Raw genomic sequence first — 65,438 nt, 5'->3', positions numbered from 1 at the left:
ACAAAGTTCCTGTTTTTTCATTCTCACTGACAAAAACCATAAACCACGTGGTTCTATGCCCATATATGGTGTGCTGACACGACCTCCTGAGGCATCTCTACTAAGACAGCATTAATTCATATGTCGACGAAGATATTTGATAACACTGAAATTATCCTGTTTTCCACATTATTTTCCTAGTTTCTAAAGTGTGTTCGATAGGATACATAGATGCTCAGGAAAATACATAGTGTATTTATTTGGCGCGGGGGGGGGGAATTCAAAAAGCAGTAAAGAGATTTATTAAGGATAAATTTTATGGCTATTTTTGCTTCAGGATCATGATACTATATTGGGTGAATTATTCATGTATTTTTTGTTTCTTAGCATGTAATTTCACACTTCAACTCTTTATACCTTATTAATTTGAAAAATTTTTCCCACAAAATAAGTTTTTCAAAAAAAGTAAAGAACTCCATTCAACAAAAAATTAGCAAAAATAAAATCAACTAATCTACCAAGCGTGAAACTACCACAAATCAGCATCGATAAATAAGTTAAACCCAAAACGAACAGAAATTACAATAATTAACCGAGTCAAACTCAAATCGAGCAGAAATTAACATAGTTGGGCGCAAAACCCCGATGCCTTCCCTAGGCCAGAACAAAGTTTGCACTTTACTGAAAAAATATAAATGTTTTTACTTTTATAACTTTAATAAATCAAATAATATTAACATTTTGATTACCGTACTAAATATCATTATATGTGTATTAAACTGACAATGCAAATTCATTTGTATTTTTTCAGTAAAGTGCAAATTTTGTTTTGGCCTTGGGAAGGCATAGGGGTTTTTGCGCCCAACTTATGTTAATTTCTGTTCTTTTTTAGTTTGACTCGCTTAATTACCGTAATTTCTGTTCGTTTTGGGTTTCATTTATTAGTCGATGCTGATTTGTGGTAGTTTCACGCTTGGTAGATTATTTGATTTTATTTTTGTTAATTTTTTATTTAATGGAGCTCTTTACTTTTCTTTGAAAAACTTATTTTGTGGAAAGTTTTTTACATTAATTCCGATTTGTTTTATATTGACATAGTCTTTTCAGGGAAAAAGAAAATAATACTTTAAATCTTTTCGTTTTTTAAGACTTTATAGCCTGGCCTGCTATTTGTATGCTGGAGAAAAATTTTCAGCAATTTTTAACAACATACACCCTTTTTGAAATTCTGGACACAATTAGTGCTGTTTAATTTAGTTTCATAACTCCTCTAGTTGACCTGAAATGGAAAAATTGATACCATTCGCAAAAAAATCTGTTTACTTTCTTTGATAGCTTGGATACACTTACGCTATTTTGATTTCGCAAAATTTTAAAAGCAGAAATGGGTGGGTGGGCGTGGGAAGGTGAGTGCGGGTGGGCTGTAGTGGAAGGGGGATTAGTTTCCCTCAAATAAATTTTGACTATTAAAAGGAGCATCATCCCTTTCTATTTTCAATCGAATGAGCCCATTTCGGTGTTCCCACGACAACTCCTTCGATACGAAGTTCCCCGGTCTAAACAACAACAACAACAAAAAATAATACATTATACCCACTTCGATCTTTACTACAAAAATGTCAAGCCTTCCAATCACTTTCGAGTATTAAAAAGGACACTAGGCCTTTCGATTTCCAATTGAATGAGCCCTTTTGGAAACGACAACGCCGTGTATAAACACCTTATATGCCCCTAGGGCATAAATTACATCCCTTGCCCTAAGGTCATTTAGGGTGGTTGTCATCCTCTAAGACCGAATTTCTGTTAGGGGAAATGGTGGGCGTGAGAGGGGTGTTAGTCACCTTCCAATCACTTTCGACTATTAAAAAGGGCACAAGCCACTCCAATTTCCAATTGAATCAGCGCTTTTCGAAGTTTCTACGACAACGTCTTCGATACGAAGTGCCCTGCTCTAAAGGAACAAATTAATAAATAATACCTTGTGCCAACATCGTTCTTATATGCCCCAGGGCATAACTTAAAACTCTTGCCCTGAGGGTTCTGGGGGAGTGTCGTTCTCTTTACTTAGTGCCGTTTCTTGTCTCGTTCCGAGTGTCCCCGTTCTTTACTTAGGCAGCGCGATCGTGCTGCCTATGATCTATACAACAACTTTCTATATAAACCTTATATGCCCCCAGGGCATAACTTACAACCCTAGCACTGAGGGCTCTGAGGGGGTTATTATCCTAAAAGACCCATTTTCCAGAACGTTGAACTACGTTGAACAAAGTGGATATCTCAAAAATTTGATTGGATGTGTTTTGGAAAATGGTGGGTGTGAGAGGTGCGCTAGTCACTATCCAATCACTTTCAACTATGAAAAAAGGCACGAGCCATTTAAATTTCCAATTGAATGAGCCCTTTTGAAGTTTCTACGACAATGCTTTCAATAAAAACTTTATATACCACAGGGCATAACTTACAACCCTTACCCTGAGGGCTGTGGGGGGAGGGGCTGTCATCCTTAAGGACCTAATTTCCAAAACTTTCAACTACGTTGAATAAAATGGTTATCTAAAAATTTTGATTGGATTTTTTTTGGGGAAAAGGGGGGCGTAAGAGGGAGGTTAGTTGCCCTCAAATCACTTTCGACTATTAAAAAGGGTACTAACCCTTTGAATTTCAAATCGAATGAGCCCTTTTTCAAGTTTCTAAGACAAAAATTTCAATAAAAACCTTATATGCCCCCAGGGCATAACTTATAATCCTTGCCCTGAGGGTTGTGGGGGAGTGTCCTCCGCAAAAATATATTTTCTATCTGGAAATCAACTAAGCTGAACAAAATCGCTATCTCAAAATTTTATTGGATGTGTTTGGGGGAATGATGGGCCTGGGGGGGGGGGGGGCTAGTTGGCATCCAATCACTTTCGACTATTAAAAAGGGCACTAGAAGTCTCAATTTCCAATCGAATGAGTCCCTTTTGAAATTTCTACGACGACCCCTTCCATATGTAGTGCCCTGCTCTAAAGAAAATAAAAAATAATACATTGTGCCAACATCGTTCTTATATCCCCCAGGGCATAACTTAAAACCCTTGCCCTGTGGGTTGGCGGGGAGTGTCCTCCTCAAAAAAATATTTTCTGTCTGGAAATCAACTACGCTAAACAAAATGGCTATCTCAAAATTTTGATTGGATGTGTTGGGGGGAATGATGGGCGTGGGGGGGGGGGGGCTAGTTGCTATCCAATCACTTTTGACTATTAAAAAGGGCACTAGAAGCCTCAATTTCCAATCGAATGAGTCCCTTTTGAAGTTTCTATGACGACCCATTCCATATGAAGTGCCCTGCTCTAAAGGAAAAAAAAAATAAAATATAGTACATTTTGCCAACATCTTTCTTATACGTCCGCAGGGCATAACTTAAAACCCTTGCCCCGAGGATTGTTGGGGATTGCCCTGCTCAAAAACATATTTTCTATTAGGAAATCAACTACGCTGAACAAAATGGTTATCTCAAAATTTTGATTGGATGTATTTGGGGGAATGATGGGCGTGGGGGGTGCTAGTTGCCCTTCAATCACTATTAAAAAGGGCACTAGCCACTCCAATTTCCAATCGAATGAACCCTTTTCGAAGTTTTTACGATGACTCCTTCGATACGAAGTGCCCGGTTGAAAAAAAAACACATTGTGCCCACATCGTTCTTTACTTAGGCAGCACTAGCGCACTGCGTATGATATTCGTTTTTCTTGTTTTCTTCTTAGTAACGCATCGTCGGGAGCAACGGTTTTGGTGTGCTACTGATTGATATTGTTTGCGGTTTACTTAAGTAAACTATTACCAATGCTACATAAGAAATTAAGAGAAAAAATGTTACAGTTTCGACATTTCGGGGGACAGAGACCTGAAGCCTCTTCCTTTACGCATGCGCTTGTGACGGGATTACCAGTAAAGTAAAGAAAGCTCCTTTTTTTCGAAAATGACTCAAGATACACAATGCACAGTTTTCATAAAAATAACCTTTACGCAGTGGAAGTTGAAGCCACAGGTTGTATTAAATTGTCTGTATAATAATAACAAATATTGAGGCTTCAAAATTATAACTTTTCAATTTCCTCAGATTATGATTCAATTATTTTTTACGCACTCAGATTTGACATTGTCACAAAATTATGAGTTCCCCGTATTAATTTTTCCCTTAAGTTGTCATAAAAGGAGATGTCTAGAAAACCCAGGATACACCAAGTGGCAACTTACGTGAGGAAGCAAGTCTGGCTACTGAAATTGTGGCTTCAATTCAAGCAGCAGGGGTTTTGGTAATGATTAAGGTTCCTCAGAAACTAGTATCGAAATTATTCAACACTATGATTGAATTGAAATAGTACTAGTTAAGTCTTCTTTTTTGTTACTCTTTTAATATCCTATAGGGGGGGGGGTTGTGACAGTGCATTGGATAAAGCCAGGGTCGGAAACAATCGGTATTGAGGTTCAATCTTGCGTGTTGAAAGGAAGTGTTTAAATGTTGCCTGACGAAATGACTGGGGAATTTTTTTAAAAGTTTAAAAAAAATATGGGTTTTGGAAGTTCAATCCTCCTACCCCATGAATCCTCATGCCCCTCTTCTTCCCTAAAGGGCTGAATTTTCCGTCTATGTCTAAAAATTAAACCTGTTTTATTTGGTTTCAGAACTGGATTGCGTCAAATCCGAAGTATAGTGGTCTAATTAATCCAGCGGGAAAGTTTTCCACTCGCAAATATGCGAGTGGAAAACCTCAATGGAAACCCATGAATCATCATGCCCCTCCCCAAAGGGCTGACTTTTCCGTCTATGTCTAAAAACTAAACCTGTTTTATTGGTTTCAGGACTGGATTGCGTCAAATCCGAAGTATAGTGGTCTAATTAATCCAGTGGGAAAGTTTTCCACTCGAAAATATGCCGAATCCGCCTTATTGTCAGGGTAAGTCTAACTTTATTGCTTGTATTTTTTTTTCTTTTTTTCCAATTAAGAAATTTTTTACTTCCTGTGAAAATGATGTTACATGCCTTTGCCAACACGACTGTTGAAATAAAAGGGGCTGTAACAATCCAGTTCTCCTTACTGAACGGTGTGAAACAGGCTACTACGCAGTTAAATGAGCAGGGCCTAGGGGTTTTGCGTTAAATTTTGTATGATTTTTTGGTTCATTTTGTTGTTATATTTTATTACCCCCCACCCAAAAAAAGAAACAACAACTAACTCCTCCTTACCCACTTGGCGTAGCAAATAGGATATTCCAAAAATCACTTTTGGAATACCCTAAACACTAGATGTGAGTATCACAATAGGAAGATTAACACATTTCATAAATTTGAATTATTAATACGTTTTGCTTATTTATATTGAGTGTAAATTTGTATTATCAATTAATTAATCAATACGTTTGCTGTGCACGGTGTCTGGAATTGCAATGTAACTAATAATCTAAATCACTGTTGAGATAGGCTGTATCTTAATTATTAAGCTTTAATATGATATAGCAAAAGACTTTTGCAGTTGACAAACAACTGATTTTAGTCATTTTAGCTGTGAGTCTGCATTCATGCTAAGACACATAATTTCCCTTCGAGAAAAAATTGATAAAACTATGGAACTGAAATATCAATGCTAAGCGCCAAACTTTCTAATCAAATGTCGTCACGCTATGGCACTGTTCAAATAAAACTTATTCTTACCTTGATTATCAATCAATCAATCAATCCATTAATTCAACCTATAAATTTACGACAAAAACAATTCAACGTAGAATCCACCATAAGATTCTATGGCCAGGAAAAAAAAACAGGGGAAAAACAGAAATGACACAAATACTATAAACACAGACACACAGAGACACACACAGACACACTCATACACACACAGACATACACAGACACACACAGACTCACATAGACACACACAGACACACACAGACACACACACATACAGACACACACACAGACACAGACACATACAGATACACAGACACACACACAGAGACACACACACACAACTATAAGGTTATTAACATAAGTCAAAAACAGAAACGGTCCAAGAACAGAGCCTTGAGGAACACCAAACTCAACTTCAGAAGAAAAGCGGGAAAGAGAATCTACGGAGATATTTCTACCTGACAAATAGGAATCAAACCAACCATGAGCCTGTCCTCTTACACCATTGTGTGATAGCTTATGCAACAGAATCTCATGAGTTAAAGAGTCGAAAGCCTTACAGACATCTAGGAATATAGCAGCAGGAATCAAACCAGAGTCAAGCGCGATGTGGAGAAAATTTAAAAGAGTTACACACGCATGCTCTGTTGAATTTTTAGCTCGGAAGCCAAACTGAAAATCATGAAAAAATCTTTTAGCCACTTGAAAAGCAAGTAGACGGGAAAGCATGGTCTTTTCAAAAATTTTGCTAAAAACAGACAGCAAAGATGTAGGACGATAATTGGCTGAATCATTTCTTGGTCCACCTTTATATAGAACAATTACTCTAGCTCGCTTAAGAGAACTTGGGAAAATCCCATTTTCAAAAGAAAGATTTATAAGCTTCGTCAATTGAGAAATAATTGAAAGAAGAATGAAACTAAATACCAAAGTTGTATTACAGTCAGGGCCAGACGACGAAGAACCTGACTGAAATACCTGACTGAAGAAGCAGTAGTTTTCCCAATATTGGCAAAATATGATGTAAATGCTTCTTGAGCAGATGGAACAGCCTCAACAACCACATATCCAACTACAAGACTTGGAGGGATGGAAGGAGCCGGAGAAGAAAGTTTGAGGACGGAATTGATCCCTTGCCAAGTTTTTCGAATATCTTTCCCACAACCCGAGAATTTTTTGGAATAATAAAGGAATTTTGCCTTCCGGCATAAAGAATTAAAAACCTTCCTGTAGAGTTTGAATTGCAGAAGACGTGCAGCATTCAAAGATGGTTTTGCTGACTTAAAAGTTTTCCAAATATTATTTTGTCTTCTCCAACTCTTTAGAAGACCAGGGATCATCCATGGGTTAAGAGGAATAGATCTTTTTGACCTTGAAGTAGAGAGGGACAGAGCACATACGTCAAAAATAGATTCTTTCACTAACTCATAAAAGGACTCAAACTTTGAACAAAAATCATTTTCCTCACCAAAAATATTCCATGTCTTCTCAGCTAAATGAGATCTAAGGCGGATCAATTCTTTCAGACCAGACCTAAAAGAAGCAGAAGCCGATGCTGGAGTGTCCCTACTCAATGTTTTTTTCAAGGTTCAAACTGGAAACTACAGGAAATGGTCTGGAATATCACTCACTACAACAGAATTCCGAACCAAATTAAGAGACGAAAAAATGTTATCAATTAAAGACGCTGACGTATCACTTACACGGGTCGGAAAACAGGTTGTTGGTAGAACCTCAGCAGCGAGCATATCGGAGAGAAAATCCACCTTAGTAGAGGAAGCCATGCCAATCAGATTTAAGTTAAAGTCTCCCATTATTACAAGTTCACATGGACGTCTGCCTATTAAATCCAAGACCTCAATAAGGACCTGAAGAAAAGAAGGGACGGATTCACTGGGAAATCTATAAACATTACCAATTACCAAAACCTTATTTTGTAACTTGATGTCAATAAACTGGGATTTAAAAACCCCTTCATCAGTTCTTTACAGATCGCTTCGAACAGTATAGGGAATAACATCAGAAATATACATTACTAAACCACCCTTTGCCATCTTTCTGCGATTTAGCCACTCCATTTTGTAACCGGGTATATATAAAAGCATTTCATTGCTAGAATTGGGGAAAGTCTCACATAATCCGATAACATCGGGTCGCCCATCAAAAACTATCTGCCTCAACTGATCAATCGATGAACATAGACCCTGAGTATTGGGTTGAAGGACCGAAAAATGATCATCTCGTCTAGTAGCCCACTTTAAATCGGAAACATACCTACTAGTAATTGATTGGGAAATATTTACGGAATTTCTTTTAATTTGACCAGTAGAACTATTAATAATACTCAAAACATCTAGTAGGTTACTTTGCAATTGAAGTAAACGCCCATCAAGGGAGCAAACATCTCCAGAGCCTGAGTTATAAAAATTCATTATCCTTATGAACTCATTCTGTGTTTTTGTTTCCATTCTCAAACCAATGTTATCTTTACCTTTTGCATTATTACAGTCAGAGCGGTTATTTTCCTTTTTCTTTTTTATCTCCTCAACGTATTGCATTCTTCCTTATCCCCTAGACGCTCGATTCGTCTTATTTCTTTTCCTCCAGACTGTGAATACCGATGCCACACGTGTGCCTACCCATGCAAAAATCTCATATTGCTTACGTTTCTCTTTGTTTATATGTTCTTTGGAGGAGCTGCATCCTGATCCGGCTTTGTCCGATGGTTGAGATAGGAGATGATTCTGCTATCTAGATGTCTCTACATTGATCTAAATAAACCGTCCAGTTATTTAGGTAAACGTAAAATGTGGTAAACCAAGAATCGTGTAGCTTAAAATCAAAGGTTATCTCTACGCTACTACTACTGCTAACGAGTCACTGCAGCACCAAGCCGCCATTGGCCAGCATAGCTAAGGACGTTCCTCCTCTATCCCTATCTATTCAGAACCTCCCTCTTTACACTCTCCCATGAAGTTTCAATTTGCCTCAAATATTCTCTTACGACATCCTCCCATCCCAACCGAGAACGACCTGCTTTTTGTCTGCCCCTAGACGATTGGCCAACAGAACAATCTTTAGTAATCTTACGTCCTTCATCTGCAGAACGCGCCATAACCATCTCAAACTTTCTCTAATAAGGTTGTGGGATTGAGAGTAAAAATGAACCACACTTTTCATACAGCCAACTATTTGAATACGATCTCGGCTGTTCTATCCCTGTAGCCCTCTAAAGCCGTTCTGAACGTTAATTTTCAAACCTACTCTTGCACCCGTAACTCGAAAAAACCTCTAAAAGCTCATTCATTTTGCTAACACTTTCATCGAGGATGCTTAAAACATCGGCATAATTTAAGTCCCGGAGAGTTTTACTTCCCCATTTGATTCCGTGTTCTCATTGCCTTTACTATGTTTCTTAGGACAAAGTCCACTAACATTATCCATATCAATGGGACTAGAACGCAACCCTGCTTAGCTCGTGATTTAATACGAAACCATTTACTAACCTCATTTCCTACCTTAACCGCGGCAGTGTTATTCTTGTCCATAGCACTAATCATTTTAGTGTATTTGTCTGGTATACCATACAAGAATAAGGTTTTCACTAAAGCTCTTCTATCAGCTGGATCAAACTCTTGCTCATAATCAATGAAACTGAGGACTAAAGAGGTTTGATGACTCATGAACTTTTCAATTGCTAATATGAGAGTGAAAACCGGTCTACACATCTTCTACCTTCCCCAAAACCACACTGTTCTCATCTTAAAACTTCATCTACATCATTTCTAAGTATAAAAAGTTTCATCATACTAAGTAATTTGCAACCTACAGAAACCAGACTAATGTCTCTATAATTACCACACTTACTCTTATCACCTTTCTTATGGAGGCGTTTGATTCAAGTTTTCCTAAAAATTGTTTGGTGCCTCTTTTTTTTCAAAGATAATTTTATTAATGTTCTGTAACTTATTTTCAACCTATTAACCACCATATTTTAGAACCTCATTTACCAAACCATCAGCAGTTGGGGTCTTATTAATTTTTTTCCTTTTAGTACTGTCACTTATTCTTCCTCATAAAATAAATATTTCTTCTCATCCAAAGTGTCACAAACTTTTTCATTGTCTTCTATATCTTTTCCTGTAACTATCTCGGTTTAATACCTTCTCAAAATGTTCTTCCCATCTCGCTTTTACTCTTTCCTAGTCAATAATTGTGGTCCCGTTCCTATCGTTAACTTCGACAAGTCCAGATTGACTATTCCCTCTCATTTTATTAACATGCCAGTACAAAATTTTACTACTATGCCGCTGGCTGCATCTATTTATTAAAGAATAAATTATCCATGGCCTCCATTTCACACCATCTTAGTTTGTATTCTAATGCTTTCTCCATTTTCTGTACATTCCTCTTATTTTCGTATGATCTATCACTCAAATGATTCTTGTACTCAGATACTTCTTGTACAAGCACCTTCTCCTCTCTATTAAACATAAAGTTTTTTTTACCAAAAGTTCTAGCTGCGTTTCTAACATTCTTCCCTAAGACACCATCAGTGATCTCACAAACTATTTTTCTAAAAATATTATAACCATCCTCTACATTGTCAAATATTAAACTCTCTAGTTTAGTATTCGATTGTTCCTTGAAATATTCTCTCAAGTTTCCATTCCGGAGTATACCAACGTCATAACTTCCTGGAAGGTAGTTATCCTGCCTAAATTTTAGCTTTAAAGTAACCCTAGACACTACTAGATGGTGATCTTTTGTTTTAACATCAGTAACAGCACTTCTATATATCCTAGTATCTTGTATCGATCCTGGCAGTCTTCGGTTTACAATAACATAATCAATAATGTTAGCTGTTTTACCATCATGTAAATATCTTGTACGTTTGAGATGTGAATATATGTACACTGAAAAACGAAAATGTAAATGCAAAGGGTAGGAAGCAGGAAATTATGTGATTTAGAATTTATTTACTCGGGCAGGAAGGATGGGGCACACAGACAGGGAGTAGGGTTCTTGATGAATAAGGAAGCTGCTAAGTCTTATTTAGGCTTAGAGGGTATTAATAATAGAATACTAATCGCTCATTTTATGAATAAAAAGTTCAGGGTATCAATTGAAGTACTATATGCCCATGTAGAACCGACTGCCAGAGATACTTGTGACTCAGATGAGTTTTACTTATAGTTACAGGAGTAAATAGACAGGGTCTCAGGTAGAAATGCGGTGTTTTATTAGAAGATTTTAGCACCCTGGTTGGTAGAAATGGGGATTGATGGTTTCCTAACCCAGGTAATTGTGGTATAGAAAAGAAAACAGTGATGGCGACAGACTGCTGTAGTTCTGTAGGTATAACAATCTATAGTTATAGCCAGTACAGTGTTTGGCACAAAAGGGCCCATAAGTTAACGTGGTTTTCACTTGATGGTAAGACAGCAAACCTTATTGATTATGTTATTGTAAACGGAAGACTGGCAAGATCAATACAAGATACTAGGGTGTATAGGAGTGCTGTTATTGATGTTAAGAGTAAAGATCGCCTTCTTTACTAGAGTTAATTTCAGTAGTGTATAGAGTTAATTTAAAGCTAAAATTTCGGAAGGGTAACTACCTCCCGGGAAGTTATGATTTTGGTAGACTCCAAATTGAGAATTTGAGAGAAAATTACCAGGAACAGTCGAGTACTAAATTGGAGAGTTTAAATTTTGACAATGTGAAAGATGGATGAAATAATTTTAGGAAAACAATTTGTGAAGTTGCTGATGAACGGAAGAAAGTTAGGAATGCAGCTAGAAATATTAGTGAAAAAGCTTTATGTTCAATAGAGAGAAGGGGCTTGTACAAGAATAATCTGAGTGATAGGTCATATGAAAACAAGGGGAATGTAAAGAAAGTAAAGAATACATTAAGATATGAACTACGGAGGTGTGAAGTGGAGGTCATGGATAAAATTACCGAGGATCTCATAGATGCAGCTGATAGTAAAATATTGTACTAACATGTTAGTAAATTGAGAGGGATTAGCCAATCCGGCCTTGTCCCAGTTGAAAATAGGATCGAGCCACAACTAGTGACAAGGAAAGATAAAGAGAGGTGCGCAGAACATTATGAGAATTTGCTAAACTGAGATAGAGTTGCAGGAAAAGATATAGAGGACAATGAAAAAGTTTCTCATACCTTGGATGTGACAGAAGCTTTGTTTTGTAAAGAAGAATTAGCGACAGTACTAAAAGGGTTAAAAAATAATAAGAAACCTAGGCAACAATAGATTCATTTTGACATGGATTTCGTCTAGCCCATGTCTGCCGCTTCCATCAATCACGCTCAATTTTTCTTTTCTATAGTGACCCCCTCAAATAAGGTCTGTGGATTATCGTCAAGTGATACTGGTGTAAATGAGTTTCTTAAACATGGTGACTCTGAGGTTTGAGTTAAGTTGCTGATGATTATGAATATGATTTTTGAAACGGGGAAGTACCTAGCCAATTTAGGGAAACCTTAATTAATTCACTGTATAAGAAAGGTTATAAGAGTGAATGTGGTAATTATCAAGGCATTAGCCTGGTCTCTGTAGGTAGCAAATTACTTAGTAATATGATACTTTTTAGACTGAGAGATGCTGCAGACAATGTTACAAGAGAAAAACAGTATGGTTTTAGAATGGGCAGAGAATGTGTCGACCAAATTTTCACCCTTTGGTTAATAATTGAGAAGTGCCTTAGTTATCAAACACCCCTGTTCCTCAGTTTTATAGATTATGAGCAAGCGTTCGATTCTGAAGATAGAGGAGCTTTAGCGAAGGTCTTATCCTTGTAATGGTATACCAGACAAATACATTAGAGTGATAAGTGCTATATACGAGAATAACACTGCTGTGGTTAATGTAGGACTTAAGGTTAGCAGATGGTTTCGTATTGAATCAGGAGTTAAGCAGGGTTGTGTTCTATCCTCCTTTATATGAATCATTTATATGTATTTTGTCTTAAGGAGTACAGGAAAGGCAATGGGATAACACGTAATCAAATTGGGAGGAAAAACTTGCCTGGACCTAGATTATGTTGATGATTTAAGCTGCATCCTTGATGAAAGTGTGGGCAAAATCAATGATTTTTTAGAGGTTTTGCGAGGTAAGGTGCTAGAATAGGTTTGAAAATTAATGTTGAAGACTAATTCGCTAAGGCTAGGAATAAGTGCAGATGGAAAGGTGACGTTGGGTAACGAAAAGATTGATCAGATGGACAGTTTCACTTACCTTGCTAGTATTGTTAGTAAAGCGGTTGGGGTGGGAAGATGTCATAAAGAAAGAAGTCGTCTCGTCGTGATTATTGATTCACTGTTTTCATATCTGCAAGATTACTTTCTGATAATATTGTAGAAAAAAATAGAGTTGTTTCGTTTTTTCCTTATGTTAAATAATTCTTGCATAATAAATAGTAGGTATAAAGAAGATTGAAAATTTTTAAACATGCTTTATCGTCAGATGGCATCTAGTTTTACTGATGTTTTTTAGTAATTTTATAAACAATTCTTGTTATGATAAAACTAACAGAGAAGCTTGTCAGGCGAAAGTCATCACAAAGAAAAAAAAAGTTGCACATAATTTTTTCTGAGAATTGAAGATCAATTGTTTTGCCCCTTCACAACGCAAAATATAAAGTCGTCCTGCCCCCCTCCCTAACAGAGCTATCATTAAAACTTCCAAGTTGTTTTCCCAGCTGTGAGACAAAAGATGAGGTACTTTCCAAAATTATAATTTTGACAATACTCATCAAACAAAGGGAAGAGATCCACCCTCTCCTTCGATTGACTAGTCTATTCAACTGCTTATGTAATATATTCTGATATTGTTTTTTTTTTCCAAAAACAGTGGTTTTATCCTAAAATGAATATATTTTCTAAGAATCTTGATATTGGGCTCAAACCTGTGGATCTGAGATCGAGATTCTAATGCGCCAACATCGAGAAAGTTGTACTTGAAATGCAATTTTACACCTCTGTTGTATTAATAGATGCAAATAAGCAGGTTTCCCGTGAGCGAGTTTTCTTAAGAATTATCAACGTTGTCAAATGAGTTTCTTAGATCCTAAGTCAAGTGATCATAATTTGTTGTTTGTTGAAAAGGAGCAATATGAACCATATTGAATTATGTAAAAAATTGACCTATTTGAACTATGGTCATTTTCAGCAGAGAGATAAGCATACAGGTTATATTACAGAAACAAAATTAGAACGTTAGCGTAAACAGCGAGGTATTGACGAGGTATATATATATATATTTATATATATATATATATATATATATATATATATATATATATATATATATATATATATATATATAATATGTATATAATATATATTGAGGTACAAATTTCAATGTTTTTTGCTCAAAGAGAATTTTCTGATTTTCCATGACCTTCCGTTTTTGCTTTTCTTTCACACAACCTCTTTGGAATTCCAGGGGAGAAAGTGCAATTTTTTCTCCTGAAATCCCCATTTTTGCCGCAGTTTTGTGAAGTTGGCCCTCATTATCCTCTTCCATAGAATTGTGGTAAAGTGTATTTATGGTATTTAAGTGATGTAGTGGTAGATGCTGTTATTCTCCCTTTATAGGGGAGATAAACAATGGCCTTAAGGTATTTAAACTTTGGTAGCATGCTTTAGGCTATGACCGGACTAATGAAGCATACCAGATGGGTATATTCGAGAGACTAAATGTAGATTTTAGAGAGGTGGGCTCTAATACAATAATTTTATTCGGTTAACATATACTGATACAAGGTTTCTTAATATATATATATATATATATATATATATATATATATATATATATATATATATATATATATATATATATATATATATATATATATATATATATATATATATATATATATATATATATATATATATATATATATATATATATATATATATATATATATATATATATATATATATATATTTTATATATATATATATATATATATATATATATATATATATATACATATATTCTACTGGGACTGGTTGTTCAAGTAGACCACAAGTCTCAGAAAGGTATAATAATACATAATAAGATACTTAGACACTTACAATAATCCGACAATATTCCAAGGTATTTCTAAATCAACGGACTGGAGGTCAGTCCGGCATAAAATTACTATCAGTTTACCCCTTCTCATAAAATGTATCTTTTATACATTTTTATTAACCACACCTTCCTTTACCCAACCGTTGCAATTAGCTAGGAAGTGTTAATTTCTCAATTTCCTGTTAAGCAGAAACTTGCCGGGATATTTTCCTTATCTTACTAAAAAGTGGTATTTCTAAACTTTTGTATTTGCATCTTAATATTTTTACTAAATTCCAAATTGACTTAATTAGAAGACTTCACCACAATGCTCCCCATTTAAAGAAGAGTTACCCACAACTCTCAATACTTTATTTTTAAAAACAATTTAATTTTGTTTACAGCTATTATTCTGCCATCTTTGGGTCATTATATGAATATACCCTCAATGGGTCTCCTTTGGGTCATGTTTCTGGTCCAAAATAGGTCACGGCCGTTTTTTTCACAGGATTTCAATTTTGAAATTTATCCTTGTTTCTTTTTTTCTCTCTCTCTAGGACTGGAAAATACTCTTTTTAGCCTTTTCATATGCATCTTCTTTTTTAGCTTGACCCCAAGTGGCTTAAGCATTATATTAGTGGTCCTGCTTAAATTAGATTTAAAGTTATATTCAAAACGTTAATAAATTATTTGAGCATAAATTTAATTCCCATTAATAATTTAACTTATCTGGGTGATGTGATTGATATACCGTTTATTTTTCGGGTTTAAAAATACCTTGGATAAATTATACATAGCAATTTTGGGTTTTTAAATTTTCACATAATTTTCCAGCACAAAGCATTTTCACATTCTTTGAATAATATAAGCCATTTAGGCTATATAGCACATTCTCTAGGCCTAAATTAAGTTTTGATTGGATATCACTTTCTGATTGGATATCACTTTCTGATGAACTTGTAGTAAAGTCTATAATACTGCATACAGTTTCCAAAATATTAGTTGACCATTTATGGTGTTGTTTCTGATTGTATGAGCTGTTAGTATCAGGATATAATTGAACTGGCTTTGAAATTTGCTACTTTCCAAAAATGCGTAAGAAAATGATTGAAAAATGGATCCGAAAGGATGTAACAAAAAAATTGATTTCCAAGAAAAACTAAGGTTGTATCTTAAATAAATATTCACATTAGAATACACATAAAGCATAAAGTGTTACATATATAGTAAAAAGAAACACTCAATTTTGTAAAGGTTAATTACTTTTAATTATTTTTCTCTCTTTTTACTCTAAATATAATATGTCGCTTAAATAGAAACATTATGTTTCTTGCTGGCGACTTGTTTCATTATTCTCTTCAACTTAACATAGAATTATTAATCACTTAACAGATTGTTTCACAATAAAAAATATTTATGCGTTGGCTCGAAGTCAAAAATTTATATATAACATTAAATCACTAGTTAAAACTTAAAGTAAATAAAAACATAGTATATATATACATGTATATACAAGCATTGTGTAATAACTTACACAAGTATTTTTTAAGTCGCAAAACTAGATAGGATATTTAACTACTGGTTAAAATTTAATGCATTTGAAAAAATAAAACACGGTATAGTCAAGCATAGGAATTAATTCCAATTAGTGTTTTGTTAATTGCTTATAGAGTATTATTGTAGAATACTTCTTGAATGATACAAAAAGCAAAATAAAAAATAAAAATACTCAACATATTAATTCACTATATTTAAATTGATATTTAAAATGACTTAAGCTATATTTTTAAATAACTTAATTGTTTAAAACACAAACAACAATTATGTACCCTTACAATTTATTTAGTCACTGCAATACTTGTTCTTTTTACAACTTTTAAATAAGTCCGTCAAGACTTTTATTTGATAAGTCTTAACTGCAATTAACATATATAAATAAAAATCAACCCTAACAAATATATTTATACACTATAATTGAGAACTGTGATTAGCCTCAATATAAGAGCTTGACAATAGTTCATATATATGACTTTCCTATTTACATTTCTATATTTAAAATTTTTTTTTACGATAACAATTCCGTATTTCTTAAAAGTTTTTAAAATAAATTTATAACTGTATATATTTTCTCAATAACATTTGTTATCACTATATACATTTTCCATATACGACTATATACAATTATTTTTTGCTTCTTTTTCTTATCTTTGTTTTACAACTTTGGTTCTAGTTTTGAACCAACTTATGTCATTAAATGTTTTTAGCTTATTATATGCCTGTTTGTTTATTAAAATTTTGAGCTTTTTAATTCTTTTCGAATTTTCAGGTAATTGAGACAGTTAAAAAATGTATCTGTAATCTCTTTTTTTTCAGCCTTAATGTCCTTTTGGGACAAGGGTCCGTTTACAGCTTTGATTTGATAAGCTAAAAATTTAGCTATTCCTCTTTTTACCTGTTATGGCACTATCAATTGACTCGTGCCTGCACCCTGAAGGTTTGTTTACCAGGGCTGCTTTTGGTAGCTCCTTACAATGTTTTTAGTTTTCTCTTGTCATCGGCTGCAGCTAAATGGTCTTTTATGAACCTGCACACACAATAATTAATTATTTATAGTATTGCCACACTTTTTTTTTATTTGTGGCCACAGTTTTCTCTTGGGCTATTCTGTTCTCAAACAAAGTGGCCCTTCTGCAGAAAATATACCTTGCCTTCATGGCAAGCAGTAGTTTTTTTACATACAAGTGATAAAAGACTATTTTCACTTTAACTTCCCAACTTTTAGTGGTCTTGTCTTAAATTTCAACTTCAACTTAGGTCCTTTAGGCAATTAATGCGCCTTTTTAATTGTTTATGCCATGCTAGTTATTTTTCTGAAAACGACTCCCACATAAGAGAGCATAATTTTTCCTGTCTACTTGGAGCATATCTCCAATATTTCTATTAATTTCGGCGAGAGTTAACCACTGTAACGGTGGCTCCGTAGTATTAATGCTATTTATTCAGTACAATTATTTCGTACTAGCCTCTTTCGGTCATTTCAATATGCACGTTTGTCAGAGTTTAACTGACTCCATTCAATTCCTTCTCCTTTAATTTCGTCTGGCAATATTTTCAACTTGAACCCTTCTCTTTTTTTTATTATTTACTTCAATGAAGTCTAAGGGTTTTTTTCAAGTCTTTTTCCGATTTTTCAGTAAAATAAGTCTTTTTTTAAAGTCTATATTTATATGTTTCATGTTTTATTCAATAACTTTTACAAGTTTTTATGCTGATTGCCTTTGTATGGTCAAAATCAATATCTCCTTATTTTTAAGGGGTGGGGTTGTGTCTATTGTTGCAACCTGTGTTTTTTTTTAAATTATTTAAATTTCTTCGTCCGAAAGTGTTTGTGTTAGAAAAGTACTGTAAAAGATTGTTTTTCAGTTGATTTTTAGAACACTTTAATTAAGTTTTTCCCTGCATTTGCTAGTTCTCATTTCTTCATAAGAATGTAAGTTTTTACGATATCCTGATTTCCGCAAAATTGTGTGGTTTTCATCGCAAACACATATTCTTTGTCTATGGTTCTTCACAAAAAAATAATGCCTAGTTCGTGGCAAATTCTCTGTTGCGATAGGGCCCGATCAGTGCCCATTGCGGTTTCCCTATAATCTCTTATAATATTCGCGACTGGTGCTTCTCCTCTGTTTAATTTTTGCCTTAGTTTTATATAGTAATTTAGTGCAATTTGTCCCTTTCGTCATATTTTGACTATTACCCTGTTCTAAAGGTTTATGGGTTTAGTGCCCAGGTAGAGTGACTACGTCCTATTAATTTTTTTTCCTAGGACGTAGGACTCTACCCGAACATTCAGCTCAAACCTCCTCCCAAGTTTGACTTTTATTTATGATATTTATTTGGTTAGCTTGGTGGATCCCCCAATGACAAGACGTTAAGCAGTTTCCATTTTTAAATGCCAATGGTCTTGTCATTGGTGTGTTTCGCCTGCAATTTCCTCGCCCTGGTTATTTCTGTTAATGGTGTTTTGTGAATTTATTTAATATGTGAAATTATTTATACCCAAAAACGAAAACTTTGTTTTATGCTGTTCTATACTTTTTAAATTGTGGCCATTTCCATCTACGGATCTTATTTATGTATACCGTCCTTATTGGTAAGTATTCATTTATTATCTTTTACTACTTATAATAAGATTACAGCTAGCTTATACATGTCTTGCAATTAATGTAAACTCCCGCTGCCTTTCCTATTATTATTTTTAATTCCCGTCAAATTTTTTTCAAATTAGACTGGGGATCACTTCAGAGGTCAAAGGTCAGTAGATGCTTCGCATTTACTTAACAAAGAGAGACCGGCAGTGATTGAGCTGACTCTAAATTTGCTAGCTGCCAAAGACCCTATTTCAGTAGACTACCCTCCTTCGTTTTTTTTAATTACCCCCCAAAATAGTTTTCCGAATCTACATATCAAAAGAATCGCCTTTTAATGCTGATTCTAAATATGTATAATTTAATTAGTTTTACTACACTCATTAAAAGTTAAGAGTTACTAATTAATTTATTTTTTGAACGTGATTGTTTTTTTGACGAGTTTTGCCAGAACACGATTCGCAAAGTTTTATTTCGTCCTGGAGACAAAATTTGTGCAGGAAGCTATGATGTCACTTAAGACTGAGTTTATTTTTCTCTGGGAACTTACGAGTCTCTAGGCTATAATTTTTTGGGGTTTATTTTCTACGTGACGGTAATGATTTTTACTGGCGAGATATATTATGAAGGAAACTTTGACGTTATTTTCATGCCGATTAAAGGAAGAACAAAAATATAGATATTTCTTTAGAGGCTCTTTACTCGTTTTTCTTTTTTTCAGGTTATCATTATTTTATTCAAATACTAATCGGCTGGGATCAACACAAGTTCTCCCTTTTTCCGTTTCCTGGTCCGAATTTTGGATTCCAAATTTTTGTTTCTCTTCTTTATAATATTAACAAGTTTTTCCGTGGTCTCTTTAATGTTGCTTAGAAGGTTCTGAATTCGAGCGTGGTTTTGTTGCTTCGTCAATTGTTGTTAATCTCCGTTCCTCATGACATTTGGCCTTTTTCATTAGTAATTTAGCTACTTGTGCTGCTGAAGAAGGAACTTGTTGCTGTCCTTCTGGTTTCTTTACTTTTCTCCATAATCTCTCTCTTAAGGAGGTTTTTCTTAACGATGGCCCAGGTTGAGTTATATCTGTTTCTGTAGAAGAATTATCGGTGTCACATTCTGATAGCTCGCGTCTGGTAGATGGTGTTTGTTCCAGAAGCCATTTTTGTGTTAAGACTGTAGGTGAGTCTAATGTTTGAAAATCCTTTAATTCTTTGGTTTCTTCCAATTTTTATTCCGTTTTGGATTTAACCTCTGGTTTATCACGTTTTAAACCATTAGGTTGTGTTTCAGGCTCTTCTCTATCGCTTTCATCGCTAGTATCCGATGAGCATCGACTATTTCCCTTTTTCTCTTGTTTGTTGTGGAGAGTTTGTAGCAAAGACTGGGCTAAATACTCCTTCCACTCCTCCCAACTGTTGCGGTCGTTAAAAAGGTCATAGAATTCATATGGTCTTCTGATATATACTGGTGAAATTGTTTCATCTATTTCTTTGTCTGAAGGAATAGGCTCTGATTTCCATGGTTTTGAAAAAAATCCTTTTTTCATTCTATTATGGTGTACTACTTCTTCCTTTTCAGTATACTGAAGTTTTAGAACATAAGTTAAGTTACTTGGTGGAATTTTTACAATCTTGTAGGGCCCGTCCCGTTTCGGTTTTAACTTTTTTGTCCCTTCCAGATTGGTTTTGTATACATAGACCAAATCTTCTAAACAATAATTTGTCTTATTTTTGCTTGTTCTGTCATATTTTTCTTTTCGTTCTGTTTTTGCATCTTCCAATTTGTCTTTAACTTGTTCCAGTTTTTTTTTTCATTCGCTTCGCCATTTCTTGTTTGTATTGGTCCAGATTGTAATATATTCTATCATTTCTATCATTTTGTATTTAATCTAAAAAAATTCTGGGATCTCTTAGATGTTGTAAAAAAATGGCGTTTCTTTTAAAGAACGTGAAAAAGCCGTATTCACTGCAAAAACTACGCATGGTGTATGGTCGTCCCAATTTTCATTGTCTTCTCTTGCATGTATCCCCAACATGTAAGCTAATTCCCTATGTTTGCGTTCAACTATTCCAATAGCGGATACCATGTAAGACGAGGTAAACTATCGCCTTACCCCCAAATATTCCGTTATTTTGTCTAATAATTTGGCTTTAAAACATGGCCCATTGTCACTAAGCAAAATTCTAGAATAAATTCCGTGTTCCAAAAATAGCCGGTTGAATAAAACTTTCGCAATGGTTTTTTCTTTTCGTCTTTAATTGGAAAAGCGTATAAATATGAGTTGAAATGGTCAACTACGGTTAGTACACACCTATTTCCTTTCCTGGAAACTCGTAAACTTCCTCCTATGTCCTCCAAATGTCTGTTGACATAAATTCTTCTATCCCTGGAGGGTTGGGGTATAGACCTAATTCGGCCCTAGGGGTCTTTAGTGGCGACTTTTGTTTCGCACACTATTGGCAGCATTGTATGAAAGCTTTTACTTTTTAATACATTTTTGGAAAATAAAAATTTCCTTTTACCCTCCCAATACTTTTCGCTTCTCCCATGTGACAGCCAATAGTTGCGTGTGTCATCTTTAAAATTTCTCCTTCCAGTGATTTTGGAATTACTGGAATAATTTTTAATTCTTTTTTTCTATATTCCTGGGGTGGTCTGTAATATCTTACCAAAAGATTTTTACTTTCATCCAGATCAGAATTATCTAAGTCCTTCAAAAAATGTTTAAAGTGCTCTGGCAGTTCCGTTCCTTTTGATAAAAAGGATTTCATCGATAAACAAAAATCATCTTTATCTTGATGGTTCGAAATATTTCCATTAGATAGTATTTCTACCCTTTCCAGTTCGTTTTGGATGGTTGTTATCAAATTTCTTTCCGTATCAGGATTTCGTGACAAATAATCTGGTAAAATGTTTGTACGGCCCTTTATATATATATATTGGGGCATATGAATATGCTTGCGGACGTATTATCCATCGTGTCAGCCGTGCTGAAGTATTTTACATCATATGTAGTAAAATTAGTGATTTTTGGTCTACGCGTAAAATGAATTTTTTTCCAAGTAAAACTTGGCGAAAATATTCTGTAAAAACTATAACTGCTAGGCATTCTCTTTCATCCGTCGAATATTTTCTTTCTGCCTCCGTCAGCGACCTGCTGGCGTATTGGACTATTGATTCTACTCCTTCCGAATTTGGGTTTAATAATATGGCCCAAATTCCGTACCCCGACGTATATGTTTGTAAACAGAAGTCTTGTGAAAAATCTGGTAGTTTAAGTATTGGTGCCTGTAATAATTCCCTTTTTATTTCTTTCAGCGCCTGCATTGCGTCCGCTTGACATTCGAATTTACCTGATTTTCTCAAAAGGTTTGTCAAAGGTTGTGCTATTGTTGCATAATTTTTAATATATCGTCTGAAATAACTTAACAAACAACAAACTGATCTGCAGCTTTTTTGATCTTTAGGTGGCTGTAAATTTTCTATGACCATAAATTCTTCTGGATTTGGCGAAATAGTACCGTGGTTTATCAGATGTCCAAAAAAAAACTAGCTTTGGCACTACTATTTTAACTTTTTTGGTTTTAATTTTAAGCCTGCTTTTTCAAATTTTTCCAGTATTTTTCTAAACACGACTAAGTGGTCTTCCCGGTTTTTATTAAACAAAATTACATCGTCTAAATAAGCCAAGGTATATCTTTTCCTTCATGGTTCGTTATCGTTTAACACCAAATTCATTAGTCGACTAAAACAGTTTAGACTAAATGATAAGCCAAAAGGCATGCGTTCAAATGTAAACGTTCTTCCATCGTCTAAGATTACTGTTGCTTTTTGCTTTGTTTCTGGATCTAAAGCTATTTGCTTTATCCTGCTTTATCCAATATCCTGCTATTAAGTCAAAACTAGTGTAGTATTTTTTACCTCCCAGCGAATCAAAAATCGTATCAGTTCTTGGTAATTTCATAACGTCTTTTACTGTGACTGCATTTAGTGCTCTAAAATCTATGCACAACCTCCAGGTATTATCTTTTTTCTGACTATTACTAGTGGAAAACACCAATCGCTAACACTTTCTTTAATTATACCCTGTTCTTCTATTTGCTTTATTTGGTCGTCTAGCCATAGTTTTAAATTATATGGCGTTTTATACGGTGACTTTTTAATTGGAGGGCCATGTGTTGATATTTTGTGCGTGATTAAGTGAGTTAATCCGTAATCCGCTTTTTGTCTTGCGAATGTCCATCTAAAATCGCAAAGAATATTTCCCACCTGGGTTTTTACGTTTTCTGGTAAATGTTTTAAATCAAATTGTTGCAAAAAGTCAGAATTTGTCATTCCATACTTTTTATGTGGTTGCGGTTTCGACGGTATTTGGTCGTGGCTAGTAAAACTTACGCATCGTTCTGGGCTGCTAAGAGATTTTATTTCTAAATTTGATACTTTTTCTACTAATCGAAGCGCAATTCGATTGAGCTTTACTTTGTTATTACTTAGAATTGGTAATTTTAAATACGTAATACCATTTTCAATTTTAATAACTTGATTTTCCACGAAAATTGTGGGGTATTCTTTCAGGGTGTATCCCCCTATCATGGCATCCATTGTTTTAACCTTTCCTTCTTTTGTATTTAATGTCGCTAGCACTTGATTTGTTGTTCCACCTTCTATTGTGATTTTTCTGTTTATTTTTAGGTTATAATCCGAATCGTCACTCTCTTTATCTGTTGTTACGCAAATTTGCCTATTAGTTTCATTTGCCTGGCTTATGGTTATTGTATCAGTTATGGGTTCCCATACGATCCCATATTTTCTTATAGCATCTACTCCTAAAAGACAAGGAAATGGAGCTGCTTACATATTATCACCGTTACTGTTATTTCTTTATCCCCTATGCTAAAGTTTATTGGATGTTCCTCCAAAATTGTCAGCTTGTGACCTGTTACTGATGTCAGGGTATACTGGCATCTGCTTATGCGATTTTTGAAACTAGGGGGAAACCTCTTAAAAACTTCCTCTCGTATTAATGATTTAGACGCACCCGTATCTAGTAAGCATGGTAAATTTTGAAAACACTCAATTTTAAAACAACGCAAAATCGGTAGACTATTATTATTTGCATTTGTATCACAACACTAAACTATAAATCTTTTTATGGAAACAGCTCTGTCGACCCTTACAGGCTTGTTTCTCCGTTTAAATGCCCACTGTTTGACCAAAAGTTTCTGGGGTTATCCCAGTTTTCTTCAGCATTGCTATTTTGACCCTGGGTGTGTTCCGTATGATTTCTAGCCCTAAAGTCAGGAATATTATTAGGAGTTTGCCAAGTATTATTTGTTCCCTGCCTTCCTAAATATCTGCCTCCCTGCGTTCTGAACTAGTGTCTTGTCTTGTACGCCTGTCCTTCTTTGTGTATTCTATGCCAGCAATCTGCTGCATAGTGGTTTGGTTTGCTACAGTAATAGCAATTACATTTTCTCTTAAATTGTTGTTGGTTTCCTGGTTACTTCTAAATATTCTTGATCTATCATTGTTGGTTCCCAACTATCTGTCTTTGGTGGGGGTGGGTGCCCATATATTCTATAGTTATTAGCTGCTAATCTCTCAAGGTCGTGGAATCTGTCAGCTACTTCCTTAAGCGGTGACCCTTGGCCTCCGTCACGCCTTTTTGGTTCACGATTTGGCTCCTCAATGTTCACCCGCTTTTGTCCCCTTTCATATTTTATACTTTCTTGGGCTCATGTGTTATTTATTGACATCTGATCAAACTGTTTCATAGCCTCGTCAATTTTTACCTCCGTTTCGACTAGGATTATAGCCTGCTGTTAATTTTCAGGTTTCCGTGATAATTTTAGTCTTAATAGCTTTTTTGGTAACCCTTGGGTAAAAGTATGTAATTATACTTTCTGTACTGTCTCGTCATTTCCGCCTTTCTCTAACTGTAAGCATACAGATCTAAAAATTTTGTCTGCATATTCCCTGATACTAGTTGAGGTATTGAATGTCGCTTCTTCGTTCTTAGCCTCTCGGAGATGCTTGTCTCTATGAACCTTGTTTTAAAAGATTTAATTAGAGTACTGATGTCTTTGGGCTCTTTTTCCTTAATTGCCTCAAAATTTTTAAGGGTGCTTCCCTTTAATCTGGCTGCAACGCATTACTCTTTGACCTTATCGTCAAATGACTCAGTTAGTTCGTCGAAAATTTTCAATTTTTCGATAAACTTATCTACATCGGAAATTCCCGCGTATTCTGGTATAATTTTTGCAATTTCAAGTACTGTTGATAGGGAAGCCATTTTTCCTCTGGTAAAGCCATTTTATTTCAATTTACAATTTTTATATAGCCCTCTCGACCCAGTTTTTGCAACGGCCACCAGTTGTTTTAAGGTTGTTTTTATGGTTGTTGAGGTATTATTGTGGTAGATGCCTTTATTCTCCCTTTATAGGGGAGATAAACTATGGCCCTAATGTATTTAAACTTTGGTAGCGTACCTTATGCTATGACTGGACTAATGAGGCGTACCAGCTGGGTATATTCGAGAGACTAAATGTAGATTGTAGAGAGGTTGGCTATAATACAATAATTTTCTTCGGTTAGCATATGCTGATACGAGGTTTATTAATATATATATATATATATATATATATATATATATATATATATATATATATATATATATATATATATATATATATATATATATATATATATATTATATGTCCCAAGTAGACCACAAGTCTCAGGAAGCTGCAATAATATATAATAAGATACTTAGACACTTACAATAATCTGACAATATTCCAAGGTATTTCTAAATCAACGGACCAGAGATCAGTCCGGCATAAAATTATTATCAGTCTACCCCTTCCCATAAAATGTATCTTTTATACATTTTTATCAACCACACCTTCCTGGACTCAACCGACGCACTTAGCTAGGAAGTGGTAATTTCTCAATTTCCTGTCAAGCAGAAACTTGCCAGGATATGTTCCTTATCTTAATAATAAATGGTATTTCTAAACTTTTGTATTTGCGTCTTAATATTTTTACTAAATTACAAATTGACTTAATTAGAAGGCTTCACCACAGAATGTCCCTGATAATAACGGTGATAGCGTCATAAAATCTTTAGCGATAAATTTTACTTATTTAGAGACGCATTTTAGAATCACACAAGGATTCGTAACTGAGATTGACACAGAGGACCCTCCCTTTTTTTATTCATTTCTTTTTCGAATGAAGGGGAGGGTCCCCTTCATTCGAAAAAAAAAGATTAAAAAAGGCATCTTTTTTATTGCTCTCCCGATTTTTCAAGACACTTATTATATTTTGAGTAATTCTTTAGTCTCATATATTTTCAGAGAGTTGTACGGTAGATTGCAGGACATGTACACAGAAGCTGCCCGATTAATGCTCAACAATGAAGTAGATGCTGACGTTCAAGAAGGGCTAGGAGTTCTGCTGAATCTTACCTGTGAATATAAGAAAGCAGCAGATTGTTTTAGAGCTGCTTTGACTGTTAGACCTAACGTGAGTTAATAGAGAAACTATTTAATTTTTGAGCGGCTTTGCCATCCATGTTGCTAAAGTATTTTTAAAATAATATGAGGAAAGCAGGAGATGCTACCTGTCTCAAATGTACAACACAAAATAAAAAAAAGGAACATTTTGTGTTTTCATGTCTACATTCAGTTAGGGCTAAGAGTTCTGCTGAATCTGTCCAACTCTTTTTGAAAAACATGCTGTATTATTTTACATTTAAATCCTGTGAAAATAAGAAGGCAACTGGTCATTTTTGTGCTGCTCTGACTTTGACACCGTAGCCTTGTTTGATTCAACAATGCTCTGTCCTTAGCAACGTCGATATTTTAGACAGTTTTATTTAACTAGTTTTGTCGACGGAGAAACACAAAGCAAGTACCTGATTTTGCAAGATTTTAAACAACATATAACATGGTGCTATTGTATTCAGTTTTGTAGCAGTTAATGGGGTAGAGGATGGTCGTTGTTTATGTATCCATTTAGGTAATAGATGGAGTTTAGTTTTTTTATTGTTTGATTTTGATGTAGTGGTAATAACTGTCTCTGAATATTTATGTTTTTAAAATATTTAAGAATGTAAGAGTGTTTCTCTAGTTTTAAGGTCAAGCGAAGTATTCCCACTGCTCCGACTTTTAAAATACTGACTTTCTCCATTCTAACCTTAGATTGTCTGCAAAGTGTAATGTTCCTCTCTCGACCAAGAAAAAACAACTTTTTTATTTCATCACATACGAGACGGATGTCTGTGCTCGATATAATTCTAAGTCTAACGCATAAGTTTTATGATTTGCTGATTTCACTTATAAGTCGAATGAGGCTCTAACCATTAGAGCCTGAGTATAATCTTATCTCTTCGGGGGATTTTTTTTTCGAATAGCTTTCATGTGTATATTGGTAACAAAAGAAAAGTTAAAAAAGCAGAACAGAAGTGAGGGTTTCTCTGCACTTTAACCGCTAATTATCTGTAATGTACGAAATTTTTTTTTAAAGAATTCCTTTTATTTTCAAAGATGAATACGTCCCTATGCCTAACAATACAAGTATTACATTGACGGTTTGACCTAATGTGGGTTACTAAAGGATAATCTTTTTATTTTCTTATGAAGCGAAGAAATAGCATTGGGAAAAGAAGATTTCCAAAGAAAAGTCATTTAAATACGTCGTATTTTCAAATGAATTACCTGTGTTTTATTATCAAAAGTAATACATCAGCATTCTTATCTTTTGAATCTAAAGATATAAACCTAGGTTTTTTTGCACTATTTTTGTCAGCACATTTCATCATTTATCGTGAGTGATTTTTTATTTTTGTTATTTTCAGGGATAGATTATAAGAGTTTAACATATAAGGATGAAAAAAAATTATTTCTGGTTCTATCTGTCACCTTTTTTATTATTATTATTTGGCTTAAGCTTATAATTTCGCCAGCGTTTATTAAACGTTTGAAGGCCAGGAAAAATTGGGTTGAAAAAAAAACAACATATACATCAGCAGATACAATTTAGTATTTTGCCAATAAATAAGTTATTCTTCTAGATTTTAGTAAAACAATCTTATTTTAAGGTTAGACCGTTATTTAAAATTATTTCAAGCGACGAAACTACTTCAAAACAGTCTTCACTGCTCTTCAATGACAGATGCTGAACCTAGCATGTTTACTTATAAGAGAATCTGTAAAATTTTATAGAAATCTTTTCACAGTGTAGAGTTAAATTAATGGAATTGGTAGTGCTCTCGAGCATCTGTAGTCCAGCTTATCTGCTTAACACTAACTTCCGCGGTTGTAACCTGTAAAAGTTAACATCAAATACTTATCGGGCAAATTGTCAGCTGAAACACTGTGGAAAACTAGGCTAGTAACAATATTAATCACATATACTCCAGTACATTGGCGGATCCCGGGGGGCCTCCCCAAGATTTTTTCTGGTGCCCTCATTCAGTTTTTGCAGTTTTGATAACTGGAAAAAGAAACAGCATTGAAATTGAATTTGCCCCAATGCCTTGCCAAAATTTGGTGGGGTTTAGCTACTATTCCTGTAAGCATTTTAATTCAAATTGCTCGTCATGTCTCGCAAAAGGAATGAAACAGCGAACCTTTGGGTTGAAGAAAAAGAATAATTTGTTCAAATAATAATTGTCAATTTGTTCAATTATTGGCACCTTTGTCACATCAACCCCCCTAAAGATTCTGCTTATTGGCGCCCTTGTCACATTGCCCAACCCCCTTTATTTTTCTCTAGATCCACCCCTGCTCCAGTATAAAAACAGCTTTTTTATAAGTCCCTGAAGGTGTGCCAGATTTCACAGTTAATATCCCTGTTTATTCTCTGCGTACAATTTTATATGCATTTTTTTTTTTTTTGAACAGATTGAACCTTTGTTTACATATGAGGTCACTCATCCTGCCTTTTCTGGAGTTAGTAGGTGTAACATAGAACAACTATTTTAGACCGTTTTCAGGTAGTAATCTTCTTAACCTCTGATGCTGTGAATACGTCTCGTGAATCTTAAGGACAAACAATTAGGCCTGTAATTGGATAGTTAATCTTGCAATGGCCAAACACACTACTGATTGCAAAAAAATAAAAATAATGAGTGTAAGTATATAACCAGTTAAAGAGAGCTTATTGTTGCGAGGTATTTAATTTGATCTTTCGTTTTTTAACCTGCTGTTGTTTTGTATAAGAATAACGTATTTTATTTTAGTTGTCCTTTCTTTGCATTCTGTAAGATTTCCGACAAATCGTCTGAAATTCCTTGAACTAGAGAAGAGTTACTAAGAACGAAACCTACTAACACCGCATCTGAATTTGTCTTTTTTTTTTTATCAAACTGTCGAATGATTTCCTACCAGGATTTTAGGTATAGGATCTAGGCGTGGCTACTTACGCTGTGGACATAAGGAATTTTTTTCTTTCTCCTCTTTTGAAGTTTTTTTTTAACCAGACTATTAAAGGTAATGAAAATATAGCCTTAAAAAACTTTAAATTTTTGAGGATATACTCCTTTAGGAATTGGCAAATTTTCTGTAAAAGTCTTGGCTGTATGAAGAGTGCGCCTATGTCTTTTAGGTGAATGATTATTATTTTACTTAGATCTTGCGAGAAAGAGAGGTAGAATTGGAAATACAAAATGAATTAAACCACGAAGACACCACGAAAGGAAATATTCCATAATTTACATAAAAAACACACCGTTAAGTTTGAATTTGATATTTGATTTTGTTTGTTGGCAAATTGGTTTCTGAATACTCCTAAAAAATTGTGATTTAGGTCGTTGGAACTGATAGTTCTGGCAAAAATGCTTATAACGTTACCTTGGTATACTTGAAAACTCAAGAGACCAATGAGTTTAGTACAGAAAGATTGCGCATCTGGGTCTGGGTCAATTGATATATTTATTTGAACCCATCTAAACTGGCGAACATAAAACATGACCCATTGACAGCTGTCCATATAAACACACACTACATATCTGCTGGCTCGCATCGCTGTCAAACTGCCCATTTTACAGTTTTATGCTTGATAACTGGAAAAAGAAACAGCATTGAAATTGAATTTGCCCCAATGCCTTGCCAAAATTTGGTGGGTTTTAGCTACTTTTCCTGTAAGCGTTTTGATTCAAATTGCTCGTTATGTCTCGCAAAAGGAATGAAACAGCGAACCTTTGGGTTGAAGAAAAAGAATAATTTCCTTCCATTTTCTTTATTTTCTATAAAAAGTAAAACGGATTTTTTTTTAGCAAAGGGTTTGGCTAACGAAAAGTTTTCTTCCAGTGTTTTATGGGCATAAACGTGGTAGCGTGTGTATAATAATCCTTGAACATAATAATCTGAATTTTTAAGAAAAGGCAGTGCTTTGTTGACGAATATTCTAAATTAGTAAGACATGGACGCTCAAAGAAGATGACTCATTTGAACAAGCCGTCAAAAAGTATCTTAAGTTAGATTTTATTATTTTAAACCTGTATATCAAGTATTTTCACATGTTCAGTATTGAAAATATCCAGTTTTTTAGAGTCAAATCTAAATAAAGTAGCTTTAAACCGCTCAAAACGAGCGGTAATCTAGAAAGAGTTCTTAGTTCGGAAGCTGACATAAAATACGCCCGTATTGAATAAAGACGGTTTTCTTTCTATTTTACCTACAAAAATATTATGCCTGGTCAGTTCTTAAGTTATGAATCTAATTTAAGGATGCCCGTTTGTGGAACAGACTTGGAGCAACACTGGCGAATGGTGGACATTCAGAAGAATCAATTGAAGCTTATCGTACAGCTTTGAACCTATTTCCCGGTTTTGTAAGGGCCAGATATAATTTGTCTGTTGCTTGCATTCATCTTCATGCCTACAGGTAAGTTTCATATTGCTGTATTCGAGCGAAATTGACCCTACCTTCAGCTAAACTTTGACTGACACTATTCAATGCTTTTATTCAGGTATGGACGTACTAGAGGTCTATTGCCGAGTTGTTTTGGGAATATTTTTCAAGTGAATTCAGATTTTCATTGTCATGAGACTCAAGCAAAGAGTAAGTTTCACTCTCCAGTAGTGGTAACGTCCAAGTCAAAACCTTCCTTTGTGTACAGAGGTATTAGTTTGTGGAACAAGGTGAATAGTAAAGAATAATGAATGTTTGTATAATTTTAAGTATTCCTTAAAGGATAAATTATATGATAAATATAGTTTTTATTTCTTTAAAATGAAAAAAAAATAATATAAATAAATACATAAAGTTAATAGCGACGAAGATCACACTGCCTTTCCATCACAAACATCAAAAACAAGAAGAACGATAGGGAATTCTTTTCGCAAGACAGTTGAATTCTAATTTGAATGAATATTTCGGCCCTATGTCCAAGGGCCGTCCTCGTCAAATTATAAATATGTAAAAGAAAAGAGACTTACAGCAACATACGACCTTTAAAGTAAAATGTTTTTTTTTTAAAAACAGTCCCAGCATCTTTACTTCTGCAAAGTTCAAATGTTTAGGGCACGATCGACGAGAGAGATTACGACAGCTCATTTAACTTGTAGAGGGTGGTTTGATTTAAAATGCACAAAACAATAGATCTTTGCATTTTAAGTCAAACCACTCCCCACAATTTTTCCACAATCCGATTTGTCGTAATCTCCCCACAATCTGATTTGTCGTAATCTGTCTCGTCGATCGTGCCCTATACATCTGTTCTGATTCCCACATCACAGCAGAACTAAACTTTATCAGGGACATATTTTTTTGGAAATGGGTATGCTATTTTATTTATTAATAATACAATTAACCGTAGACTGAAAAGACACTCCCGTAAAATCAATGGTAGTTTACCATTTGAGAATCCCGATAAGCCCTCAAATATAATTTACCTCCCATACATCCCAAAAATCACTACGAATCTTAAAAAAGTTTGCACACAAAATAAACTGTATGTGGTATTTACCAATAATTTCAAAATCATAAATTTCCTAAATTCTTTAGAGTAGAGTAGTAGAGTAGAGTAGAATATTTTTATTTATAACACATACATAAATGTCACAAAACGGTGCACATGCCTGGTGGCATACTTTAGCGCTGAAAATATTGCCAACGAAAATGCACAGCCATTTTCTAACTATATTTTACAACAACGAAAAAGAAAACCATACTAAACAAAATGCTTAGCTTGTTGTAAGATATTTCTTCACCAGTCTTAGAAAATGTCGCCAGTTGCTGCGTTCTCGAACTGATGCTGCAATTGAGTTCCAGATTTTTGGACCAGTGTGACGGATGCTGAATCACGCTCTCGATGTCGGGTGAATTTCGCACGAAAAGTCTGAACGATGCGTTGTAGGATATTTATGAAATTGAGAATTAGTTGGAAAAATGCCCGAGAAATTTACAGGTAAATTACCATATTGATGATCGTGACAAATACTAGGGATAGAGATTAAATGAAGTTGGTCCAAAGAATAAATTCCTTAAGTCCTCATATAGGTGTCTAACTGAAGATCTGCAATCAACATTAAAAAGAATCATCATTGCTTCATCCTAAAGTATTTGGAGAGATTTGAACACAAACGAAAAGGTAGATGCCCAAACCGAAATGCAATAGAAAAAATATGGGTGGACAAAAGAATAATAAATAAATTTTAAAATAGCTTTAGGAAAGAAAGGACGAAGACGAGTTAGCATGACAATATTTCCGGAAGTGCTAATGATAGTATTTTTAAATATTTATGAAAAGACAAATTTTCATCTAAAATAATCCTAAGATATTTAAACTGATCTACCCGTTTTAATTCAAGACCATTCAAGAAAAGAGAGAAGCTATCTGACACTACTGATCCAGTTCGCAAAAATAACATATATTGGCATTTTTTTTCATTAAGAGCTAGTAAACTCCTTGAATACCAATCAGATACAGTTAGTAACCTACTTTCAAGGTTCTGGAAAAGAACTGATAGGTCCTGGTGAGAAGCAAAAATTACTACATCATCAGCAAACATTATAATTTTACAAAGAGGCAAAACTTCTGGCAAATCATTTATAAAAAGAAGAAATAGGATAGGCCCAAGGACAGAGCCCTGAGGCACTCCGTAATTAGTCGGAAAAGTTTCGGAACGGAGATCACGAGATTTATCAACACAATCTAGTCGTCTCCCAGAAAGGTAAGATGCAAAAAATTTAACAGCTTGTATTGAAAACCCATAAGACTTAAGTTTAGAAAGGAGCAACGAATGATTTACGGTGTCAAACGCCTTGGCGACATCAAGAAAAATCGCCAACGCGTGTTGAACTTTATCTAGTGAATCATTAATATTTAGTAAAAGCTCATGAATTGCCAGTTCAATTGACTTTCCTTTTATAAAACCATATTGAGACTTGTGTAAAATCTTACCATCAAATAAATATTTTTGTAATTGACTATTTGCAAGTTTTTCCGAAATTTTGCTGAAAATCGAAAGTAGAGAAATGCCTCTATAATATGAAGGTTCAGTTGAACTCCCAGCTTTAGGTAATGCTATAACATTTGCTTTTTTTAAAAGCTCAGGACAAACCCCATGCATAAGTGATAGATTAAAAATATGTGCCAATAAAGGCTTGACGCTATTTGCTTTACGGTTTGAGCCGAAGATCCAAATTTGCCCTTAGAAAAACTCTGTTTAAGCTTGAGAATAACTTTTTCAATCTCGTGAGGCACAATCTCAGAAGAAAAAAACGAATTTTCTGCATGTTGCTTATTAACTGGTACAAAAGGGGAATTCAGTTGCATATTCATAGTCGATGCAACTCTAGAACTAATATTACTGAAATAATCTCCAAAAGCATTTAAAATTTCATTCGGCTCTGTAACATTTTCACCATTTAAAACAAGGCAATTAATATTAGTACTTTTACGACTGTGAGGACGTATCTTTTCATTTATCAATTGCCATGTCTTTCTCATATCTGATTTATACTCCAAAAATTTCTCTTTAGAATATTTTCTCTTCTCATATCTTATAATTGAATTTAGCTTATTCCTATAAACTCTGAATCGTTCAAACGACTCAGGTGTCTGTAATTTTAAATAATTCTTAAATTTTCTATTTTTATGTTTTAATGTTGTCAAAATACCTTCAGTAATCCATGGGTCAAATTTCTGCGCAAACTTTCCATGCGAAACTCGTGTTGAAGAAGCCCGATCCCGCAGTTGCATCATTTGATCAATAAAATCTGAAAACGCAGTATTTGCGTCATCTGAGCCATAAACCGAACTCCAATCATGGTCACCAATTAACTGACGTAGAACTTTACAATCAATCTATGCATATCGCTTTTTTGAATTATCCATTGTTGACTCTCGATGTTGTTTATTACTAGTATTTAAATTTAAAAGAACACTCATTGGAAAATGATCTGACATATAAGACAAAATTACGGACGATTTTTCAGCATCAAATAAAACAGGAGAGGAAAATATATTATCTAATAATGTAGCTGTGTTAGCTGTAACTCTTGTCGGCAGAGAAATACTTGGAAGAAAATTAGAACACAACATCATACTTAAAAACTCCTTATTATTTCCAACATAGAGATTCAAAAGATCAAAGTTAAAATCACCCGAAATTAAACCGGTTTTTCAACGCTTCTAGATTTTTCAACTGCGGTTCAAAAACTTCAAAAAATCTTTGTGGGTTAGCCGACGGAGGTCGATAAACAGACCCGAAAATAAATGGATTACAGCTCAAAGGTACAATTTCAACAAAAATAGTCTCACATAACCCTTCATCAATTACAGACAAGTCAATTAGAACACTTAAATACCAGTCATCACGAATATACAGCATCTGACCTCCTTGCGCATTCCGACACCTTGTGCGCGAAATACACTTCATTCCAGGCAGATCTAACATTGTAAGGGTTGTATTAGCAGACAAAAAAGTTTCGCAAACTCCCACAATGTCTATAGGACTAGATGCAAGCAAGAGCTTCAGTTCATTGAATGCACTTTGTAACAATGGAAAATTTACCAAGTATCCAAGTTAAAATATCCAAAAAAGTACAATATAACTTACTTGTGTTAACTAGTCAATGACTGAAAGAAGACCACCAACCCCAGTTACTCGCCAAAGAGGGGTCTATCAAATACCATGCGACTGTGGCAAATACTATGTAGGTAGAACTCACCCGAATTTAGAGAAACGCCTACAACAGCATAAAGATGATATCACCAAAGTTCTAAATTCTAATATTACTAATGTTTCTTTTGATTGTGCTTTAAGCAGCCATGTATTTGAAAACCTTAGCCACAAAATACTTTTTGAAGAATCCGCCCTTATTAGTAAATAAAGCAGGTAGCTTGAGAAGCAATTGAAATCAGACTTAAGATTAATGATAATATTTCCTTAAATAGGGACTTGGGGGAATATTCACTAAATGCTATATACACAAATTTAATTAAAAACGATCTTGCAAAATATTAAAAAAAAACAGTAGATACTAACACAGAACCAGTTACAAAAAGACCTTTGAGACTAGCTGCCAAAAGGGCAAGATTAGCTATGAAAACGTGTTTTTACTTATTCTTCTTTCATTTAGATGAATTGCCTTGTTTCATCTCACTTTATTTATCAGTCCTGGTTGAACTTCGCTGAAGTAAGGATGCTGGGACTGTTTTTAAAAAAAATTATTTTAGTTTTAATGGTCGTATGTTGTTGTAAGTCTCATTTCTTTTATTTATGTTTTGCTGAGGATTAAGCAAATGACTTGGATGTTAAGAAATAGCTTGAAACTAACTAAAGTTTTTCTTAGCATGCCAAAAAACGGAGTTCAACTTTTGATAATCCTAATTCTTGATTTGGGACAGAGTTAAAGGAAAATTTGGTATTAATATTTTACTTTGTGTATAAATGCAGCTTCTGCTTGCTTTATAATGATGATTTAGTTTATTTGTAAAAAAAAAAAAGTGAATACCGGTAATAGCGCCCAGAGGCTATAGCCTGTAAGGGACTAAACACAACACTAACAAAAACAATTATATCTAAATAAGGACAAAAGAAGGGAAGAAAGGTTGCACCTAGTTTACTGTGTGGATCATATCCATGTATTCCTTTGTCCTTTTTTTCCCAGTTCTATAGCAAGTGCAGTTGATGACATACATTTAGCTGCGTACTTTTCTTAAGGTGCAGTGCAAAGCAAATCGAAAAAATTTTCCACGAACTGCGTGAAGCCACGCTCAACTATTCCGTGATTGCTTCCTTGAGATCGATGATAGTTCTGGGTCCTTACAATACTCTGTCCTTGAGGCGGTACCAAATAAAAAAATCTGGGGGTCTAGGGCCTGATCTAGTAGTTGCCCGCTTTAAATCAATAACAATATTGGTTGCAAAGCCTTTGAAGTCAATTTTAGGACAGATCTGATGTACCAGGACTTTTTTGGCCTTGCTTTATCGATTTAATATTAACAAGCTTATTCTTGACTGATCTAAAGATATCAAAATCCTTCTCCTCGATGACTGTTTTTTCCACACCAGATATCTTGAAGTGAAAAATCACCTACTGAAGCCCTAGTTGAGAGTGCCGCCCAGTTGGTGTACTTCAAGTAGTTTAAGGACTGAGGGCCTCAGGATCTGAAGACAACATGTATCTTTATGTTCACTTTCCTGCCAAGAAGAAAATGGGGTCCACGTAAGGTTTGAAAAATATTTAGGAGGTTTACAGTCATGTAGTTATCTCCCAGTGTCTTGACTATTATTGGTTCCTTATCCATGGTTGTAAAGGTAGGTATGATGTATATTATGTCAGAATAACCTTTACCAGGCATGCGCTGTAGGGGCAAATAGGTAACCTCATTATATCGACAAAATGGCATTACCATCTCTTATTCGTTTAAGTTACCACTATCACAGTTAGCTCGTTAGCTCGTCTGTTAGCTAGGTTACCTCGACTGTTGAGATTCAAATAGTGTTAGGTATAATTTTTATGAAATAAAAATTTACCCTCACCCTTAAATAGGTTTTAATAATCCGCTTTCTCGCATTCTCATGGGCTCTCAAGATATATGATATTTCAATTTTTTCCAAATTTTTGTTATATCTCCTATTATCGCTTGCTGAAATAGTTAGACATAAGATCCTTGTGTCTTTGAAGAATGGTGTCTGTAATCTTGTCATTCTTGGATGCAAGAGGTCATTACTAACAATCATTCAGTTTTCATTCTTACGTTTATGCCAGGTCCGATACTGGTTTTGCAGAAGGAAGTAATTCATTTTACTCAAGAAAAATAATCTATTACAGGTCAAATCTTTTAGTAAGGGACTTTACCGCGACGAGTTGTATTTGATGTAGTTACTTTGATTTTTTAGAGAAGCTGCTGAACACTTGGTGTCCGCATTGAATATGCAAGCCTCTGCTACACTGCCTGGTAAAAGTTCAGTTATGTCTGACAGCATTTGGATTACGTTGCGAAGTGTTCTGAGTAAGCTCAAGAGGTGGGACCTTTTTCCTGATGTTAATAACAGGTAAATGCCAAGTTTTTTTAGTTTCTCCTTTTGAATTCAGCTTTTTCTTTTTTAACTTAAAACACGAGAAAGAAAACTAGTAAATAATCAATTCGCAAAATTGTGATCTAAAATTGCACATTTTTGTAATTTGGCTCCAACCCTATGGGGAAAATTCGAGGAAATCCTTTTACCTTTGCTCTTAGTCTCATCATATACAAATAATTAGCAAGTAAATATTTATATTTAAATAATTACTCATCGCTAAATTGATCTGTAAAGGTCTTTCGTTAATCGATGAAGTCTCTTATATTGCGCAAAAACTTCTAGTACTAATGATACAAGTCTCTGTAGCCATTAGAGACTGGCAGCATTGTGGGAAGGCGGCAATCGTCTAGTTTTGTAAAACTTAGCTATCGAGCCAATGAACTGCATTTCTTTTCCTCGGGGTTTAAGCTAGAGTCTGACAGGAGTCGAATTTCGGTTTAGTAGCCAGATTTCAGGTCAACCTTCTGAAAAAAATGTTTTATTGCTGATTCCGTATTGACTGACCTTAAGGATCAGGTTTCCATGACACTTATGTTGCGAAGTTTTCCTTAGGAAGATGCGAAGGAGGCAAAATGAGGAAATTTTATTTTTTGGGCCTCTACCCTCCCCCCCCCCTCATATACACAAGGGGTATGGTCGTTTTGATCAATGTCAGTAGATAACCCCACTCTCTCTTTATGTAGGTATGAAACGATAAGGTATGGTACCAGTAACCCTAAAAGAGTGTGTCAATTAAATATGTATTTCCAGCGGGAGGAGGGGGGTAAATGTCAAAGTAAATTTTAGAGTCAGCATACGTATGGTTTTCGAGGAATTTTTTTTCAAATAAATCTTTTTGGAGACGATGTACTTAGTAGAATGTGCAGTGCCGCTATTGAGGCTTTACAATAATGTTTCTGCTTTTCTGACGGATACTTATAAACCAATCGTTTTATTTGTGAAACTTACTTTGAAAAGGAAAGTCTAACCAATCCAGTTCAAACATAGTGTCGAATATTCCTTGTAAAACCTGATGTCATCTCCGTGATGAAATTGTATATCGGTCAAAGCATCAAAAATTTTTGGGCCACAAGATTTTTTTCTCTCTTACCCTGTGACCTCAGTTGCTCTTTTTCAGCTCAATTTTTCGAAGTTTAAATAGCCTATTTCGTAGAATAATGTCTTTTTGAATCGTCTGAAATGACGAGTGGCATGTATAGAATAGATTTTCACTACGTTTGTTATTTTTTTTTAGTAAGACGTACTTGTAAGTAAATTTAAAGATGTACTTGTATGTAAATTGTAAAACGTACTTTTACGGCGCGAGAATACAATCTTTGACCCTGATAATATGTATTTGTCAGTGAAATATGTAAAAGGTATTAATCTGACAAAACAGTAATCCTTGCTGTTGCAGCAGAACGTTCTTAAAATTTAGGTTCTGAGTTGTCCTTCTGCACAAATTGGGGGAAATCCTTAATCTATTAAGTAACGTTGTGGTCAGGCATGGACGCTGCAGAGGGAGGTGGGCTTTAAGCTGAGTTTGATTTCTGCTACCGTCTCTATATTTCCTCTATTTAACGTACAATTCGCATGTTTTTTTGCATGTTCTTCGTATTTTAATTCCGTGTTTTACGAAACCAATACGGCATTATTACAAAATGTTACGATGTTTTACGGCATTATTACAAAATTCTCTTTTGTTAAAAAAAAACACCTGAAACAGAGATGGAAAAATAAACTGGGCGCTGATGCCTTTTTAAACGTCACCAGGTGCTCCTTAAATAATTGATAATTTAAATTGCACTTTTTCTATTACTCTTTACGTAGCTGCTAAATTGTACTTCTTTGAATCATCTATATGATGTTTCTTAGATCTGGAAACAATGCCGCAGTTTTGTGTTAAATATCAGAAAGTTAAGTTGTGATGTAAGAATGCATGTCTCTATGACATGCTAAGGTGACTAACCCATTTCTCTGCGTAAGCCTCTTCGGTTTAGGCTTTGACCTTTTTAGGCTCAGCTGCGTATGCTCTGCGTCACCCTTGCGATAGCATATTACAGAGCTTGTGGAGCGAAACATAATGCTATACAAGACTAGAACCAAGCTCCATTCTTGCGCTGCGTTATCGCATAGACGTCAAGACGACGTAATTTGGATTTGGATCATCTTAAAAAAATTTAAGATGAAAGATTTGCAAACTTAGCTCAGGAAAACTTATATGTTCTATTTAACATTTGATTTTTATCGAAGACTGCTTGTTAATGTTTGAGTTGCAACAAATTGCCTGGAACCATGTGAAGATGTGAAGATGCCTCTTAGCAAAATATAAACAAGATCTAACAACTCTTACGGCACTTTCTTAAAAAAAAGCAAGAAATCTCAAATAAACCCCTAGCTGTCAGTCCCTTTCTAATTTAATTTACATCCATTAACCTCTTTTGAGGAATTGGAATTACAAGAATAGATGGATTAGAAGATTTACATGAAAATTTACATAGATGAATCGGGAGTTCGGCATTCAGTTGCATGTATTTCTTGAGATATACTATAAGTTTGACCAACTGGGTCAAAGTGGAGAACTAAGAACCAGCTTCAGTCTTCTCCAAGATCGCTTTAACTATGGTGCTAGGATATTACGTCGCTAAGGTATGCTAAAAGAAAATTTCTGGGAATTCAAGATCTAGGATATGAGTTGCCCACTCAGAATCTGCCTTGAGACTGATCGCGCCAGCGCAAAATTGCATAGTAGTCAATGTCAAAACAGGTTTGAGCGTGAAATCTGGCTCTGTGCTACGATAATTAGAACTCCATTATTAGAAACTATTGTTGGTGCTTCCTGCAGGCTCACAGCACGGGGAAAACGGAACTCTGACTTAATGAGCGTGCAGAGTATCTATGACACTAATGGATAGAATCGAAATGATTTGGACTGTTTTAATTGGCAGAATTGAGGCTGTCTTCCATGCTTCTCATTGTGTTCCATAAGTTCTTGAAGTCTGCTCTTGAAAAGGTTTTTGCATTCAAGCTGATGCGTGAAATTGTACTTGATGTTCTTGAACAAGCTTGTCTTATAGTACAGCTTTTTTGAAGTTTAGTCGTGTTCATAGACATTGACTGGCTAATATCCTGTGAAGTGAGAGTAATTAGTGAGTGATTAAGTTAGGAATTCAATTTTGTAATAAGTTTTATAAAACTTGCTGTAGTTTTGGGGCCTTTTTCCAGTTTAATCTGTTGGGTTTTTTTTACTTTTGAGCTGAAATACAATTTGCGTTTTCTCATTTTTCTTTATTCTACTGTATATTGCCTTCCCTTTATTGTTGTTTCCGCTCTGTCTTCGTTCATTTCAATTAGTTTGTCGAACTGCTGAGGGAGGCTCTCGGAGATAAAGCATAAATAATTGGCTTTTGTTAAGTTAATTTATTTTTTTTGTGGTTATCTTAAAAAAAAAACGGAAAAAACATAGAGTATGACCAAAGCTTACTTCTTGATCTTTTTTTTTTTTTTTTTTTTTTTTTTTTTTTTTTTTTTTTTTTTTACGCAATTGCCAAGCTCAAAGAATAGTAGTGCTGACTGTTGTAAATAATTTTTCTTGGAGTTTTAAGATGTTTTCATTTCTTTTTCAGAAATCTTCAAAGACTGGTTCAAGAATTCGGGGCTTGATGTATTGTTAAAAATATTTTATTTGCTTGTTCTGTCTTTTAAATATATATATTTTTTTCGGAGTAAAGATTTTTTTTTTCCAGAGGCACTTCGTATTGAAAGGGTGGAATTATAAGTCACGGAGACTCTTTCGTTTGGAAATTGGAAGTTCTAATGCCCTTTTTAAGAGTCAAAAGTGATCGGAGGGCAATTAGACTCTCCTCCACGTCCTATTTTCCCTAAATGCATCCGATAAAATTTTTTAGATTGCCATTTTATTGACAATAGTCCAAAAGGTCAAATAACTAGAAATCTAGGGTTGAAAAAAGTCCCCACAGTCTCCGGGCAAGGGCAGTAAGCTATGCAAATTGCCTATTGTTAACATATAAGCCTTTTATGGAAGGTATGGTGTATAAACCTCAGAGGAGGCTCATTCGAATTGAAATTGAAAGTTGAACATTCAAAGATTTTGGCAAATGACATTGGATTTATGTGTTAAAATTGGGGATGAAAAATATAATTACCCCGTGCAATTTTCCAGAAGCTATACAAGTCCTCTAAAGTTTTAGTCAGTTTTCTACTAGCATACGAGGCACAATGACGAATTTAGTAACAACCACATTTGAGATCAACAGCCCAAGGATATTTTTTGCTGATTGGTCTTTCCACGTGAAAGAATGGCTCCGAAGAATAGAATAGAGAAAGAATGGCCTGTTAAAAAACGTATAATTTAATACTTACGTTCTGGAATGCCTTCTTCTTGGCTTCCAAGAAAACTGAGATTTGTTAAACAAGTGGTGCTTATGAAATCGCGAAAGTTTCCAAGAGTGACTCTGCAAAAATAGAAGCAACGAGTTATTTTCAAGCCGACTCCTGACGTTCATCACAATAAATTTCCAGAAAAAAAGATAAAGGTTACACGACCTCTAACATTGAAGTTTACAACTATTTACTAACGTTGAAGTACAATTTGTATAGTTTTAATATTGAAGAAACTTTCCAAGCTTCTTTTCTAACAGTTTTGGATAATTTCTGTTTCATTAAACATAGGAAATAAAATTTATTAACAATGTGAAAGTTCAGTTTCCAAAAACTAATATTTGGGTTTCAAGAAAATAAAACGAATATTTTCGAATAGAACAAAATAAATTAAACAATTATTTTGTTTCGTTTTGTAGAGTATTTGTTTTTGTGGGGACATAATTGAAAAAAAAGAGGTAACAAAAGATACAGATGAAAATAAAATTGTGTTTATTTAATTAGAAATGTTCGAATTAAACACCTGTAACTTATGCCAGAAGACTTAAAACACCTGTGTAACTTATGCCAAAAGACCTCTGTAACTTATGCCTATTTACTTTTTCAAGATTCAAAAGTAGTCGAAGGGCAACCAGCTTCCCCCCGCCCCCCACTAAGCTCTTTTTCCCCAAATGCTTCGGATCAAAATTTTGAGATAGCCATTTTGTTCAAAATAGTCCGAAGGTAAAAAAAAAACTATGGTAACGACTAAGAGGGCATGTTGGATCCTAGGCCTCCAAATATTCTTAGGGTGATAAGGTCAAACTTTAAGGAAATTTTTAAAGGTATGCCGAACACAATCAAACAGGCTATGTTCTTGCTGACTGTAAAAAGGGAATATGAGCAATATATTAAGAACGACTGAGTGTATTAAGTTGAAAATTTCAAGGTATGTTAAAGAGATACTGAAGAGAGGTTTGATGGAAACCAGCCCCTCCCCCCTCGTTGCCCTTTTGAGGTGCCCTCTTTGCTCAACATTAATCGGAATTTTGGAGTTTTCATTTTGTTAAAACTAGTCAAAATTTAATAGCTATACTTCGAGGGATGCCATGCCCCCATAGTCCTGGGGCAAGGATTGTAAATTATGCAATTTGGGCATTGTTTTCATACAGGATGTATGATTAGAAAAGGGGAAATATTTTATTCTGGGTATATTCAAAAAGGCTAAGGGCGTTAAAGTAAAACTTCGGAGAATGTTGAGGGGTATGTTACACTAAATCAAAAGGCACCATATGCATCCAGTTTACCAAAAAGCAGGATCTGTTATATTTTAAGAATGGCTAAGAGTATGGAGCTGAAATTCTCAGGACATCTTGAGAGTATATAGAAAAGTGGTTGGAGGGTCGCCAGCCCAAGCCCATACTCTTTTTACTTGCACTCTCCCAAAAGAATTTGATCAAACTTTGAAACAGACATCCTGCTCAAAATTTTGGAGGGCAACCAGTCCCCCTTGCCATTTTTAGATGTCCCCTTCCCTCATAACTGATCAAAATTTTGAAAAGGCGATTTTGTTCAAAACAGTCAAAAAGTCTAGTAACTGTGCCTTTAGGGACGCAGTGCCCCCCATAACCCCCAGGGTAAGGATTGTACGTTGGGCAATTTTTCCAAAAAATGTACGGGATTTATCATTAGGAAAAGAGGAGAAGTTTGATTCTAGGTGTGTTTGAAAAAGCTAAGGGTATGTGAAACGTCGGGGAATGGTGAGGGGTATTTTAAAATAAGTCTAAAGGTACGAAAATTATCCTGTATATCAAAAAGGTGTATCTGTAATGACAAAAGAACAGCTGAGGGTATTAAGTTTAAACTTTCAGGGCATGTTGAGGAGGATGTTAAAAGTGGTCGGAGGGCAAACGGTCTCTTTTCGATTACCTTTTTAGCTGCCCTCTCTCCAAATATATTTCATCGTAATTTTAGAAAAGTCATCTAATTCAAAATAGTCGAATGTCAAATAACCTACCTCTGGGATAACATAACTCCTCAGCCCCTGGGACAAGTGTAGTAATTTATATAAGTTGCCCACTGTTTATATACAAGGTCGATTATTGGGAAAAGAGGGCATTTATGATCCTGAGTCTCCAAATAGGCTGAGAATATTAAGGTGAAACTTATAGGAATGGTTGATCTTTTAGGAAATGGAATCAAAGCATGCTATATGAAGGAGGGTTTTCGAAAGGACACAACAGCAATATCTAAGGAACGGCTAAGGGCATAAAATTGAAACTTTAAAGATATGTTGAGAGGGGTGTTGAAAAAGGAATGAAAGGCAGCCCTCCCCCCTTATTGCCTTTTTATATACTCCCCTTAACACTGATAGAGATCTTTAAAAGCCATTTTATTCGAAATAGTCGGAACGTCTAACAGGTATAGTTTATCCACTTTTTACATGCAAAATTTATCATTTGAAAAAGGAAGGACATTTGATCCTTGTTGTGTCCAAAAAGGCCAAGGGCATTGAGGCGAAATTTTTGGGGAATGTTGAGGGGTATGTTGAGCTAAATTAAAAGAAATTATGTGTATCCTAGTTATCAAAAAGACATATCCGCAATACCTTAGGAACGGGTAAGGGTATTAACTTGAAACTTCCAGGGCTACTACTGCTACTATTTCAGCTGCAAAAATATCACTTTAGTGTTTTGTTAATTTCATAAAACTTTGATGGTGAAAAAAAAAATTGATGTTGAAACAGGGAATGTTGAAAAACTCGAAACTTTGACAAATAAAAACGGAAACAAATTAATTGACAAAAAACTTTCCGAAAAAGAAGTTTTTCAAAGAAAAGTGAAGAGCCATATTAAACTCAAGACCGTTAAAAATAAATTTCTATAATAATTCAAACTCCAAACGACCAGAATTTACTTTTAAAGAATAATGAAACCCTAAACGAACAGAAATGAAAATTATATAAAAACACACTATGTGCATACAGGTTGTCAAAAGGGCGTATCAGCAATGCCTCAGGGACGGTTTATGTTATGAAGTTCAAACTTTCAGCGTTTGTCGAGAGGGATTTTGAAAAAGACCAAATATGCTATGTGCATACTGCTACTAATGCTAGCACTACTAATACAAAAATTGCTACTATTGCAGCTAATGGTATTCAGGTGAAGTTTTCAAGGAATGTTTAGGCGGATGTTCAACTAAACCAAAACAAACTATGAGCATGTAGATTGTCAAAAGGGTGGAACAGCAATATCTCAGTAACGGCTTACATTATTAAGCCGGAACTTTCAGGTTATGCAGTGGCGGATTTTCAACTAAACAAAAGGTACTATGTGTATACTACTAATATTACTTCTACGATTGCTGTAACTAATGAGGCGTGAGGTATTAAGGGAGCAAACATTGTGAGATTATAGTTGGTTTGTGCAAAAGGGAGGTTGACGTCTGAGGGGTGGTATTCTTCTGCAGGGAAAATATTGAGGCTTCTATATCCCAGAGCTGTTTTCTCCACGCTGTAGCTTCAGCTTGTTTGTACCAACCCCTATACCCTCCCTTCGATAAGGGTTCAAAGCGGGAACCTTAATTTTAACATATTGGGTTTCTAGCGAAGTGTCAGACATATATATCCTTATATAAATCCTTGAGTGATCTGAAGGATTAAACTTAAAAACTACGTGCATACAGGTCTTCAAAAGGGCATCGAAGCAATATCACAGTTGGCGCAGCGCTATTATAGAAACTTTTATAGGAGGTCATTCGATTTGAATTAAAAGTTTATAGGACCCTTTTTCAGAGTCAAAAGTGATTTTAGGTCAGGAAACCCCCCTCCCAAATGTATTATTTCTCCCAACACATTCAATTGAAACTTTGAGATAGCTGTTTTGTTCAGCATAGTTGAAAGGTCCAGTAACTATGCCTCTTGGGATATTGGGGATGTCAACGCCCTACGGCCCTCAGAGCAAAGGCTGTTAATTATGCAATTTGCCCATTGTCCATACATAGTATTTGCTATAGGACATTTTTCAACTTTAGTGTCCAAAAAGACCTAGTGCATCCTTTCAGAGTGAAGCTTTCAGAGAATGTTCAGGGATTTTTGAACTAAATCAAAACATGTTGTATGCACACGTTGTCTAAAGCGGAAAACTCAGGAGTGACTGTGGGTTTAAGTTGGGAATGTTCAAAAACCTGAAACTTTGGCCATCAAAAACAAATTAATTGACAAAAAACTTTCCGAAAATGAAGTTTTTCAAAGACAATTACAGAGCCATATCAAGGAGGCACACTTGTGCCTCTATAAAGAGGCGACCCACCACAATGTTTAGCGATTTCCGGTCCTAGCGGTCGCAGAGAGACAGCGGTAATTGCATTTTGTAGCCCAAGCTCAAACTAAGAAACGGGCAAAATTTCACCCCCTCCGACTTTATCTTCATGGGTAAAAGTGGGCCGGAAGTTTCGACCCTCCGACCACAGCCCCCCTTTAACGTTGTCCGATTGGGTTGAAATTTAAAGGTTAAGCTTTTCTAGGGCCCGGGAGCTTATCCTCGAAATTTCAGCTCCATCCGATCACTCCTTCCGATCACATCCTGTTTTCCAAAAACCAAATATAGCCACTTAAAGTTCAATTTTTTTTTGTTATCCACGCCTACAGGCCACAGTTGGCAACTGATCCGGGTGAATGAGGACTCATTCGAAGCAGAATTCGACCTGTTAGGGCCTTTTGATATTTTCAGACCGAAAAAATTATCCCCCGAATTTACATTTACGAAAAACCTTGTTTTCCTATAAGAGCCTATGTTAAATTTTCCCATCACAGCCCCCCTTTAACGTTCTCCGATCGGGCTGAAATTTTAAGGATAAGCTTTCCTGGGGCCTGGGAGCTTATCCACACAATTTCAGCTCAATCTGATCACTCCTTCCCTGTTTTCCAAAAACCAAATATCAAGTTTTGTGTGGATTTGCTTGCGTCAAAAATAGATTCCCCTTACTAAAAAACAATTACAATTGTGTCTCTTTAGTACAGCGGTTGATACTCCTGACTGTCAGGTGGAAGACCCGGGTTCGAGTCCCCGTCATAGGATATTTTTTATATACTGAATTTAAAGTTTAAAAAAGAAACTCAGTTTCTTTTTTAAATTATTTGAAAAAAATTACGGTTTCTAAAGAGTTAAAGAGGTTGAGTTACAAGGTCGACCCTTAAAACGTACTGGGATTAGGAGGCACAGTTGGGGGGCTGTTAAAGAGGCTGAGTCACAAGTTCGAACCTTAAAACGTACAGGGATTAGGAGGCACCCTGTACGACGTGATTTGAGTATTCAGGAATTGAAAGCCTTAACACAAGAATGTTCAAGAGCGGGGGGTTTGGAGGGTGGCAGCCCCCCCAACTTTTACTCCTGACACGATCAGCTAACAGTTAGTCAAGCAATAATAAGTAATAAACTGTACAAAAACGTGCAGAAATTATTTGAAAAAATACTACGTTTTCTAAAGAGTTAAAGAGGCTGAGTTACAAGGTCGAACCTTAAAACGTACAGGGATTAGGAGGCACAGTTGGGGGCTGCCGCCCCCCAAAACCCCCCGCATCCACAGCCTTTAAATAAAAAAAATTTTTAAACTGAAAGTAAGGAGCGACATTAAAACTTAAAACGAACAGAAATTATTCCGTATATGAAAGGGGCTGTGCCCTCCTCAACGCCTCGCTCTTTACGCCAAAGTTTTTATTGTTTAAAAAAAGAGTTGTGAGAAAGTCAAACTTTAGCGTAAAGAGCGAGGCGTTGAGGAGGGCACAGCCCCTTTCATATACGAAATAATTTCTGTTCGTTTTAGATTTTAATGTCGCTCCTCACTTTCAGTTTAAAATTTTTTTTTATTTAAAGGCTGCGAAAGCGGGGGGTTTTGGGGGGCTACAGCCCCCCCCCAACTGTGCCTCCTAATCCCTGTACGTTTAAAGGTTCGACCTTGTAACTCAGCCTCTTTAACTCTTTAGAAAACGTAGTTTTTTTTCAAATAATTAAACTTAAGACCATTAAAAATAAATATCTGTAATAATTCAAACTTCAGACGACCAGAAATTACTATTAAAGAATAGTGAAACCCTAAACGAACAGAAATTAAAATTATATAAAAACACACTATGTGCACACTGGTTGTCAAAAGGGCGTTTCAGCAATGCCTCAGGAACGGTTTATGGTATTAAATTGAAACTTTCAGCGTTTGTCGAGGGGGATTTTGAAAAAGGCGAAAAATGCCATGCGCGTACTGCTACAAATGCTAGTACTACTAATACAAAAATTGCTACTACTGAAGCCAATGGTATTCAGGTGAAGTTTTCAAGGAATGCTTAGGCGGATATGGAACTAAACCAAAACAAACTATGAGCATGTAGATTGTCAAAAGAATATAACAGTAATATATCAGTAACGCCTTATATTATTAAGTCGGAACTTTCAGAGTATGCTGTTTTGGCGGTTTTCTGCAGGGTATGCAATGACGGCTTTTCAACTAAATAAAAGGTGCTATGTGTATGCTACTAATTCTACTTCTACGATTGCTGAAACTAATGAGGCTAGAGGTGTTAAGGTGAAATTCTCAGGGAACGTTTAGGGAGAGTTTCAATTAAACTGAAAAAAACTATGTGCATACAGGTCTTCAAAAGGGCATCTAAGCAATATCATAGTTTGCGCAGCGCTATTATGGAAACTTTTAAAGGAGGTCATTCGATTTAAATTAAAAGTTTATAGTACCCTTTTTAAGAGTCAAAAATGATTTGAGGGCATGAAGCCCCCCTCCCAAGTGTAGTAATACTCCAAACAAGTCCAATTCAAATTTTGAGATAGCTGTTTTGTTCAGCATAGTTAAAAGGTCTAGTACCTATGTCTCTGGGGATGCTCGGGATGTCAACCCCCCATATCCCTCTGAGCAAGAGTGGTTAGTTATGCAATTTGCCCGCTGTCCATATATAGTATATGCTATAGGACATTTTTTACCTTTGGTGTCCAAAAAGACTTAGTGCATTCAAGTGAAGCTTTCAGAGAATGTTCAGGGGAGTGTTGATTTAAATCAAAACATGTTGTGTGCATACACGTTGTCTAAAGCAGAAAACTCAGGAATGACTGTGGGTATTCAGTTGGAACTTTAAGGGACTAACTATGCAACATGTGCATACTACTACAATTGCTAGCACTACTACTACTACTTCTGTTACTACAAATACTAGTACGACTGCTACAACTACTTCTACGACGACTAGTACTAATACTACTGAAGCTAAGGATATTACAGTGAAACTATTGGGGAATGTTGAAGAGAATGGTGTACTAAACTAAAACACGCTATGCTGATGCAGTTTATTAAAAGATTAATTAAAAAAGACTTTTCGAAAAAGAAGTTTTTTAAAGAAAAGTAAAGGCCATTTTAAATTTAATATCAGTAGATACAGATACCTGTTAAAATTCAAACTCAAAACGACCAGAAATTACTATTAAAGAATAAATGAAACCCAAAATGAACAGAAATGAGATAAACAATCATAGCAAAAGATTATACAACAAGTAACAATATCAATGAGTAAATAAATCTTAAAGCGAGTAATGCTTAAATTGAATATACAAATAAAGCTTGAAACGAACAAAACTCACTACAAGCAAGAGCTTGGGTGTCGCCTCCTTCTCTCACTGTAAAAGCCTAAAACCCACTGCGTCGTTGGCGCTTTACTGAAAACGAATTATATTACAAATATTTTCGTAGGTTGTAGTATTTTACCGTGAGAGAAGGAGGCGATACCCAAACTCTTGTTTGTAAGGATTTTTGTTCGTTTCAAGCTTGATTTGCATATTCAATATAAGTTTCAGTCATTTTAAGATTTATTTATTCATTTACATTAGTATCTTTTGTATGTTTGTTTGCATTGATTGGTTATTTAGTTTCTTTTGTTTCATTTATACTTCAATAGTAAAATATTTTTTTTTCGTTTTAAGCTTGATTTGCATATTCAATTTAAGCATTACTCGCTGTAAGATTTACTTATTCATTTATATTATTACTTGTTGTATGTTTTCTCGCTATGATTGTTTATCTCATTTCTGTTCGTTTTTGGATTCATTTAGTCTTGAATAGTAATTTCTAGTCGTTGAGTCGTGAGTTTGAATTTTAACAGGTATTTGTTTCTGACGATCTTAAGTTTAAAATGGCCTTTAATTTTCTTTAAAAAACTTCTTTTTCGAAAAATTTCTTAATTAATTTTTGTTCGTTTTTTATTGCAAAAATTTCCAAGTTTTTAAAAATTCCTTAGTTCAAAATCACACTTTTTTTTTCAAAATCGAATGTTCATCAAAGTATCAAAACTAGTATCCAAGGAACAATATCAAAATAAAAAAAAATGGGTTGGTTGAATTATCTGATATTTGAACTATTTTTAACAAAATGTCAATCTCAAAATTTTAATCGGATGGGTTAGGGAAAAGAGGACTAGGGGGCGGGGCTAATTGCCCTTCGATCTCTTTTGACTCTTTAAAAGTGAACTAGAACTTTCCATTTTCAATCAAATGAACCCTCTCTGAAATTTTTACGAATATCCCTTCTATAAGAGCCTTATATGTCCCCAGGGCATAACTTACAACGCCTGTACCCGGCCCTGGGGGGTTGTGTCGACCCCGGAGTTTTAATATCTGATGTTTGAATAATTTTTAACAAAATGGTCACCTCAAAGTTTTTATCAGATGGGTTTGGGGAAGAAAAGGGCGTGGAGGGGGAGGGGCTAGTTATCTTCCGATCTCTTTTTACTCTGAAAAAATGAACTAGAACTGTTAATTTCCAATCAAATGAGCTCACGATTTGTATTCGATTGCAATTTGAATTGCAATGCAATTCGATCCTTTTTAAATTTTTGCCAAAGAGTCACAGATACTTCAATGGATGACATTTTGTGCTTCACGATTTGTGCTCGTTTGCAAATTTGTCGCTTTTCAGATGCAGATACTTTTGGGGGAAAAGGGGCATGGGGGGGGGGTAGTTGTCCTCTGAGCTTTTTGACTCTTAAAAACTGAACTGGAATTTTCATTTTCCAATCAAATGAGCCCTCTCCTAAGTTTATACGAGCATCCCTTCCATAACAGCTATATAGGCCTATTATGCCCCCAGACCATAACTTACAACGCGTACCCCAGGCCTTGGAGGATTGTGTTGACCGCGGAGTTTTCGTTATATAATATTTGAACCCTTTAAAAATGGCTCTCAAAGTTCTTATCGGATGGGTTTGAGGAAAATAGGGCGTGGAGGGGGGTCAAATGAGCTCTCTCCGAAGTTTATACGAGCGTTCCTTCCATAACAACCATATATGCCCCCAGAGCATTACTTACAACGCCTGCCCCTGGGCCCTGGGGAGTTGCGTTAACACAGGAGTTTTTCTTATCTACCTTTGAACTATTTTTAACGGAATGGATATCTCAAAATTTTATCGGATGGGTTTGGGGAAAAAAGTTTGTGTGTGTGTGTGTGGGGGGGGCAGTTGCCCTTGGATATCTTTTGATTCTTAAAAAGTGAACAAGAACTTTCAATTTCCAATCAAATGAGCCCTCTCTGAAGTTTATATGAGTATCCCTTTTATAAGAACCATATACAACCCTAGGACAACACTTACAACGCCAAGAGTTTTGGCCCTGGGAGTTTGTGTCGACACCGGAGTTTTTGTTATCTAATTTTTGGACTATCTTTAAAAAAAATGGCTATCTCAAAATTTGTAGCAGATGGGTTTGGGAAAAAAAGGCGTGGAGGGGGGGCTAGTTGCACTCAGATCTCTTGACTCTTAAAAAGTGATCTCGAACTTTCAGTTTCCAATTAAATGAGCCCTCTATTAAGTTTATACGAGCATCCCTTTCATAAGAGCCATACATGCTCTCGGGGCATAACATAGAACTTAGGTTGCTTACATAACTTAGGTTGCTTTTTGAAGTTTATACGAGTGGGTTGGTATACCAGATAAATACATTAAAGTGATTGGTGCTATGTACGAGAAAACACTTCTGCGGTTAAAGTAGGAAATGTGGTTAGCAGCTGGTTTTGTATTAAATCAGGGGTTAAGCAGAGTTGTGTTCTATCCCCTTATATATGGATTATTTTGATGGACTTGTCTTAAGGAGCACAGGAAAGGCAATGGGAGACCACGGAATCAAATGGGGAGGAAAAAGTCTCCTTGACTTAGATTATGCTGATGAATTAAGCATCCTAGATGAAAGTGTGAGCAAAATGAATGAAGTTTTAGAGGTTTTGCGAATTCAGGGTGCTATAGTAGGTCTGAAAATTAATGTTAAGAAGACTAAGTCACTAAGGCTAGGAGTTAGTGAAGATGAAAAGGTGACGTTGGGTAATGAAAAGATTGATCAGATGGGCAGCTTCACTTACCTTGGTAGCATTATTAATAAAGATGGTGGGAGTAGTGAAGATGTTACAAGTAGAATAGCCAAGGCTCAGGGCGTTTTTTCACAGTTAAAAAAAAGTCTGCAAGAATAGGAAGAAAAGTCTGCAAACCAAGATTAGAATATTAGAAGCTACAGTGATTACGCTGGTCAAATATGGCTCTGAAGCATGGACGCTCCGAAAAGCGGATGAAGATTTGCTAGATGTTTTCCAGAGAAATTGCTTAAGGATTGTTAAAAGATGCTTAAAGATGTTAAAAGTAGAATAGCCAAGGCTCTGGGTGTTTTTTCACAGTTAAAAAAAGGTTTGAAAGATTAGGAAGATAAGTCTGCAAACCAAGATTAGAATATTAGAAGCTACAGTGATGACAGTGGTCAAATATGGCTGTGAAGCATGGGCGCTCCGAAAAGCGGATGAAAATTTGCTAGATGTTTTCCAGAGAAATTGTTTAAAGATTGTTCTGGGTACTCGGCTGACTGACCGTGTTTAAAAAAATGGGGCTGTATGAAAAATGTGGTTCAATACCGCTCTCTAGGGCTATAATGAAAGAAAGGTTGAGGTGGCTAGGGCACGTTGTGCGGATGAAGGATGACAGATTGCCGAATAGACGGATGCTTTGAATAGATGGATTGAATAGATCAGATGCTTCGAATGACAGATGCTTTGAATAGATTGGGATGGAGGAGGGGCGTGCGTAGCAGTGTTGGCCTCAGGCGGCTTGGTGCTGCAGTGAGTTGTTAGTAGTAGTAGTAGTAGTAGTAGTAGCAGTTTTGTCGACACCTGACTTTTGTTATATGAGCTTTGAACTATTTTAAAAAAATAGCTACCTCAAAGTTCTTAAAGGGGGGGGGGCTAGTTGCCCTCCGATCTCTCTTGACTCTTAAAAAGTGAACTAGAATTTTCAGTCAAATGAGCCGTCTCTGGCGTTTATACGAGCATCCCTTCCATAAGAACCATATATTTCCCTAGGGCATAACTCACAAGGTCTGCCCTCGGGCCCTGGGGGGTTTTGTCCGTACCGGAGTTTTTGTTATATGATCTTTGAAGTATTTTTTACAAAATGGCTATCTCAAAATTTTATCGGATGCATTTGGGAAGAAAGGGCTTGGGGGACTAGTTGGCCTCCAATCACTTTTTACTCTTAAAAAGGGAACTAGAACTCTCAATTTCCAATCGAATGAGCCCCCTTCAAAATTTATGCAACGACCCCTTCCATATTAAGTGCCTCTTGAACAAAAAAATAATAAATAAATAAATAATAAAATATTGGAGCCCTATGGCCTTTACTATAGGCAGCGCTATAGCGTTGCCTCTTATCGTAACAGCTATGTCTTAGGAACAGCCTAGAGTATTAAGTCGAAATTGAAAATTTCAGTTCATGTTAAGGGGGATGTTGAACCAACAAAAACGTACTACTTCTACTGCTACTGCTAGTACTACTACTATTAAGGCTAAGGGCATTAAGGAGATATTTCCAGAATATGTTGGGGGGTATGTTAAATTTAATTGAAACACACTGTATGTGTGTCGACTGCCACATGGCCGTATCGGCTTTATATCAAGAACGGCTTTGAGTATTAGTTTGAAACTTCCAGAACCTGGTAAGGAGTATGTTGAGCTAATAAAAATGTGCTATATGCTTAGTACTACTAGTAGTTGTATTACTGCTACTACTGATAGTACTATTATTGCTAAGGCTAACGGTATTAATGTGGAAATTTAAGGTAAATTGAAACTATCTGGGCATGAGGAGGGGATGTTCTACTAGACCAAAAAGGCAAGATGTGAATACCATTATTTGTTACTACTGATAGTACTCCTGCTATCATTAATACTGCTCCTTTTACTCCTAATATTACTTCTGCTAAGGTGTAGGGTATAACGGATATACCCCGTACCCTAGATTAGGGTAAAAAGTAGAAACTTTCATGGACAGTTATGTTGCTTAACTAAATCAAAACGCAATATGTGAAAGCTGGTTGCTAATAAGACGTCTCAGCAATATGCCAAGAACGACTGAGGGTATTAAGTTGAAACTCTCAGGGTTACTACAATTACTACTTCTAATTTTAGTATTGAACTAAACGAAAGAGTGTAAGTGCATCTAGGTTGGCCAAACAGCATAGATAGGCCACAATGTTTGGGAAATGTATTAAGTTTTATGTTTCACTAAAACTTGAGAAGATGAGAAACTAAATTAAAAAAATACTACGTGTGTCCAGATTTTCAAAAGGCCCTGTGTTGTTAAAAATTGATGAGAAATTTTCTTCAACATAAATCGTAAGCCAAACTATTGAATCTTATAGAAAAAAATGGAAACATTTAAAATGTTCTTTTATTTTGCAATGAAAAAATACTATATTAATAACAAACGATTATTAATCAAATTAATTAAACAAACTTTTTCCATAAAAGTAAACTTTTCAAAAAAAGTAGAGTTAAACCAAAATGAGCAGAAATAAAATCAAATGCTTTTACAAGCGTGAAACTACCAAAAACTGCCATCAGTAAATAAATGGAACCCAAAACAAACAGAAATTACATTAAATAACCGAGTCGAACTCAAAGCGAGCAGAGACTAGTAGTATTGTATTAATAGATACAAGCAGACAGTACCCCAGTCAATTTCTCTGGAAAATATCTCACAAATCTTCATCTGATTTTCGGAGCGCCCATGCTTCAGAGCCATATTTGACCACTGTCATCACTGTAGCTTCTTATATTCTAATCTTGATTTGCAGACTCATCTTCCTATTCTTTCATATTTTTTTTTTTTACTGTGAAAAAACACCCTGAGCCTTGGCTATTCTACATCTCCATCTATAAGGTTTCTACTCCCTAGGGTTTATTTTGACCATATTTTTGCCATAGTTTCCGTAGGATTGTTAGACTTGGAGGTGCTGATAAAGTCTAAGGAAACAACAGTGCGGTTTTAGGAAGGGGAGATGCTTCGGCTAAATTTTCACGCTGAAATTAATAGTTGAGAAGTGCCTTAGTGGATCCATTCCTTTAGTCTTTATATGATTCGATGGAGGTTTTGAGATATCAGGGCACAAGAACAGGTTTGCAAACTAATGTTAAGAAGACTATGTTGCTTAGACTGGGAATAACTGAAGTGGAAGAGGTGATTTTGTGTAATGAGCAGATCAATCAGGTGGATAGCTTTAGCTACCTAGGTAGTATTATTAGTTCAAGGGTAATAAAGTTCAAGAATAAAGTTCAAGGGTATTTTTTCACAGTTGAAAAAAGTTCAAAAGAATTGGATGATAAGTCTGTGGGCAAAGATTAGAATATTAGAAGGAACAGTGATGATAACGGTCAACTATGGTACTGAAACGTGGATGCCCCGAAAGACAGATTAGGATTTGTTAGATTATTGCTAGAAAAATTGTCCACGAATCATTTTAAATAACTGGTTGAGTGATTTCAAACAATAGGCTGTACGAAAAATGTAGTTCTATCCTCATTTTAAGGTTATAATGAGAGACAAGTTGAGATGGCTAGGACATGTTCTTCAGATGAAGGTTGACAAATTCAAATTCATTTAATTCAAAAACAAGACATAGCTCTCGTGGGCAAAGCCCAAATATGATGCCTCTTAGTCATAAATAGCAAAATAAAGTTGTCTGATAAAACTTTGTCAGGAAAAATAATCTAAAGGATAAAAATACTTGAGATTGAGAACAAAATTGTCTGATAAAACTTCGTCAGGATAAATAAACTAAAGGATAAAAACACTTTAGATTGAGAATAAAATTGTCTGATAAAACTTCGTCAGGATAAAATAGACTAAAGAATAAAAACACTAGAGATCATTATAATACTTCACAAAGCTTGGCACAAAGCTTTTACTGTAGCGCTTGGTGTTACAGTGGACTGGGGTCAGTTTCGGAACCTTCTCAGCAACTTCCCTGGAGGGACGAGATCTTATAGGGACAAAAGGTGGGGGAAGGAATGATCGGTAGATGGGATGTTGGAGGAGGGAGGAGCCAAATCTTTGGCATAATTTTTCTCGGCGGGAAGAAAGGGATTCAAGTTTAAATTCTTGGAGGTAAAAGGAGTAAGGTAGAGGGGAACCGCCATAAATGATTTGCAGTGGTCTCTTCTGAACTCGTTCTATTTTATCAGTTTCATCCTGGGTAAGGGCAAAGTGCCAAACTGGACAAGCATATTCAACTAAGGGCCGGATGAAAGTGCAAAATATTAGCTTCAGCTTGTCCTTAGGAACTCGAAATTTTTTCAGTGTTTTTGGCATTTGCATTGCGCCGTTAGCTTTTTTTACAATTGTCTTTGTATTCTCCCGCCATGAGAGGTCCGAAAAAATCACCACAAAATATAAGTTATCTTATGACTTGTTAGCTTGGAAGCGATTGGAGGTTCGAAAGAAGGTTGAGTTTTCCGAAGAAAAGAAAATGTGACCGAGCATTTGCCTTTATTCACGACCATGTTTAGTTCAGCCGCCTCTGAGGTAACTTGGTCGATAAAACCAGCAGCATTGCTCTTCGAATCCTCAGATACGACTTCCATTAAGGAAAAGTCATCAACGTATTTCCATCTATCCTCCGGCCCAGCAGCAATTTCATTTATCACGAGGAGGAAGCCCAGCGGCCCGATCACAGTTCCTCGTGGAATTCCACAAAAACTGGCAGAGAAGTGGAAAATTGGTCTTTTTACTTTACAGTTTGCTCTCTATTTGTTAAGAAGCTCTTGATGATTTTAGTAATAAAGCTGGTTATATTTTTTTCAGCCATTTTTTTTCAAGAATTTTGTGATCAACAAGATCAAATGCTTTTCTAAAATCAATTGCAATTAAATTTATCCATTTTCCAGGTTCATCCAGGTGTTTTAAAATAAAATCAATGGTAATGAACTGTCGAACACTTAGAGATGTTACCAAATTGCTTTCGATCAGTTACTGTGAAAAGACATTTTTTCAGCCATGCGGCAACAAAGATTTCGTAAATTCTTCTGAAAATGGAAATATTCTGCTATTCCTTTCTTTGGAATGCGGGTAATAAAACCTTTCTTCCATTTCCTTGGAAAATTTTCTGTTTTTGTTACATTATTAAAAAATTTTTGAAGGGGAAGTAATAGTTCTTTAGCAAATGCTTTAATGAGAGCAGCTGGAATTCCAAAAGGGGCAACGGAATTTCTTTTTAACGAAGAGAGTTTACTGATTATAATTGCCGATAAAATATCAGAAATTAAAGTATCATCTGAAGGAGTAGTTAAATTTACTGGAGGATTCTCAGGTGGAAGAGGGGGGTAAGACTGCACAATTTCAGCAAATTGGGCCTTTAAATCATTTGTAGTTTTCTCTAGAGGCTCCCCCTTCATGAAATATACTGGTTGAGAACTTTTACCCGTTAGACTGTTTACTGTACTGAAGAACTGCGAAGGCTTTTACTCCAAAAGATGGACAACTTCATTTTCATAATAATTTGCTTGTGCCTCTTTGATTTTCCATTTTATTTGGTTTGTCATCTGTTTTGCTTGGTTATCTTGACCTTGTCGTATTAGGTGCAGTTTATGTTTTATCAGTCGCTTTATTTTTGAATTTACGTATGGTTTATCACTAGAACAGAATTTAGTCTTACGTTCGGGAAAGCGCTCGAGAAGTTTTTAATTTACCTTATTATGGAACAAATCTACTAAGGAATCCAAGTCTTTAGCTGAAGAGACCGCGACTCAGTTTTCTCCCCTTATCCAGTCACTGAATTACATCAGACCATGGTCAGTTATCGTCCTTGAAGTAATTTCGTGATACTGAATATTTAATTTTTACTTTTTCCAAGGGGTTCCACAGTAACATATAATGATAACTTCCACCAAGTGGTGCTAGTTTACTCGGATTCCGGTAATATTCTGAAAGATTTGTCAGGATTACATCCAGAGAAGTACTCCCCATAGTTGTTGAGAAATCGACTACAGTTTTAAGGTTAAGTGACCTGGCCAGCGATTTGCTATTGAGTTTCGTTAGCATCTCCTAGCATTACTACTCCAAAATATGGGTCGGTTCTCTGGACGTAATCTGGCGATTCCTGCAGCTTCCCCCAAAAACCTTTTCTTGTTGCAGCGGGCTGACCAGGTGAATAATAGAAAACGCTCACTGCTACGGCAGAGAGCGGCCTGGGGAGTTGCTTAGGTTGGGCTTTGACCCAAATAATTTCATCATAAGCTTCAAGAAAAGGTATATTTAAAAGCGTAGGTTTAAAATGCTCGTGCACGAGGGTCATAATTCATCCTCGCTTTTTCCCAAGAGGATGGTCATCAGGCCGAAGTTTAATAAAAGAAGAAAAGTTCGGAAACCTTCAATAAATTAAGATCTTGTCGGTTGACCTAGGAAGTTCAGTAAATTTCTCTAGATTTACACTTTCGGCGTTGCTGGAAAGGAAGGGAGGAAATACGTAACGTTTGTTATGAAACTCCCGGGAAAAAGGTTTATTTTGGAATTTTTTGCCCCCTATCGCGACTGGAGCAGCAACAGGAATTTAAACTGAAGTCACCAACAATTTTCTCATTCTGCAGGGAATGGGGTAAAGGGGAGGGGGAATAAAATAGGGACGGGGTTGGTTGTTGATTGGCTGTTGATGAAAATGGATAGGTGGGAGAGGAGGAGGGAGGGGAAGTGGATTTCCGAGAGGAATATGTGTGAGAGGGGTTTGGGGATGTTCCGAATTGAGTAAAGTGATTGTGGGGGTTGGGTTGACTGGGCACGTGCTAGTACTTAAGGCGGAGGATTGTTTCGAGGAATAGATTCTTGAGGTATACTGCTCTGTATCAGGTATACAGGTGGATAAGACTGAAATTCGAATGGAACACGAACTAGGGGAAAGGGGGGGGGGGTCATGAATACTTTTGGCGTCGCCCTAAAAACGTTGGATTTTAAACCTACGCTCCAACCCTGAAGATGCATGAGCAAAAGTACACGACTTATCAATACAAGATAAAACAGAATACAGATCAAACTGATCAAAAATACACTTATCAGACACACAGACTCCCGAAACAAAATGACGACAAACATGTAGAAACTTGGATTGTTTGCGAAACTTGCAGAAACTACTATCAAAATGATTGCAGATCACATTTTCCTTTCTGTTTATTTTTACATTTATTTCCGTTTTGTCCATCACTTTCGTAATTTTTCAAAAAAAAAAAAAAATAACAATGTCGTCGTCTGGTAATGATTTCTCCATAACCTTGTTAATCCTTTCGTTTAGTTCATTGTCACCTGATAGTTCAGGGTCATCATTCAAAGAACGGAGGGACTCCTTTTCGGCAAACAATCTAGGGTCAAACGAAAAGCATGTCGTCCCCGAAGGATGCTGGAAGGGGTCGTAAGAAACAACTTAATGAAAACTGGAACTTCTTGAAAGTGTATAAATATGGAGGTTTGAAATAAATTGGGATGGAAAACCGTGTGTATCTGTGTTGGCCTCACGCGGCTTGGTGCTGCAGTGAGCCGTTAGTTTTAGTAATATTATTAGTTAGGATGGCACAATTAATCTCTTGTGGTACAGATTTAGCTGAAAAACTGGTACAATTTATCTTAAAGTGTTGGCAACGCTTATCAACAGAGCTAAAACCTTTGAAATTGCGTTGCTTGCTCTAGTGAAAAACCCGCTGCTAACTAAGTTGCAAGTCATTTTACAAATCAAAATCTTGCTTTCAATCAGATGAACCATTTTTGAATAGGGATTTGACTGTTACAAATCCTAATACTCATTTAGAACAGCTGCAAGCAACTTTTATTGTAGTAAAGTTTCTGCAAAATCCCAATCACGTTGTTACTGAGGACAACGATAATGCTGACCAAAGGTGGTAGGCGTGTTCTCCCCCTTAAAAATTTTCCCTGTGGACTCCTCCCCCCCAGAAATTTATCCATACAAGTACAATTGAGACGCCAGAGAGAGTATGACAAAAAAGAAAAGAAAAGATTTTGAAATATTCTACCAATATTCCAAATATAGGCAGAATATGTGGTGTAGGATATTCTATAGTATTTATTTTTATCTTTTTATTCCTTTTTTCACGTTTCTGGGGGTTGAGCTATTATAGCAGGGTAAGATAAAGGCTAACACTGGGCTTGGGGACGGGGTGATATCAACCCCAAAGGCAAATTATTTTTGTCAAGTTCAGATGCAGCTGGAATGTTGCGACCTCAACCTGGGATTTTTCGTTGTGTACTTCGGCAAAGGAGATATCCACGTTGGAAAAATCAACCGCGACAAAAATTTCTGGCAACACAAAATGTTTTTAAAACTGCATAACTTTTATATGGGAGCTTTGTTGCCAGAAATTGTGGACGGAAGAGTGCCACGCAATTTGGTGAACCGCGAGCCATTTCTGGGCAAGTCGACGGATAAATAAAACCCTCACATATTCAGATTAGGCTAGGTAAGTTAGTTTTTAGCTGAATTTATATATATATATATATATATATATATATATATATATATATATATATATATATATATATATATATATATATATATATATATATATATATATATATATATATATATATATATATATATATATATATATATATATATATATATATATATATAAATATATGCATTTAATTACTCTATATTGTACCCAAATAAACATTTCTTAGCGGTTCTTGTCATCAAAATTCAGGTTAGACTAAGACCCAGGTAGGGTTTCCGTCAGGAGCGTAATTTTGATAAAATCCTGGTGGGGGGGGGACAAAGTTGGAGCAAATTTCCCGATACCAAGTTAAACCATGCCGTTTGGTATCATAAAGGTACTACTCAGTACTACAAAAGTACTTTATTGAACTATATAAAAGTAACTTATAGTACTGTGAAGGTAAATATTTACTAAATAACTGATCTGTTTCTGTTCATGCTTGAATTATGCAGGTTTATGTTAGTTTTGAAAAGATTTTGGAAGAAACTAAATTTCATCTGGAGCGCAAACTGGGGTCTGGGGGAGGTGAACCAAGGTCTGGGAGGGGAAGTTGCCTCCTCCCTGCCTCGTAGCAAACTATGCCCCTTGTTTCTTTCAAACTTATTATCCATTTGACATGTTTATATATTTATGGTGTCCCAGCTAATCCCCCACTCTATTTTTCAAACATAATTAAAAATCTTAGAACGAGTGTCAACAGTAACCCCAGAGAAAAAACGTAGTTTCGAATTCTACTTTCAACGAAAATCTCTAAGTTGTTTGTGTGTTTATAGTGTCCAAATAATTCCCCGCTCTCCTACCCAAAGAAAATACTTTGAATTCGACTTTCAATGATTTTCCGTTGTTGTTTGTACATTAACAGTTTTCTGGATAATGCCCCCCCTCCGATGATTCCCTTCCTAGATGGTTACCCCTCGAAAAATTATCCCTGCGTATAAAATTTCGCTCATTTGAAAAAATTACCAGTTCAATCAAAATTCCTTCTCTTGTACTTTTTTTTCTCCGTCTAGATGTGATACATTCGTGAAAACAAACGTGCTTTCACTCATTCATTACAAATTTCAACTTTTTTTACTTGTCAATCCCCAAATTCTTGATTGATCTTGATAACTAAGCCCCCTGGAGTTGTCGCTAATTGAAGCTTTGTTCTTTGACACATTCACCGACAAGAGAGAGCCTGAAAATCGAGCAATAAGCTACCGCATCACCTTCATAGAATTTTTATTACATTATTTCGGCTGGACGGAGAGGGGAATTATTATCCATATGGATTGAAATTCTGCGTGACTTTTGATCTTCTAAGCTGCCGAAGCTATCGTAACCTCTACAATAGGGCTCTCTAATGCTTAAACACATTGCATATATATGTTGAAATACATTAATGAAATATTGTATATAAAATAAAAAAGAGACATATTACCGTTTAAAATTACTGAAAACAAAGCTCTTAGGAGACTTTGCCCTCTCAGTAGGGAGGGGGTCACCATTCGTGACGGGGCACCTCTGCTGCCATCTATAACCAGTCTAACTGTACAAGATCACGTGTCTCTTTCTAGGCCAATCAGGGACTTAGAATACTGACGGGAAAATGCACATGCGCACTGAATACTGCGAGTACAATGTTATTGATCCACTAACGGTATGACCTATTGTTTCTAAGAAATTTTTATCTAGATTTACGTAATAGGCTATGATGGAAATCAAGTTAGACAATTCTATTTTTAAATATGGCTTCTCTGGAAAAATTTCTATAACTACATTATACATCTTGCTTATTGTAACAGTTCATTTTAAGCTATTGAACAATAATCACCATGGAGAATATTGACAATATTGTTAACCAATTATGTGCCGTAAGTTTATTTTATAAATAATCAATTGAGATGTTTCGGTACTGGTGCATTATACGGAGACTTTTTAAAAAGTCAAGTTTGGTTAATAAAATGAAAAAGGATGAATAATAGTTTAGAAACAAATTTGGGGTATATATATTTGCATATAATGGGGATGGGAGGGTAAAGCAGAGCATATATTAAATGTAAATTGGCTAGCATTTTTACCTCTGATCACAAATTTTAGGCCTATTTGCGGCGGGTGTGTGTTAATGATCTTTTTTTATCCAATTTAAAGCTTATATACTAGAACTGTGTTAAAAATTTGATATCTAAATACCCCCCCCCCCTGTTTCTTGAGCTTATAATATTTTGAAAGTTATGCTATAGGTTTGTAGCCTACGTAACTATCTAAACTTGACAATTTACCCCCACCCCATAATTCTCGGTTTTTTCATTGGCCCTGGTTCTTAGAAACACAATTCCTAAAATATCTTTAAGATTTTTCAAAAACTAAAGAAGCTACAAGACTTCTTTTTTTGTATTATTCTGTTCTAAAGACTTTTCTGAAGAAAAACACGGTACTGTTGCATTATAAGGGGGATTTCTTACCGAGTCAAGTTTGCTTAATGCTAATGCAATAAAACATCATAGTTTAGAAACAAATTTGGGCTATATATTTGCACATTAGGGGGGGGGGAAAAGCATACCATATATTAAATAACTAACCTAATCTAGGTACATTTTTTCCCTCTTAAACTCCCTCCCCCAAATTAAAATATTTCCCCTAAGCATTGTTTAAAATCGTTTGAGAACATAAATATGCTCTTTTTACTGTGTAAAAAAACCCAACCGTTAACAATAAATTCTGCGTGTATTTAAATTCCATTGTTTCTAGAGCTTATAAAATTTGAAGATTATATGATGGGTCTGTAGCCTACCTAGCTATCTAAATTTGACAATTTATCCTCCGTAATTGGGGCTTCTAGCCTTCTCTGTTTTTTCATTAGCCCAGTTTCTTAGAAAAATAATTGTTTGGTTTTTCACTATGGCTTTTACTTTAAAAAAACACAAAAAGTACTTTTACTTTAAAACTTTTTTTACAAAAAAAACTATAATTTAATTTCTTTTAAGGAAAATTTTGAGCAATGTCCCCCACCCATCAAGAGGGCGAGAACCTCTGATAAAACCCCTGTGAGGGCATCAGTTTTCCAGTATTGCCGTTGGCCAAGACCTTCAGCTCCTTCCAGACCAGCTCTGCCTGCACAAGCCGCCGCCCAATCCGTGCAAGGTCATGACATCACTGCTCAGTGTACCCTGCCTATACATGGCTGTAACGTTGCTGCTCCGTCCACCCTCTATCAAGCGTTGCTGAGGGCTTCAAGACCTGCACTCCATGCCAGTGAAGTTGATGTGCCCCCCACAGTCCTTCACATGCAAGCTGCAGATCAAAATGTGAGTTTTAAATTTATTGTTATTTCCACTAATGATTTTTCTTCCAAAGGGAAATATATAGCTAATACTTCAAAGCTATTTAATTATCGAATCCTGTCAAGTGCACACATACGACCTGCTGAATCTTATAAATTAGGATAGCAGCTTAGCAAAGGTTTCGGTGAAAAAGATACTTTTTTATTCCCGTCATATTGTCTAGAGTAAATCCTATGAATTGCAAGAGGGGTGGGGGCAGATGTTGATTATGATAAATAGTTTTATATGATATTTGTTTCCCATTTTGAGTACATTAAGATGAAACTAGAAAGTCATTTTCATTTTATTAGAAAGTAATTTTATAAAAGAAAAGGGACTGGGCTTAATTGTGGTCATAAATATTGACCGCATCAAATGTAATATCGTACCTTAAAAGCTGAGAAGTTACACTTTATATGTTCTTCGATAGAGCCACTTATAGCGCTAAAGATTGTATCAACGAGGCTGGCGCCGCCCTCAGTCAATGGAAGAAAATAGAATATTTAGACATATAAATGTGGCCTCTTTTTTTTTGAGTTATCTGGAGATCAGATTCCGTGAGAAAGTCCTTGGACATTTTGCGAACTAATTGCCTATTACCAGACTAGATGCAGACGCATAAAGTGAAATAAAAAGAAGGTAAAAAACAATAGATTTATTGGGACTTACGTATTTAGGTGCACAGCAGTGAGTCACTTCAAACGACAACAATGGTGACAGAGATATAACAATCAAAGAATTGCCCAGATCGTACGCCGAGTAATTCTGTCTAAGCGGTCCTGATTCCTAAATACGAATATCTTCAAAAAGCACTTCTACCCCACTATAAAACATAGCTCTTTAGTCTTGCGCTGTAAGAACTGGCTCACAATTGGCCCGAGTGGCCCCAAGGATGCGAACCCTTCGTCCAATAATACGTCTTAAATATTTTTGATGATTTAGACGTTCACACGGTTCTTATCACTTAAACTTCCTCAGAAATACTGTGTGTAGCACTTTTTTTATTGCTCTCTGTGTTAACGAAATCCAAAGACTGCAGTTTTTTTTCTTTGCTGATTAAGGACTTTTCCTTTTTTAAACTAGGTTTAACTTAATTATAGGAAGTCGGAATTATCTTTAGAAAGAAGGAACTTTATTTTGGTATATTAAATACATCGTATTTTACTCACGGTACATATTACCCTTCCCATCAATTAATGATGTCCCGTCATTAGTACTTGCTTGCCTTTGGGCTTTTAAAATGTCCGCCACAACTATTTCTTCTACATAGTTATTTTATATTTATGTTTTGGCTTAATCAGGAGTGCTAAAAATTTTCTCTATTATTTTTCTTTTTCTTTTTTTTTTTCTACATCCCTATCTAAAATTCATCTACCGGACTAAGATTATTCAAGGTTCTAGGCTAGCTACGATACTAAAGATTTTTTTTCTACATCTAACACTGATTACTTTTACATTTCCAACAAGGTTGGGGCTATTCTACCTTTACTTAAGATTTTTTTTAATTCA

At 35.5% G+C, this 65,438-nt stretch overlaps 1 protein-coding gene across 1 annotated transcript; it reads left to right on the top strand.

Moving 5' to 3' along the window:
• Nucleotides 1-4,820: 4,820 nt before the first annotated feature.
• On the top strand, nt 4,821-41,138 carry LOC148956597 (peroxisomal targeting signal 1 receptor-like). Its single transcript, XM_089095889.1, has 5 exons — nt 4,821-4,917; nt 26,234-26,402; nt 30,609-30,766; nt 37,237-37,392; nt 41,025-41,138. Exons 2-5 carry the CDS (start codon nt 26,259-26,261, stop codon nt 41,059-41,061), a joined length of 495 nt encoding a protein of 164 aa, XP_088952015.1. The 5' UTR covers nt 4,821-4,917; nt 26,234-26,258; the 3' UTR covers nt 41,062-41,138.
• The last annotated feature ends 24,300 nt before the right edge of the window (nt 41,139-65,438 follow it).

Source organism: Artemia sp. Qi Xiang Cuo, chromosome 1 (assembly GCF_049724085.1).
Source record: "Artemia sp. Qi Xiang Cuo chromosome 1, ASM4972408v1, whole genome shotgun sequence".
In the NCBI taxonomy this organism is placed as follows: Eukaryota; Metazoa; Arthropoda; class Branchiopoda; order Anostraca; family Artemiidae; genus Artemia; species Artemia sp. Qi Xiang Cuo.
This window is presented reverse-complemented; position numbering and strand designations above follow the sequence as displayed.

Coding starts and splice junctions, on each gene's coding strand:
- LOC148956597 (XM_089095889.1), top strand. CDS start 26,259: ATGTACACAGAAGCTGCCCGATTAATGCTCAACAATGAAGTAGATGCT. Junction 30,767..37,236: donor ATTCATCTTCATGCCTACAG/GTAAGTTTCATA, acceptor TTGATTTTTTAG/AGAAGCTGCTGAACACTTGG. Junction 37,393..41,024: donor TTTCCTGATGTTAATAACAG/GTAAATGCCAAG, acceptor TTTCTTTTTCAG/AAATCTTCAAAGACTGGTTC.